Source organism: Homo sapiens, chromosome Y (assembly GCF_000001405.40).
Source record: "Homo sapiens chromosome Y, GRCh38.p14 Primary Assembly".
In the NCBI taxonomy this organism is placed as follows: Eukaryota; Metazoa; Chordata; class Mammalia; order Primates; family Hominidae; genus Homo; species Homo sapiens.
Genome location: NC_000024.10, coordinates 24,752,743 through 24,822,125, shown reverse-complemented (window position 1 = coordinate 24,822,125; position 69,383 = coordinate 24,752,743). Strand labels below are relative to the sequence as shown.

The following is a 69,383-nucleotide window of genomic DNA, read 5'->3' as shown; positions in this document are numbered from 1 at the left end:
GAGCTCCTAAAAAAAAAATGTTTGAAAGTACTAAAGGGCTAACTGACTTGAGTAACAACTCTCATCTGTTTTTTAGAAAGAGGTCCAGCAGAGTTGACGGGTTCAAAGACATTGAAAGTTTCAGTGGTTAATGTTTACACCAGAGATTTCCCTTTCTCTCTGATTCATGGCTTAAATTTCTCCAGTTTAGGAAAAGAAATTCTTGAAAATAAATGTAACTGTAGTTCATCACACTGAAGTGGAACTTCAAAGAGGCACCAATACCGCTGCACCTTTGCCTGAGGGACTGAGGAGGAAGATAAAGAAGGAAGCTGGCTGGGTGTGGTGGCTCATGCCGGTAATCCCAGCACTTTGGGAGGCTGAGGTGGGTGGATCACCTGAGGTCAGGAGTTCGAGACCAGCCTGACCAATATGGTGAAGCCTCATCTGTACTAAAACTACAAAAATTAGCCAGGCGTGGTGGTGTGTGCCTGTAGTCCCAGCTACACTGGACGCTGAGGCAGGAGAATCAGTTTAACCTGGGAGGCAGAGGTTGCAGTGAGCCAAGATCGCGCCACTGCACACCAGTCTGGGCAACAGAGCCAGACTCTGCCTGAAAACAAAAGAAAACAAAACAACAAACAAACAAACAAACAAAAAAATGAAAGAAGCCAGATTACCACAAAACAATATGATAAAGACAAGCAACTCAAATGAAAAATGACCGGAGGCTATGAACAGGTCTCTCAGCAATGAGGAATCCAAACAGTCAACAAACAGTAGAAAAAAGTTTAACTCCATGAGCAATCAGGGAAAACCAAAGTAAAATGAAAATGAGATGCCACTTCTTGACCATCAGGTTGGCAAATTAAAGAGCAGTGATATCAATATTGGAAAGTGAATAGACAAATGAAGACTCTAACTCACAAATGGTGGAGTGTAAATTGGTACATACTGGCACAACACTTCAAAGGGCAATTTTCTGATATCTATTAAAATTTGAAATGTGCATATCCATGACCCGACAGATATATCTCTTGGCGTTCACCCCCAGAAAAAATAAATACTCATTTGGCTCCAATGAGAGAGGTTCATTGTATATTATTAATAACTACGACAAAGCACAAGTGACCTAAATGTCCATTGACCAGGGAATGGCTAATAATGGTGGCATATCCATATTATGTAAAATTATGCCAAAGTTAAAAGGAATTAAGTATATATATATGTGCTGACATTAGAAATTTCTGAGTAACTGGGTGTGATGGTGTACCCCCATAGTCCCAGCTACTCATAGGCTGAGGTGGGAGGATCACTTGAACCCAGGAGTTCCAGGCCAGCCTGGGCAATACAGCAAGACCTCATTTCTAAAAAAGAAAAAAAATCTACCTGTTAATGTAGGTATTTCTGAGTCATGTTCTTGGAGGAAAAAAATCAAGTTACATACATTTTAATAGCATTTTTGTTCAAGAACATATACCCCAAATAATATATATTCCCTCTATATACCCTCTAAGTATAAATATATAGTGTAAGCATACATTTTCTACAATATGTATACATATACATAGTACTTATTATATGAATATAATTTCTCTATTACAAGTATAATAAAAATGCCACATATTTTATGTTAGTAAATATGTTCTGTAAGTTCAAATATCAAATGTTCCCTATAAGTGTATAAAAGGAAACATCTAGAAAAACATCTGAAAGGATTTACACCAAACTACCCATCTCTGGGAATGGATCTGGGATGTAGAGCTGGTGGTCAAAAGGTAACTTAAGCCTACCTGAATGTTTTTAGTATTTTAAAGAAAGGGGCACATATTATCTATTACTCGTATTGTCAAAAATGGATAAGAAACAAAAAATGAATGTAGAAAGAATAAAACTAAGGAAATGAAGGTTAGCATGATTAGGGATGAGGAAAGGAAGAAGAGTGAGTTATACCAGCTTTTTCTCTCTGCTTTCTCCACAAGTGTTCAACTTGTGATTTGCAAGAGTTTGCTCAGTAGTGATGCCTCCTGATGCAGAAAAAGCAGTTTCAAAGCAACTGGGAGAAGTATGTGTGTGAGTAGGCAGTCAGTGGTGTAGAGATGAGATTGATTCCAACATTTGAAAAAAGTACTGAAAGATTTGTTAACAGGCAAAATTCAGAAGGAAATGTGGAAATTTTACTTTTGTTAAGCAGATAGGCTCCTCAAGGGCCAATTGTTTTGGAGCAATTCATTAGTGTAGATAGAAGTATTATCTGTTCAGGCTGCTATAGTAAAAGCAATACTCCACAAAACAATAGTACATGAACATGATTTATCCAAGTTTGTTGCTACTTTGTAACAAGGATTGTCTTTCCTCTAGTCTCCAATAACATGTTCCTCACGTCAGAATGGTCTTTACTGTCTATATTTCTACTAAGTCTCTTCACAACTACTTAGGTACTCTCTAAGAAGAGTCAAGTTTTCTCTACAGCTCTCCTTTTCTCCTTCTGAACCCTCATCAGAATCACCCTTTATGGCCTGGTCTGTTCACAGCAGTGTAGGATTTTTCTAGGATACATGTCAAAACTCTTCCAGCCTCTACCCATTACCCATTTACAAAACTGATTCCATAGTTTTAGGCATTTATTATAGCAGCACCCCTCTCCCAGTACTACCTTTCTTAATCTGTTCAGGCTCTTATAATAACAATACCTGAACCTGGATGGCTTATAAACAACAGAAATTTGTATCTCACAGTTTTGGAGACTGGCAAGTCCAAGACCAGGGTGTCAGCACGGTGAGGTTCTGGTGAGGACACTTTTCTGGGGTGCAGACTGCCAACTTCTTGCTGTATTCTTACATGGTAGGAGGAGTAACTAAGCTCCCCGAGTCCTCTTTTACAAGGGCATCAATCCCATTCACCAAAGCTCTGGCCTCATGACATAATTCGTCTCCCAAAGGCTCCACTTCCTAATACCATCATTCATTCACGAACGCTCTGCCCTTAGGACCTAATTCATCTCCCAAAGGCTCCGCTTCCTGATACCATCACCCCAGGGACTAGAGTTTCAACATATGTACAGGTGAGAGGTTGAGTGGGGGCAAACATTCAGACCATAGTGTTGTTTAGGGCTTAGATTTGTGGTTTTGCTTCTTTGTTTAGCTACTCTCATGGGAACAAGACATTTAATACATAAATTTGTCCCACTATATTACCCCTTTCTTCCTCCATGTAGTTTGCTAATATAGCATACTGGTTGAGAACTCAGATGTTAAAGTCTGACTGGGTTTAAATCACAGCTCTGATGCCTACCAACTATGATCTCAGGCAAGTTATCCAACCTCTGTGTACCTCTACTTCCTTCTCCATAAAATTGAGATAATAATAGCACCTAGTATTGTTATGAGGATTAGATGAACTAGAAGTAAAATGATTACAATAATGCCTGGTACATAGTATGCACCGTATCAGTATCAGTGCCTTGTGTCAATATTATTACTTTTAACAAACTGATAATTTTTCAGTTAAATATTTAATATTTAGAATCAAGAGGCCATCATGAAGATTATGCACGTTTGCTTCAGACCAATCCCAAAATTCAGACAATCTGCTTAGGAGATTTAAGTTTTGACTGAATAAACTATTATTGCAGGTAGTAGGATTAAAGGTGAACAGGCAGGGCTTAAGCCAATGTTGCTCAGTTGATAGACATATCTGTAAGTATGCACAAGTGTACACGAGATGTGTGTTGCTATGCTGGACCACACGAATACAGGTCCAACAGAAGATGAGGCACCATACCCTGAGATTTAAATGGAATTGGTTTAAACATCTGCTAACATGCAATGGGAATAGCACATATTTCTTTCTATCTTGCTGGGCATACTGAGCTCATGATTTTTGCTTTTCCAGGTCACTTTTGGCTGTAAGCTACTGTTCCTACTGAATTATTTCATCTACATATCATCTTGCTGTGGATCAGCATGCTGTCCCTGACCCATGTTGCAACGGACAGTGTCCTTGACACTCCTCACAAAATACCGCTGACATAAGGCATTTGTGTGTGTACTGGAAGCTTGGTAAAGGTTGGACACTATAGCAGGACAGTATGCTACATAATCACAGTAAAGAGTCATAAATCTTTTAGCTGTTAACCTTCTTTTTAAAAGCAGTCTGGCTAACCTCACTCATCACCTAATGTAGTCAAGATGCTTCGTTGCAAGCAATAGTCACAGAAGTTTTGGCTGGTTTAAACAGGAGAACAACTTATTAAAATTTATTGGATAACTAGCCCACAGAATCTCAAAATGAACCAAAGAGCCAGGTTGTCTCCAGGAATGACACACAAAACCGTGCCGCAGAACTTGTCCAGTGAAGAAACCTCAGCTGTCACCACTGGGCACTGAGTTACATCGTGGCTTGCACAACTGACAGTAGTGGCCACCGCAGCTCTAACCGATACCATGGCTGCCGCTGCTGCTGTTGATACTCTTCTCCAGAAAGAATTCTCTGCAGTCCCTTCTTTACAGCATCAGCAGTCCCCTCTTCAAAATTTGGGATGGGTGCATCTCACTGCTGTTGTGTAGGTTACCTGCCCAAGATGTAGCTGCAAGAAAGGCTGAGAAAGTAGACTATTTATTTATAAGGTGAAGCATTCTCAGATCCAGGGGGGGTGCAACTTGTTTATGACAAGCGCTCTCGATGGCAATGTTTCTTGACCGTCAGTCAGTGTGCACATGAGCCATTTGGAGATCTTGTTAAAATGCAGACTCTGATTCAGTAGGTTTGGCATGGGACCTGAGATTTTACAGCACCCGCGTGATGTGAAGTTGCTGATCTGAGGATTACATACACTGAGTAGCAAGCCTCCATAGCACCAATAGCACCAATTTTCAAATTTGGCCCCATATTGGAGTAACAAGACAAACATTTCCTTAAAAAAAATATTGACTTCTGAGCCCTGCCCTCAGCTGATTTAGTTGGTTTGGGGTGAGGCACGGACATACAAATTTTTTAAATTTGTTTAAAAAATAGTTAAATTTATTTAAACAATAAATATAATTTTTAAAATTATATTTAAAAAATATAAATTATTTAAAACATATATAAAAAAAAGTTTCTAATATACTCAGACATCTTTCACTGCAGGCTCCAACTTCTTGTCTCTTTGCAAGGTTAATTTCATTTTTCTGAGAAGGAGTCTCACTGTGTCACCCAGGCTGGAATGCAGTGGGGGCAATCTTGGCTCACTGCAACCGCCACCTCCCAGACTCAAATGATCCTCCCACCTCAGCCTCCTGAGGAGCAGGGACCACAGCTGCACACTGCCACACCCAGCTAATTTTTGGTATTTTTGGTAGAGACAGGGTTTTCCCATGTTCCCCAGACTGGTCTCAAACACCTGAACTTGGGCGATCCATCGGGCTCAGCCTCCCAAAGTGTGAGAATTACAGGTGTGAGCAAATAAGCCAACCTGCAAGGTTACTTCTTTTCTCCAGCTTCCAGGACTTCCACTTCTCCCCCCAACCCCTTGCTTGGTTTCTCCCCTTGTAATTTGATTATTCTCATTTATTAGGCAGAACAATTTGAAACTCTACTCTTTAGTCCCTTGGGCCTAACTTTGCATATCTAAAGCTCTATGGAGTTCTGCTAGTCCAGTGTTTCCCAAAACCATGTTACCTGTTGACCTGGCAGAATGTGGTATGAAGTGACGCATAAACAAACAGTGTTTTAAATTTGAATCTTTCTGTATTTATTTTAATGTCACCGTTTAAAATGTAGCTAAAACAGTACATCTGATCTTGCAAATGTTATTGTTTAGGACAATAAGTTAATTTTAAAAACAGGTAAATAATAATAGACGCTCAGGGCAGATAAAACAAAAATCTTGAAAATGATTTGCAAGTGATTGAAATTCAAGTGTGCCTATACAAACGTAGCCTTCTTTCCAAAGCCGTAGGCTTTAGGAGCACAGAAGAACTGGCAGAGGTGTTCAAAGACACCAGCATTTTTTCTTCTCCCCCAGCATATAGGAAGAAATATAGAGATCTATTTCTGAGCTGATACGAATTATGCCACTAATCTTACTTAACACATTGAAATGGATACAATCAGTTTTGATCCTAAAAATTTTTTAAGAGATTTCATAAGATTTCAAGAAAACAGCACCAGCCTTTAAAAAATTCATGATCTAAAGAAAATTCTAAGAATCACTTATGAAATATAAAATACAAATAATGTTTGATCCCTTGACCAGCTAACCTTTAACAAGAAAATGGGTGAAACTGTTCAGAACTGTTAAGAACTAATACACAAATCCAGAAAGTGTTAAAACTCCTAAGCAGGCAAAATTTTTAAAAACTCCACACCTACTTACATCATTGTGAAAGTTCAGAACACCAAAGAAAAACTGATCTTACACAGCAAAAAGACTGACAGCAGATTTCTCAGTTGCAATAGAAACTAGAAGATAACAGAGTAATATGCTCAATATTCTGAGAGGGAAAATACTTTTAAACCTAGAATTATATATTCAGTATAATTATGAAACAACAGGGAAAAATCAAAATATTTTAGGTAGAAAAAAACCCAAGAGTTTACCACATCACACTGTCACACAAGGAAATTATAAAGAATTTGCTACAGGCGTAAGGAAAATGATTCAGAAGGCAGATCTGAGATATGCAAAGAAATGGTAAGCAAAATGTTACTACATATGTGGATGGGTCTAAAAAAACGATGTCTAATTTATATGGTGAAACCAGGATAGAGCTAAAATAGTGAATAACATATAAACTGAGAGAGGGGAGGGTGTCCAAAGCTAAAACATCCTAAAGGCCTTTGTATTATTCAAGAGGAGAGTAAAGCTATGTATTAGCTTTATATTTTAAGTTTACATTTTCAAATAGTAAAACAGTCACTTAAAAATATAGACTGCATTACTCCAAATAAGTTGAGGAAAAAAATAACGTGACAAAAAGAAAAAACACAAAACAAAACACATACACACGTGAGCATATTACTGTTATCTTCTAGTTTCTATTGCTACTGAGAAGCTTCTTCTGTAAGTTTTAACTTTCTTGTTTGTATGCCATTCTTATTCAAGATAAGTAGTGTTGTATAAATTTTTACTGTGAGCGTGTCCTTAAAGGATCATTTTCTTTCAGCCTAGGTTGTAGAAGGATTCATCCAAGTCGGCTTTATGTTTGCTTCTGCCAGGCATTCTAGATGCCCCATGTCTAGGATCTCTTTAGGCAGGAGAGAGGGTGATGGTGTAGGAGGACCCATTTCTTGGCTTGCAGATTCCAATAATATGTCACAGATTTAAACCCCAAACTTTGATGAAATGCAGGTCTAGGGTTTTAAAATATAATGAGAGTTAAATACGTATTTTCTTCATCCAGAGATGGGGCAAGCTTCCTCATCTGCTCGTTCATGGGTGATTTATATTTTCCCCACTCCATCCTTTTCCTAAGGATTTTAGGGACAATGGCTTTTTGCAGAGTACTCAGTTCCAGCTCCCACCTTGAGCCCTTACCTCCTGCCCCTAAACATCCAGACCTCAAGTTAGAGAGAGTAACATTTTGCCCACACCTAGGAGGACCAATCCTTCTGGTTTCCTTAGGGATGCAGGAATTTCTCAGTGCTAAAACCAGTAAGTCCTGGGCAAACGAGTATGACTGGCTGCCCTACAACCCAGCCCCCATATCCAGGGCAGGAGAACAATCATTTGAACAATTCATTGCTCTGGTTTTCAGTTGATTTTTGGTTCTTGGAATTTCCCTTCTTTTTTTATGGGCTTATCTGCCTATTGGAAACAAAACGTTATTTTTTTTTATCCCGCATTACTAGATGTCAGTAGTGAGACACGTCTCACGTTATAGCAGTCCAGCATTTTGCCAGTTCAAAAAGTCACATTTTAATTCTTTCCGTCAGTACAGAAGTGAAGTTTGAGGATAAAGGTCATAGCCACGTAGCCCTGTGTGCATAACCAGGTGCTGGAGTGGTCCCCAAAGTTATGTGATTGGCTCCACCACCTGCCCCACAGCTTGCTCCCGCTCTAGGCCCTTGCTCTGATCTTGAGAATGTTCTGTAAGTCTCTAGGCAGGCCTAGCGTCTTTCTGTAAGTCCTAGAAGGTGAAGTCTTCCATTAAAATGTAAAATCCCTGAGCAAAGAGATATTATTTTATTCTGTTCACTCCTGCATCTGCAGTACCTGGTAATCACAGGCACTCAGTAACTATCTCTTGAAAGAAGGAACATCCTGAATGTCAAAACTGGCGTTCCCTCCCATCCAACCCCTTATATCTCAAACTTGACAGAAAGGAGTCCAAGTTTCTGGCCTGTTGATGTCTCCCTCCGTTTTCCACAGACTTGCTACTATTTATTTCTGCAGGTACTTTAAAAGATTTTGGGGTGGGTGTGACGCTAACAGTGATTGTGCTAAACCTGTGCATTCCGGAAGCCATTTTGAAACTACAGCCCAGACACATTATCATTTTTTAAAACTATACCATATATTTCAGTATGCATACTTATTTCAAGGGTGTTTTGGAGGCGGTGCCTGCCTGGAACCCAGGCACTGGCCAGCACACACGCACGGCATACCCTGCGTACTCTACGCACCCACAGCGTGGGGGACGGCCGTCATCCCCCGCAGGCCTCCACCCTCCAGGGGGCGGGTGTGCTGCCACCCATTGGCTCAGGCCGATACCACGCGCCCCGATACCCGGCACAGGAGCCACCTCCCAGAGCCCCGCAGTCCATGCCTCAGTCGGCCTGCGCTCCTCAGCCTGGCGGTTCTACCTCCGAGGGTTCGCCCGCCCTTGGTTTTCCTTACACCTTAGCCTTTGGCTCCTTTGACCACTCGAAGCCCCACAGCGTGTTCCAGCGGACTTCACCAGCAGACCCAGAAGTGGTGGGTGAAACACTGCCTCTGTTCCTCCTTGAGCCTGTCGGGAGCTGCTGCCTGCCACCACCATGGTGAGTTGAAGGAAAGACCTGAGGGGCAAGGCCTGTGGGGTCTTCACCGGTGGGTGAAACCAGGCTCCGCCTTATCCTCGGTTTTCCTGTTTCGGGGCCACCCCGCTGAATGCATTAGGAGCCGTGGCCCGCAGGGTGGGGTGAGGCGGCCTGGCAGCAGCGCGGCCTATACAGAGAGGCAGGCACAGAAGTGGCGGGACAGCAAGCATGGCGTGGGTCCCCAGGACGCCCTGCCTCACAGTTCACTTACAAGGGCCACGGCCTCCTTGCGGAACCCATTTCCTGCCCCGGGTTCTCTCCTGGCAGCGGTTTGGGGTGCGGGTTCCCCACCCCCACGCGTCCCCACCCCCACTCCTAGGCGCCCTTTCCCCCTTCCCCCACTCCCACGCGCCCCCACCCCGCCAACTTCACTTCTGACGCTCTCCTGGTGGCTCCGCAAGATGGCGGCGGGCCTGCTGAGAGACTTGCCTCCTTGGATTGGGAGGGCCGGAACTTCTTCAGGAAGTGGTTCCCTCCTGGTCCTTGTACTACTGGGTGGGGTGGGTTGGTGGGGTTTGTGGGGGCCTGAGTGTGGCGGGTGGGGCGGCCTGAAGGCGCGGCCCACTAGCTGAGGGGGCTGGGTGGGAAGTGCCTCTGATCCTTTCGCGGCTAGCAGCTGCTGGGGGCTTGGCTGATGGCGGCTGGCTGATGGCGGCTCCCTACTGCGGCGGCGACAGGCACAAAAGCTCACTCGACGCCATCTTTGTGGCAAGAGGTTGGCTTCGGCAGTTACCATTGAGAATTTTAGAATTTTTAAACTCCAGGCACAATCTTTCCCCCGTAGATAAACCAGGAAACTTTGACTAAATGTCCAATTGGTAGATAATGTTGGGTGTGCATTTCTGTGAGTTTGGTAAATGCCCAGCGTTCATTGAGCGCCATCACAGATGTGGCTCTGAATACGCTGACCAAACACTGAGTCACAAACACGCGTGTTACATGCTGTGTGCGTATCTGCATTGATAATTTTGTCTTTTCGTTTTTGGAAATAAAAGGAGGAGTTTTATACACGGTTTATATTACCATGTATAAACATTAAAAATACATAAGCAACTATAATGTGTAATAAGTGTGCAACATGTTACCCATGCTAATGAAAAAATCACCTTGAGTTATAAGTTATAATTATTTACAATAATACTTTTCATTTTTAGAGGTAGAGGGAAGAAATGCTTATCGTTTCATTAGGTTTTTTTCCTGATTATAAAAGTAGTGTAGTATATTTACTCATTTGAAAACAATCACACTAAGAAAATAGCAGTCCATGTTAATACCAACACATAAAACCACAGTTAAGTTTTGATACATGAATGCCTTTCCAACTTATTTTTATGCATGTATTGCAATTGCATATAGATAGGCCAGCTTTTACAAAAGTTACATAGTGCTGCTTAATACTATTTTACAACTGGCAGCTTTCAATTAATGTGGGTATTATTCTGAAGATAACTTTAATTTTCAGTATATCATGTTAAAAATTGTACTGTTGTTTTACTGAATTCCCTTATGATGAATACTTTTTCAGTATTAAAACTATCATGGGCTGGGCGCGGTGGCTCACGCCTGTAATCCCAACACTTTGGGAGACTGAGGCGGGCGGATCACTTGAGGTCAGGATTTCGAGAGCAGCCCGATTAACATGGTGAAACCCCATCTCTACTAAAAATACGAAAAATTAGCCAGGCGTGGTGGCGTGCACTTGTAATCCCAGCTACTCGGGAGGCTGAGGCAGGAGAATCATTTGAACCTGGGAAGCAGGTTGCAGTGAGCTGAGATGGTGCCACTGCAGTCCAGCCTAGGCAACAAAGGGAGACTCAGTCTCAAAACAAAATTTAAAAAATGCCATGAATGTCCTTGTGTAAATATCTTGGCACACTTGTACTTAATTATTAATTCCTTGAGATTAATTGCTGTAAGTGGCATTGCTGGGTGGAAGTGCTTTTGCCCTTTCATAACAATTTTAAATTATGCTCCTCATTAGTATAGTGGTGAGTATCCCCCTGTCAAATTATGATACACCTTTTCCAAGGTGCTCTTGGTAAAGCATGTATCAGTATTTTCCCACTGATGGTGTGTAGAGTGATCTCTGTTGCACACCCTTTCTAATGAACGGTATTAGGATTTTGTACATCGTCAGCCTAATAGCTGGATAATGTTACACTATGTTGATGTGCACTTTTTTGAATCATCAGTGAAGTTGAGCATTGATCATTAGCTTTTTAAATTTCCTTTTTTAATTTTATTTTTCTTACTGACTCATAAAAACCCTGTATTAATATTCGCATTTGTCATACATAGTGGGAAAATATATATAGTAGTAATGATGAGGTGCCATGGTGCCCTTACCTTATTCCTATTTTCAGTGGAGATGGCTCTAGTATTTCACTGTAAGCTTCATGATAGGGTAGAATTAGATTGATAGAAAGCAAGAATCCTCTATTTCTATTTTACTTAGGTTTTTAAAAAATTTAAAAATGAATGCTGTATTTTATTAAATACTTTTTCAATGATGAATTAAAGTAACGTATCCTGCGAATGCAGTATTCTTGCATTGCCAATATAAACTATATTCTTTCCTACTGGAATTTTGCATTTGTGTTGAGGAGAGGGTTGGACCATCTTGATGAGGCTTTGTTGCTTATGTGTTGTTAACCTTTGTAAAATGCATTGAGAAGTACTTTTTTCCTCTTTGAAAATTGAAGAAAAGAGTTTACATTTCTTAATCTCTTCTTCTATCTTTACTTCAGGTTTCTGGCGTCTGTGTGCACCTCTCTGTGACACACCACATACACCCAAGTTACCTGTTTCTTTACAAGTTGAAAAAACTCCCAGGGAAACTAAGCCAAATACCATTGGGTGTTCTTTTTCAAGATTGTTTGGGAAGAATTAAAATTTCTGTACAAGTTGACCATGTCGTTGATTTCAAAATTTATTCCTATAGAGTTTGAGCATAACATTCTTTTATAACCACGGGCCACAACCCATTTTTCAGGTCTCATATATTTTTGCTTTTTCTTGCTTAGTTTTGCAAGGATTGTGTATTGCTTGAATTTCATCCTTGCCACCCACCACTCCCCGGGACTCTGTTCTTGGATTAACTTCTGATTTTCACGTCATATTTTCTTAATTTTAGCATTCTCTTTATTTGCTCCTCTTCCTATTGCTGTGAATGTAACTTTGATGACTACAAATGATAGGCTTTTTCCTGGCCAGTTTATGTAAATAACAATTTGCTTACATGTTCACATAGTAATTGCATTAGATAATACTGGCAGAGGAGCTGACATGGCAGGAGTTTAATGATAATTTTTTCCAGCTTTTAGCTGTCTTTGTCACTTGATTGTCCGCATATAACAAGGAATATGTTTGCTAGAAATAGCAATGAGAGTTGTGATTATGACGGTCTTGAAGCTCACCCCTGTTTACTATTGCAACATTTCTCATTTGAAAATTCAACAACTCACTTGAAGATACGGTTAAGAAAATTACTTCTTGTGTTTTGTGTTTTTTTGTTTGTTTGTTTGTTTTATTTTATTTTATTTTTTTGAGACGGAGTCTCGCTCTGTCGCCCAGGCCGGACTGCGGACTGCAGTGGCGCAATCTCGGCTCACTGCAAGCTCCGCTTCCCGGGTTCACGCCATTCTCCTGCCTCAGCCTCCCGAGTAGCTGGGACTACAGGCGCCCGCCACCGCGCCCGGCTAATTTTTTGTATTTTTAGTAGAGACGGGGTTTCACCTTGTTAGCCAGGATGGTCTCGATCTCCTGACCTCATGATCCACCCGCCTCGGCCTCCCAAAGTGCTGGGATTACAGGCGTGAGCCACCGCGCCCGGCCAAGAAAATTACTTCTTTAATGCAGTTTGTTTTCAGGATGCCATTGACGGTTACGATGGTACTTTCTTTCAAACTAAACTTTTGCTTATCCGAAGCATTCATTTATATTTTTGGCCGTAGTTTAAAACTAACCAAAGTTTGTCTGTTGATTGTGGATTTTTATATATACATTATATAATTATGTATAAGTACACAGTCGGAATTGAACAATCCCTGCTACTCGAGCCATGGTAAAAGTGAAGTACGTTGCAGAAAACGAGGTACATTGCTTACCTTGTTAGCTTTGAGCGCCACCTGCTGGCTGAGGACTAGGACATGATCATTACTTCCTTCATTTAAAGTATTATGACGCTATTAGAGAGATTCAGTGAATTTTATATGTACGATTCCAGTTAAGCAGGCAGCCGGTTTGTAAGATCCAAGCTAAAGTCAAACTTCTTAATAATATCAAATGCCTTTTTTCTTCTTTACCAAACTACGGTTATTTCGAGTATCCAAATGAGTATGAGAATCAGAAGAGACACCCGAGGTCTTTTCCGGCCATTCGTTTTCAAGCAAGGAAACTGAAACCGAGGTCATGAAAAGATTCACTTTAGTGAGCGATGGAAATCAGGTTCTTCCCAAAGAAGAATTTTCCTCTTCAATTCTTGTGGCACGGTGACAAGGTTTCTTAACCAGACCCTTTTCAAATTGTGCACCAAATACTTCCTTATGGTAGGAGGCTGTCTTTACACTGTAGGATGCGCAGTAGTGTGCCTGGCCTTCGGCCCATCAGATTCCAGGAATACATCTCAGTTGTGACAGCCAATCTCTAAACGTCGCTAAATGCCCCTGGGGCTCAAAAATCTTGCCCAGTTGAGAATCAGTGCATTTCCATAACCTCTCGTAGTCTGACACAGTTTTCTGCCAGATGTTACATTTCTAAATTAAAATACATCCAAACACTATGGTGCAGAGACGATACTGTAATATAGCTTGTTTATCAAGGAAACACGTACCCAAAGTTCATCCACAAATCAAGGAGGAATTGGAAAGGAGAAAAAGAAACTACAAGAATTTCAGAATTTGTTTTGTTTTGTTTTATTCTGTTTGGGATTTCTGAATGAACTGAGAAGGAATTGGTAAATTGTCTATAGGGAAGGGAGATCTAATCAGGTTCCCAGTAGTTCAAGGTAGTGCAGCTTAATGTCATTTGGAAAAAACAATAATGTGAGACATTTTTGAAAGGAAGAACTTTAAAAACAGTGTTTTAAATTTTTCTTTCACATCATTGTCATGAAATAACGCTGTTAAAGGAAAGAATTAGGAATTAGTTACAAACCCAAAATAGCAAGTACAAGCACGAAAGAATAGAGAAATGCAGTAACCTCGGCTTTAGTTGATTTGACAATTTAGATTTGATCTCTAGTAAAGCTGTGTAGAATCAGTAACTTCTAGGCTCTAATTAACAAAGCAGGAACCCTCCTTTCTTATTAACTTCTGTAACATTACTGTGTTCTAAAAGATAACGCAGTTTCTTTTGTCTTTTGTTTTCTTTCAGACAGGTATATGTGTAATAGCTTTCTCTTTTGCAGCATTTTGTACTGACATTTGTGAAGTCAACAGCACTTCACCAATGATTTTTAAATTAATGATGTGTCATAGTTTCCTGATGTGTCAATTAGTTCTTAATTAAAATTTTTTTCAAAATAAGTCAGCTAAATAGTGAAGCCAAAAAAGAAACTTGAAAACAAATCGGCTGAAAATAAATTCAAATAACAGGACACTAACTTACATTGGCACACCACTTGTACCACTTTATACGTACAAAATGAATTCACAGATGTGATCTCATGTCATTCTCAAAGCACTTTGCCCACAGATACATAGCTGGCAAGTAGGTGGCTTATAACCACTTACCTGTAAGGGACATAAACCTAGATCTCCTGACTGAATTAATTTTTGTTTCACTATGCTATATTGTTTCTCCAACGTATATATTACTTATGAATACTACTTCAGAAAATTTTACATTAACCTTAGAGTCTGCTGTGGAAAGAATAAAGACAGTTCTGATCAGAATCTAGAAAATTAGTGAGTTATATGTATGTGTTTTTTTATCTGAAAATAAAGATGGTATCATTTATATCTATCAGCCCACTGTGAAAATCAGAATTATCAGTCAGACTGATTCCGTGTTACTCAGGAAGAAAAATGTTATTTCAAAAGATGCTTTGAACACCCTAGCGTTAGGGAAGAGGATTGTAACAAATTGGTTTAAAACGTTGAGGCTTATTTTCTTTTTGGTGGGGCTTTTTTTTTTTTTTTTTTTTTTTTAAGATTTATCTTTAGTCTACTCAGTAAAGTGAAAAGTTGTTTATGAATATAGAACAGGATGATTTTAATAACTTTAATTTTTACAAATCTAAACTCTCTAGTTTTGGGTGTCTTTTTTAACTACTTCACGTAGTACTTTCACAAATACTAAATGGGTATTCTTCCACAGCATTATACAAGACTCGGTGATGAGCGGCACTAGGTTTAAGAAAGTACTGTATCCTTCGGTTAAAATTCCATGCTGATGTACTCTGATAAGTTTAAATCCTGAGCCTGAACTGAGCTGCACTGGTGACTGAATTACAATGAAAGTAATTTATGTAAAATATACTTAAAATACAAAAATGGTATTTCACATTATGTATGGGTTTTGCCTGCATACGTAATTATGATGTCTACTTTCCAAATTACAGTCTGCTGCAAATCCTGAGACTCCAAACTCAACCATCTCCAGAGAGGCCAGCACCCAGTCTTCATCAGCTGCAGCTAGCCAAGGCTGGGTGTTACCAGAAGGCAAAATCGTGCCAAACACTGTTTTTGTTGGTGGAATTGATGCTAGGGTATTGTATTCGTACCTCATTTTTACCTTAACATACATCATGAACAATGGGATGTGGGCCCTGTTACAAACTTAAATTTTTTTTTGTACTTCCTGGAGGTTTAGAATTGCTTTTAGGTTTGACCCATAGGTACTAAAAATATCTTTGACAAAGGGCTGCTGGTCATTCGGGGATAAATGGGGGAGAAATTTCCACCTCATGGTAGTAAAATTGTAGTAAAGTTGAAATTTTTGAATGCTGAATTTTTACTCTGACGTTCAGTTCTTTTCCATAGATGGATGAAACTGAGATTGGAAGCTGCTTTGGTAGATACGGTTCAGTGAAAGAAGTGAAGATAATCACGAATCGAACTGGTGTGTCCAAAGGGTGAGTAATTTTATCAAAAATATGTGAACTCCAGTCACCTATTCTATAAGTATCAGACAAGACTTCAAAACTGATATTCTGACCCTTGTATAAATGCAATATTCTGCAGTGTTAATTTCTTTCACGTAGGGGATAAAAGGCTATTACCAGTTCTTCTATTTGACCATTTTTCTAATGTTTGTATTTAAATGTCTCCAGTTTCTATTTCATACAGATGAGTTAATCAGTTTTCTCAAATAATTGTTTTCTTCATACACTGCAGAGCATCTTAAATTTTAACCACCTTGTCTTAGACAGTAAGTTAAACTCAGGTTCACAGATATGAATTCTTTGCTAATCAATAAAGTTGTCACACTGCCCTAATCCTAGCACATTTTGACATAGTTCTGCTTAAGAAAAAGTGGTATTTGTAGAGGATCTGTCATGTACATCTTAGCAAATACTTATCATGGTATATTATTCGTCTTTTGTCATGATCACTTCTGTATATAGAATAGTAGACCTTCTGAACCACGTACTGTATGATGGTGATTTTATGCTTCATTTGTCTGCCTTTATAGCTATGGATTTGTTTCGTTTGTTAATGACGTGGATGTCCAGAAGATAGTAGGAGTAAGTAATCTAATAGAAAAATCTCTTATTTATCTTATTGCTACAACGTTTAGTGTCAGTGATACACTCGGACTTGTGTAAAATTTGGGGAAAGACACACTTCCTGTTCAAAATCCAAACTCAGAGTAACCTCACGTAGCTTGTTTGATCCTGTTTATTTTTGACTGGACACCTAGTTTCATGAACTACAGACAGGAAGGGTTGGAGACAGGGTGATGGAAAGTTTTTGATCAACTTTCACTTGATGCCTCTTGACACTGATTAGAGTAGTAAGGGTAAGTAAGGTAGCTTCGTGATGACAAATTTTAATTTGGTGCGTAGTTGTCCCCGATCTTCTATGATGATAGGTACTTTAGAAGACTTCAGGTGTTTACCCAAGTCTTGGAAGCTAACACTTGAAAATTGATTCTAGTTTTGTTAACGGTTCTATTTTCAGTCACAGATACATTTCCATGGTAAAAAGCTGAAGCTGGGCCCTGCAATCAGGAAACAAAAGTTATGTGAGTAGGAAAAGAAATGGTTCTTTTCTGACCTGTGTAGCTTTTCAAATAACTAAAAATAGGCTTTTTTCTTCTTGCTTTTTAAAAAGGTGCTCGTCATGTGCAGCCACGTCCTTTGGTAGTTAATCCTCCTCCTCCACCACAGTTTCAGAACGTCTGGCGGAATCCAAACACTGAAACCTACCTGCAGCCCCAAATCACGCCGAATCCTGTAACTCAGCACGTTCAGGTAAGAACTGCTTATGTTCCTGTTCTCTTGTTTATTCTAGTCATCCTTCCCTCTGTGGAATTGTATCTACACTTTCCATAGTAAGTGGCAATAGAATCCCTGTTTGAACAGTGTGAGTAACGGGAAATCTGTTACTTTTGTTAGAAATTTCTTATTCTTCGTGTTCGTCATTTGAGCTAAGAATCTTCTGTATACTTGGCGAAGCTTTCTCTTAGAAATGACCTCTGTAGACACATGAACAAATCTCTTCCTATCTCTGCCTCTTTCACCTCATATAACTAGTTCCTAAAGTATTTGGAAGCAGCCCTCCTTATGTGTCTGCCTAGTTTATTGTTCTCTAAGGTTAGCAGTTAACCTAGCTATTCTTTACTTGCAGTGATTTCCAGATGCCTCCTCATATAAATTGCTTGACTTCTGGGTATATTCTGGTTCTGGGATGGGTAGATTTCTGATCTCTTTTGCTCTATCTAGAAATCCCGTGAGTTTCTGGCACGTAATTTCTCTGATGCTGGTTGCTTTGATATTTAAAGTAGGATTTGACATACTCTTGTCACTTACTGGTGATAAATAACGTTTAGTTTGTTCTTCGTTCATTTTATTTATGTGTTAGTTTTTAAAAAGAGGTTTTCTTCGATGGAAAATAAAGTAACCAAATAGTAGTGAATTAGTTCTTCAGTGTCTCTCATTTGTTGACATTTTCCATGTACTTGAAACGTGTGGGGTACACCTCTTCTTCTTTTTCCTTCTCTGAGCAATGGCTAGAAGAAAAGCCCTACTTGTTTGTAGCATTTACTGTGAGCCATTACTGAATGTGGGTGTATTGATGAATGATGCTACCTGTATGTTTTTAATCAGTAAGTATTTATTGAAAAGTAGAAGACATTATACTGTCTCTTTTCCAGCTGTGGCTTACTTACTGCCCTTAATTTGTGGAAAAGAAGTACAGAGAAAGCCGTAACATCTGCCGAAGAACTACAGTATTACCCTATAATATCATCAGATAGCAAACAGTCTAGAAGTATTTTGCCAAAGAAAGAGCAAATGTATTATTTTAACTTACGTTGAAATCTATCTTAATAGAGCCTTATCAGCAGCGTAAGAAATAACTTCTGGGTGGGCATAAGTACACAGTATAAATATGGTAGACTTTGGCCGGTGCAACAGTCACTTGTTTTGTCATTTGTCTCTTCCCCCTCCCCGCCCAAAGGGTAGCACTTGACAGAGAATATTTGTTTCTTCATGTCAGTCATTCATTTAGAAATCTGTATTTCTGTATGTAGAAAAATAATTACCATTTCAAGGTTTTTCGTATTTTTGTTATTTTGGGAATGATATTTCTTTCTAGTTAAAGAAAATGTTTTACCGTATTAATCCATTCTTTCTGTAAACTTTATTTTCAGGCTTACTCTGCTTATCCACATTCACCAGGTCAGGTCATCACTGGATGTCAGTTGCTTGTATATAATTATCAGGTAATTGAAGAGGGAGTAAGATGATTTACTTTCAGCTACTATTGAGGCCTCAACTTGCTTATACAAATTGCTTGAATAGGTTGTCCTTTTAAACTAGTGAACTGTACCTAAAATTTAAGAAATCACTTAGAATTAGTGTAATGAGGACCTCTGTTTTATTTAGAAGTGATGAAATAAGATTTTGACAGGAGGGTACTTAGCAATAACTTTTCCGTAGAACAATTTCTGAGATTTGGTGTTCCCTTCTTTGTTTCAGCATGTATTTTGTTATCTTTGCTGTCAAAGAGCTGAAACATCCAGACTGACTTTCCTGAATCTTGTAGAGATACAGAGTGAAATAAAAGCTTTACCGAATTCTTAGAGCACAGAATTTCAGTTGTATTTTTATTTTAGCTTGCTGCTTCATGATAGCAGTTCTCTGGGTCTCTTTTCAATGGTACAACTATTATCTGTGACCCATAATTGTATCTGTGGTAACAAATTCAAAGAATTAATATCTTTGAGGGTTCCACAATTCTGTTTCCATAAAATTGGGAAAAAGGTGAGGTTTTCTGTGTAGAAGTAACAACAAGAACTTTGGGGATTAGAAACCTAAAGTACTTCTTTTTTCTATTCTGTTTCTTTTATTATAACAAAGGAGCCATCATGATAAATACTCCAATATTATGTAACTCATGTGTTTTTGAAAACGTGTAGGAGTATTTAAATAATTTTGGTTACTTTTTTTTTTTTTTTTTTTTTTTTAATTTAAGATTCCACTGCACTGGCCTGTTGGGGCGCAAAGGAGTTATGTTGTTCCTCCGGTAAAGCGAATGAGTGAAACATATACCTGCTCTTCTTTCTTGATTTTTTGTGTGGCACATATGCCTATAAATATTTTTAATGATTCTTTATATTGATGTGTTAACGTTTTGTTACTTTCTTTTTAACCCAATTATAATCTCCCATGGGAGAAACAGTGCCTTTTTCTCTCTCAGGTTTTTGTATGCTTAAGCAATGGCTTCTCCAAATTATGACAAGTGTTCAGTTACTTGTCGATAGATTATTTAATCTAAGAAAGGTAGTCCTAATGTGGCTTTATCTAAGAAAGGTAGTATTAATTTGGCTTTAGAATAGCATGTATCTGATGAGAATCTGCATCTGGATGTACCAACCATAAAAAATTTCATAAAAGAAACAGAAATGTTTTGCTGTTAATTACTCTTAAATAAGAATAGGATTAAAAAGAGTATTACCTCTATAACACCTGAGCTGCTTTCCCCCATATAACTAAAATATTTAAAAGCAGTTCTCCTCATGTGTCTGCCTGCTTTATTCTTCTCTAAGTTTAGCAGTTAATCCAGGTATTCTTTATTTGAAATGATTTCCAGATGCCTCTGCATATTAAATTGCTGACTTCCAGATATATTCTGGTTCTGGAATGGGTAGATTTCTGATATGTTTTAGGTATCTGTAAATCCCGCAAGTTTCTGGCATGTAGTGTCTCTGATCCTTGTTAGTTTGCTATTTAAAGTAGATTTGACATATTCTGTCACTTACTGGTGGTAAATAACGTTTATTTTCTTCTTAGTTCATTTTATTTATATCTTAGTTTAAAAGACATTTTCTTTGATGGAAAATAAAGTAACAGAATAGTAGTGAAGTAGTTATATTCAGTGTTTCTCATTTGTTGACATTTTCCCTGTACTTGAAACATGTACGGTATACCTCATCTTCTTTTTCCTTCTGTGAACAATGGCTGGAATAAAAGCCCTACTTCTATCATTTACTGTGAGCCATTACTGAATCTGGGTGTATTGATGCATGCTGCTTACCTATATGTGTTGAAACAATAAGTATTTATTGAAACATATGAGACATTATACTGTCTCTTTTCCAGTATTGGATTCTATACTGCACTTAGTTTTTCAACATGAAGTACAGAAAACGCCGTAAATTCTGCAGAACTACGTATTACCTTATAATATTGTCAAATACACATCAGTCTGGAAGCATTTTTACAGGGAAATAGCAAATGTATTAATTTAACTTACATTGAACTCTGTCTTAATGCAGCCTTATCACCAGTGCAAGAAATAACTTCTGGGTGGGCATAAGTACACAATATAAGTAAGGTTAACTTTGCCTGGTGTCATAGCCAGTTCTTTTGACATTTGTCTGTTCCCCCTCCACGCCCAACCATAGCACTTGACCGAGAATAATACGTTCTTCATAAATCAGTCAGTCACTTACAATTCTACATTGTTGCAGATAGAAAAATAATTAGTATTTCGAAATTTTTCATAGTTTTGTTATATTGGGACTAATTCTTCCTAATTAAAAATAATGTTTTAACGTATTAATTCATTCTTTCTGTATAATTTATTTTCAGGAATATCCTACTTATCCCGATTCAGCATTTCAGGTCACCACTGGATATCAGTTGCCTGTATATAATTATCAGGTAATGTAAGAGGGAGTAAAATGATTTGCTTTCAGGTATTATTGGGGCCTTTAACTTTTTTAGACAAATTTCCTGAACAGTTGGTCATTTTAAACTAGTGAAGTGTACCTAAAATTTAAGGAAACACTTAGAATTAGTGTAGAATGAAGACATCTGTCTTATTTAGAAGTAATGAAGTAGTATTTTGAGAGGAATATACCTGGCAATAACATTTCTGTAGAAGAGATTTCTGAGATGTGGTGTTCTCTCCTTTACTTCTGGATGTAGTTTTCATCTTTACTGTGAAATAGCTGAATGAAACATCCAAACTGACTTTCATGAATTTTCTTAGGGAGATAGAGTGAAATAAATTTCTGCTGCACTTTTCAGAGCACAGAATCCCAATTACATTTTCATTTTAGCTGGCTGTTTGAAGATAGTAATTCTCTGGATCTCTTTTCATAGATACAAGTATATCTATGACCCATAATTATATCTATGGTAATAAACTGAAAGAGGTAGTATCTTGGAGGTTTCCACATTGCCAACTCCTGAAAATTTGGAGAAAGATGAAGTTTCAAATATAAAAGTAAGAAGAATGTCATGGACTAGAAACATGATGTACTTAAGTTTTCCTTTCTGTTACTTTTATTATAATAAAAAAGGAGACAGCAGGATAAGGACTTCAATATTGTGTTTCTCATGAGTTTTTGAAAATGTGTAGGAATACTTTAATAGTTTTGGTGTCCTTTTTTTTTTTTTTTTTTTTTTTTTAAGATGCCACCATAGGGGCCTGTTGGGGAGCAAAGGGATTCCGTTCTTGACGTTAAGTGAATTAGCCAAACATAGACTTCCTGTTCATTCTTGATTTTTTTCCATGTCCTATATGCCTATAAATATTTTTAAGTGATTCTTTATATTAATTTTTTTGTCGTTGTTACTTTCTTGTTAACCCGATTATGAACTCCCATGGGAGCAAGAGTGCCTTTTTTGCCCTCAGGTTTTTATGTGCCTAAGCAATGGCAGGTCCACATAATGATAGACTATATAATCACAGAAAAGTAGTATTCACTTGACTTTAGAATTATCACGTATCTGCCAATAATCAGCCTCTGGCTTTACCAGCAATAGAAAATTTATAGAAGAGAAACAGAATTGCTTTGCTGTTAATGACGCTTAAATAAGAACAGGAGTGAACGAGAGTATTACCTCCAAATCACCGGAGCTGCTTTCCCCCTTATAAGCAGTTCCTAAAGTGAATGAAAGCAGCTCTCCTTATGTGTCTGCCTACTTTATTCTTCGGTAAGTTTAGCAGTTCATCTAGCTATCCTTTATTTGAAATGATTTCCAGATGCCTCCTCATATAAATTGCTGACTTCTGGATATTTCCTGGTTCTGGAATGGGTAGATTTCTGATGTGGTTTAGTATATATATGTAAACCCCGTGAGCTTCTGGCATCTAATTTCTCTGATCCTGGTTACATTGATATTTAAAGTAGGGTTTGACATACTCTGTCACCTACTGTTGATAAATAACGTTTATATTCTTCTTAGTTCATTTTATTGACGTGTTAGCTTTAAAGACATTTTCTTTGACGGAAAATGAAGTAACAAAATAATAGTGAAATAGTTATGCAGTGTCTCTAATTTGTTGATATTTTGCATGTACTTGAAACTTGTATGGTATACCTCTTCTTTTTCCTTCTCTGAACAATGGCTAGAAAAAAAGTCCTACTTTTTTCTGTCATTTACTGTGAGGCATCACTGATTCTGGGTGTATTCATGTATGCTGCTACCTGTATGTTTTCAAACAATAAGAATTTATTGAAACATGTAAGACATTATACTTTCTCTTCTCCAGTATTGGATCATAGACTGCACTTAGTTTTTTGTAATGAAGTACAGACAAAGCCATAACATCTGTCGAACTACATATTACCCTATAATATTGTCTGATACAAAACAGTCTGGAAATATTCTTACAGAGAAATTGCAAATGTATTAATTTAACTTACCTTGCAATCTCTCTTAATGGAGCCTTACCACCAGTGTAAGAAATAACGTCTGGGTGTGAATAAGTACACAGTATAAGGTAAACTTTGGTGAAGTAGTCAATTCTTTTGTCATTTGTTCCCCCTTCACACCCATAGTGTAGCACTTGACCTAGAATCTTTCTTTCTTCATAAAGTCAGTCATTCATTTGGAATTCTGCATTGTTGTACGTAGAAAAAGGATATTTTACCTTTTGTAATATTTTTGTTATATTGGGAATTATATTTCTTTGTAATTTTAAAAAGTGGTTTACCATATTCATTTTTTTCTGCAACCTTTCTTTTCAGCCATTTCCTGCTTATCCAAGATCACCATTTCAGGTCACTGCTGGATATCAGTTGCCTGTATATAATTATCAGGTAATGTAAGAAGGAGTAAAATGATTTACTTTCAGGTATTACTGAGGCATTCAACTTGTTTATACAAATTTCCTGAATAGTTGGTCATTTTAAATTAGTGAAGTGTACCTAAAATTTAAGGAAACACGTAGAAGTAGTGTAGAATGAAGACCTCTGTCTTATTTAGAAGTAATGAAGTAGTATTTTGAGAGGAATATACTTGGCAATAACTTTTCTGTAGAAGAGATTTCTGAGATGTGGTGTTCTCTTCTTTATTTCTGGATGCAGTTTTCATCTTTACTGTGAAATAGCTGAATGAAACATCCAAACTGACTTTCATGAATTTTCTTAGGGAGATAGAGTGAAATAAATTTATGCTGCACTTTTCAGAGCACAGAATCCCAATTACATTTTCATTTTAGCTGGCTGTTTGAAGATAGTAATGCTCTGGATCTCTTTTCATAGATACAAGTATATCTATGACCCATAATTACATCTATGGTAAGAAACTGAAAGAGGTAGTATCTTTGAGGTTTCCACCTTGCCAACTCCCGAAAATTTGGAGAAAGGTGAAGTTTCCAATATAAAAGTAACAAGAATGTCATGGACTAGAAACATAAAGTACTTAAGTTTTCCTTTCTGTTACTTTTATTATAATGAAAAAGGAGACAGCCGGATAAGTACTTCAATGTTGTATTTCTCATGTGTTTTTGAAAATGTGTAGGAATACATATAATAGTTTCGGTGTCCTTTTTTTTTCTTTCTTTTTCTTTCTTTTTTTTTTTTAAGATGCCACCATAAGGTCCTGTTGGGGAGCAAAGGATTATGTTGTCCTTGACGTTAAGTGAATTAGCCAAACATAGATTTCCTGTTCATTCTTGATTTTTTTCCATGTCATATATGCCTATAAATATTTTTAAGTGATTCTTTATATTAATTTTTTTGTTGTTGTTACTTTCTTGTTAACCCGATTATAAACTCCCATGGGAGCAAGAGTGCCTTTTTTGCCCTCAGGTTTTTATGTGGTTAAGCAATGGCAGGTCCATATAATGACAGACTATATAATCAAAGAAAGGTAGTGTTCATGTGACTTTACAATTAGCATGTATCTGCATAGAATCTGCCTCTGGCTTTACCAGCAATAGAATATTTATAGAAGAGAAACAGAAATGCTTTGCTGTTAATGACGCTTAAATGAGAATAGGAGTAAACGAGAGTATTACCGCCAAATCACCGGAGCTGCTTTCCCCCTTATAACCAGTTCCTAAAGTGAATGAAAGCAGCTCCCCTTATGTGTCTGCCTACTTTATTCTTTGGTAAGTTTAGCAGTTCATCTAGCTATTCTTTATTTGAAATGATTTCCGGATGCCTCCTCATATAAATTGCTGACTTCTGGAAATATTCTTCTTCTGGAATGGGTAGATTTCTGATGTGGTTTAGTATATATATAAACCCCGTGAGCTTCTGGCGTCTAATTTCTCTGATTCTGGTTACACTGATATTTAAAGTAGGGTTTGACATACTCCATCACTTAATGTTGATAACTAACCTTTATATTCTTCTTAGTTCGTTTTATTTATGTGTTAGCTTAAAAGACATTTTCTTTGATGGAAAATGAAGTAACAAAATAATAGTGAAATAGTTCTGCGGTTGTCTCTAATTTCGTGATATTTTCCATGTACTTGAAACATGTATGGTATACCTCTTCTTTTTCCTTCTCTGAACAATGGCTAGAAAAAAAGCCTTACTTGTTTCTGTCATTTACTGTGAGCGATTACTGAATCTGGGTGTATTCATGTATGCTGCTACCTGTATGTTTTCAGATAATAAAAATTTTTTGAAATATATAAGACATTATACTTTCTCTTGTCCAGTATTGGATTATAGACTGCACTTAGTTTTTCGTAGTGAAGTACAGACAAAGCCATAACATCTGTCAAACTATATATTGTCCTATAATATTGTCTGATACAAAACAGTCTAGAAATATTCTGACAGGGAAATAGCAAATGTATTAATTTAACTTACCTTGCAATCTCTCTTAATGGAGCCTTACCACCAGTGTAAGAAATAACTTCTGGGTGTGAATAAGTACACAGTATAAGGTAAACTTTGGTGAAATAGTCAATTCTTTTGTCATTAGTTCCCCCTTCACTCCCAAAGTGTAGCACTTGTCATAGAATCTTTCTTTCTTCATAAAGTCAGTCATTCATTTAGAATTCTGCATTATTGTATGTAGAAAAACAATATTTTACCTATGTTTGTTATATTCAGAATTATATTTCTTTCTAATTTTAAAAAAATGGTTTACCGTATTCATTTTTTTCTGGAACCTTTCTTTTCAGGCATTTCCTGCTTATCCAAATTCACCATTTCAAGTCGCCACTGGATATCAGTTCCCTGTATACAATTATCAGGTAATGTCAGAGGGAGTAAAATGATTTGCTTTTAGGTATTATTGAGGCCTTTAACTTGTTCATACAAATTTCCTGAATAGTTGCTCATTTTAAACTAGTGAATTGTACCTAAAATTTAAGGAAACACTTAGTGTAGAATGAAGACCTCTGTGTTATTTAGAATAATGAGGTAGTATTTTGACAGGAATATACTTGGCAATAACTTTTCTGTAGAACAGATTTCTGAGATTTGGTGTTCTCTTCTTCATTTCTGGATGTAGTTTTCATCTTTACTGTCAAATAGCTAAATGAAACGTCCAAAGTGTCTTTCATGAATTTTCTTAGGGAGATAGACTGAAATAAAATTATGCTGCACTTTTCAGAGCACAGAATCCCAATTACATTTTCATTTTAGCTGGCTGTTTGACGATAGTAATGCTCTGGATCTCTTTTCATAGATACAAGTGTATCTGTGACCCATAATTATATCTACGGTAATAAACTGAAAGAGCTAGTATCTTTGAGGTTTCCACATTGCGAAATCCCGAAAATGTGGAGAAAGCTGAAGTTTCCAATGTAAAAGTAACAAGAATGTCATGGACTAGAAACATAAAGTATTTGAGTTTTCCTTTCTGTTACTTTTATTACAATAAAAAAGGAGACAGCAGGATAAGTACTTTAATATTGTGTTTCTCATGTGTTTTTGAAAATGTGTAGTAATACTTCAATAGTTTTGGTTTCCTTTTATTTATTGATTGATTTTTTAAGATTCCACCTTAGGGGCCTGTTGGGTAGCAAAGGGATTATGTTGTCCTTGACGTTAAGGGAATTAGCCAAACATAGACTTCCTGTTCATTCTTGATTTTTTTCCATGTCATATATGCCTACAAATATTTTTAAGTGACTTTTTATGTTAATGTTTTTTTTGTTGTTGTTTCCTTCTTGTTAACCCGATTATAAACTCCCATGGCAGCAACAGTGCCTTTTTTGTCCTCAGGTTTTTATGTGCTTAAGCAATGGCAGGTCTACATAATGATAGACTATATAATCAAAGAAAGGGAGTATTCACGTGACTTTAGAATTAGCATGTGTCTGCACAGAATATGCCTCTGGCTTTACCAGCAGTAGAAAATTTATAGAAGAGAAACAGAAATGCTTTGCTGTTAATGACGCCTAAATAAGAATAGGAGTAAAGGAGAGTATTACCTCCAACTCACCGGAGCTGCTTTCCCCCTTATAAGCAGTTCCTAAAGTGAATGAAAGCAGCTCTCCTTATGTGTCTGCCTACTTTATTCTTCGGTAAGTTTAGCAGTTTATCTAGCTATCCTTTATTTGAAATGATTGCCACATGCCTCCTCATATAAATGGCTGACTTCTGGATATATTCTGGTTCTGGAATGGGCAGATTTCTGACGTGGTTTAGTATATATATATAAACCCGGTGAGTTTCTGGCATGTAATTTCTCTGATCGTGGTTACATTGATATTTAAAGTAGGGTTTGACATAGTGTGTCACTTACTGTTGATAAATATCGTTTATTTTCTTCTTAGTTCATTTCATTGATGTGTTAGCTTAAAAGACATTTTCTTTGACAGAAAATGAAGTAATGAAATAATAGTGAAATCGTTCTGCTGTGTCTCTAATTTGTTGATATTTTCCATGTACTTGAAACATGTATGGTATACCTCTTCTTTTTCCTTCTCTGAACCATGGCTAGAAAAAAAGCCCTACTTGTTTCTCTCGTTTACTGTGAGGCATTAGTGATTCTGGGTGTATTCATGTATGCTGCTACCTGTATGTTTTCAAACAATAAGAATTTGTTGAAACATGTCAGACATTATACTTTTTATTCTCCAGTATTGGAATATAGACTGCAATTAGTTTTTTGGAATGAAATACAGACAAAGCCATAACATCTATAGAACTACATATTACCCTACAATATTGTCTGATACAAAACAGTCTGGAAATATTCTTACAGCGAAATTGCAAATGTATTGATTTACCTTACATTGCAATCTGTCTTAGTGGAACCTTATCACCAGTGTAAGACATAATTTCTGGGTGTGAATAAGTACACAGTATAAGGTAAATTTTGGTGAAGTAGTCAGTTCTTTGTCATTTGTTCCCCCTTCACACCCAAAGTGTAGCACTTGACATAGAATCTTTCTTTCCTCATAAAGTCATTCATTTGGAATTCTGCATTGTTGTATGTAGAAAAAGGATATTTTCCGTTTTGTAATATTTTTCTTATATTGGGAATTATATTTCTTTCTAATTTTAAAATGTGGTTTACCATATTCATTTTTTCTGCAACCTTTTCAGGCATTTCCTGCTTATCCAAATTCACCAGTTCAGGTCACCACTGGATATCAGTTGCCTGTATACAATTATCAGGTAATGTAAGAGGTAGTAAAATGGTTTGCTTTCAGGTATTATTGAGGCCTTTAACTTGTTTATAGAAATTTCCTGAATAGTTGGTCATTTTTAACTAGTGAAGTGTCCCTAAAATTTAAGGAAAGACTTAGTGTAGAATGAAGACCTCTGTCTTATTTAGAAGTAATGAAGTAATATTTTTACAGGAATATCCTTGGCAATAACATTTGTGTAGAAGAGATTTCTGAGATTTGGTGTCCCCTTCTTCATTTGTGGATATAGTTTTCATCTTTGCTGTCAAATAGCTGAATGAAACATCCAAACTGACTTTCATGAATTTTTTTAGGGAGATAGAGTGAAATAAAATTATGATCCACTTTTCAGAGCACAGAATTCCAATTATATTTTCATTTTAGCTGGCTGTTTGACGGTAGTCATTCTCAGGATCTCTTCTCATAGATACAAGTATATCTATGACCCATAACTATATCTATGGTAATAAACTGAAAGAGCTAGTATTTTTGAGGTTTCCACATTGCCAACTCCCAAAAATTTGGAGAAAGGTGAAGATTCAAATTTAAAGTAACAAGAATGTCATGGACAAGAAACATAAAGTACTTAAGTTTTCCTTTCTGTTACTTTTATTATAATAAAAAAGGAGACAGCGGAATAAGTACTTCAATACTGTGTTTCTCATGTGTGTTTGAAAATATGTAGGAATAGTTTAATAGTTTTGGTTTCCTTTTTTTTTTTTTTTTTTAAAGATGCCACCTTAGGGGCCTGTTGGGGAGCAAAGGGATTATGTTGTCCTTGACGTTAAGGGAATTAGCCAAACATAGACTTCCTGTTCATTCTTGATTTTTTTTCCATGTCATATATGCCTATAAATATTTTTAAGTGACTCTCTATATTAATGTTTGTTGTTGTTGTTGTTACTTTCTTGTTAACCCGAGTATAAACTCCCATGGCAGCAACAGTGCCTTTTTTGCCCTCAGGGTTTTATGTGCTTAAGCAATGGCAGCTCCACATAATGATAGACTATATAATCAAAGAAAGGTAATATTCACGTGACTTTAGAATTAGCATGTAGCTGCATAGAATCTGCCTCTGGCTTTACCAGCAGTAGTAAATTTATAGAAGAGAAACAGAAATGCTTTGCTGTTAATTATGCTTAAATAAGAATAGAAGTAAAGGAGAGTATTACCTGCAAATCACCAGAGCAGCTTTCCCCCGTATAAGCAGTTCCTAAAGTGAATGAAAGCAGCTCTCCTTATGTGTCTGCCTACTTTATTCTTCCGTAAGTTTAGCAATTCATCTAGCTATCCTTTATTTGAAATGATTTCCAGATGCCTCCTCATATAAATTGCTGACTTCTGGATATATTCTGGTTCTGGAATGGGTAGATTTCTGATGTGATTTAGTATATATATATAAACCGCTTGAGTTTCTGGCATCTAATTTCTCTGATCCTGGTGACATTGATATTTAAAGTAGGGTTTGACATACTCTATCACTTACTGTTGATAAATAACGTTTATATTCTTCTTAGTTCATTTCATTGATGTGTTAGCTTAAAAGACATTTTCTTTGATGGAAAATGTAGTAACAAAATAATAGTGAAATAGTTCTGCGGTTGTCTCTAATTTCGTGATATTTTCCATGTACTTGAAACATGTATGGTATACCTCTTCTTTTTCCTTCTCTGAACAATGGCTAGAAAAAAAGCCTTACTTGTTTCTGTCATTTACTGTGAGCGATTACTGAATCTGGGTGTATTCATGTATGCTGCTACCTGTATGTTTTCAGATAATAAAAATTTTTTGAAACATATAAGACATTATACTTTCTCTTGTCCAGTATTGGATTATAGACTGCACTTAGTTTTTCGTAATGAAGTACAGACAAAGCCATAACATCTGTCAAACTATATATTGTCCTATAATATTGTCTGATACAAAACAGTCTAGAAATATTCTGACAGGGAAATAGCAAATGTATTAATTTAACTTACCTTGCAATCTCTCTTAATGGAGCCTTACCACCAGTGTAAGAAATAACTTCTGGGTGTGAATAAGTACACAGTATAAGGTAAACTTTGGTGAAATAGTCAATTCTTTTGTCATTAGTTCCCCCTTCACTCCCAAAGTGTAGCACTTGTCATAGAATCTTTCTTTCTTCATAAAGTCAGTCATTCATTTAGAATTCTGCATTATTGTATGTAGAAAAACAATATTTTACCTATTTTTGTTATATTCAGAATTATATTTCTTTCTAATTTTAAAAAAATGGTTTACCGTATTCATTTTTTTCTGGAACCTTTCTTTTCAGGCATTTCCTGCTTATCCAAATTCACCATTTCAAGTCGCCACTGGATATCAGTTCCCTGTATACAATTATCAGGTAATGTCAGAGGGAGTAAAATGATTTGCTTTTAGGTATTATTGAGGCCTTTAACTTGTTCATACAAATTTCCTGAATAGTTGCTCATTTTAAACTAGTGAATTGTACCTAAAATTTAAGGAAACACTTAGTGTAGAATGAAGACCTCTGTGTTATTTAGAATAATGAGGTAGTATTTTGACAGGAATATACTTGGCAATAACTTTTCTGTAGAACAGATTTCTGAGATTTGGTGTTCTCTTCTTCATTTCTGGATGTAGTTTTCATCTTTACTGTCAAATAGCTAAATGAAACGTCCAAAGTGTCTTTCATGAATTTTCTTAGGGAGATAGACTGAAATAAAATTATGCTGCACTTTTCAGAGCACAGAATCCCAATTACATTTTCATTTTAGCTGGCTGTTTGACGATAGTAATGCTCTGGATCTCTTTTCATAGATACAAGTGTATCTGTGACCCATAATTATATCTACGGTAATAAACTGAAAGAGCTAGTATCTTTGAGGTTTCCACATTGCGAAATCCCGAAAATGTGGAGAAAGCTGAAGTTTCCAATGTAAAAGTAACAAGAATGTCATGGACTAGAAACATAAAGTATTTGAGTTTTCCTTTCTGTTACTTTTATTACAATAAAAAAGGAGACAGCAGGATAAGTACTTTAATATTGTGTTTCTCATGTGTTTTTGAAAATGTGTAGTAATACTTCAATAGTTTTGGTTTCCTTTTATTTATTGATTGATTTTTTAAGATTCCACCTTAGGGGCCTGTTGGGTAGCAAAGGGATTATGTTGTCCTTGACGTTAAGGGAATTAGCCAAACATAGACTTCCTGTTCATTCTTGATTTTTTTCCATGTCATATATGCCTACAAATATTTTTAAGTGACTTTTTATGTTAATGTTTTTTTTGTTGTTGTTTCCTTCTTGTTAACCCGATTATAAACTCCCATGGCAGCAACAGTGCCTTTTTTGTCCTCAGGTTTTTATGTGCTTAAGCAATGGCAGGTCTACATAATGATAGACTATATAATCAAAGAAAGGGAGTATTCACGTGACTTTAGAATTAGCATGTGTCTGCACAGAATATGCCTCTGGCTTTACCAGCAGTAGAAAATTTATAGAAGAGAAACAGAAATGCTTTGCTGTTAATGACGCCTAAATAAGAATAGGAGTAAAGGAGAGTATTACCTCCAACTCACCGGAGCTGCTTTCCCCCTTATAAGCAGTTCCTAAAGTGAATGAAAGCAGCTCTCCTTATGTGTCTGCCTACTTTATTCTTCGGTAAGTTTAGCAGTTTATCTAGCTATCCTTTATTTGAAATGATTGCCACATGCCTCCTCATATAAATGGCTGACTTCTGGATATATTCTGGTTCTGGAATGGGCAGATTTCTGACGTGGTTTAGTATATATATATAAACCCGGTGAGTTTCTGGCATGTAATTTCTCTGATCGTGGTTACATTGATATTTAAAGTAGGGTTTGACATAGTGTGTCACTTACTGTTGATAAATATCGTTTATTTTCTTCTTAGTTCATTTCATTGATGTGTTAGCTTAAAAGACATTTTCTTTGACAGAAAATGAAGTAATGAAATAATAGTGAAATCGTTCTGCTGTGTCTCTAATTTGTTGATATTTTCCATGTACTTGAAACATGTATGGTATACCTCTTCTTTTTCCTTCTCTGAACCATGGCTAGAAAAAAAGCCCTACTTGTTTCTCTCGTTTACTGTGAGGCATTAGTGATTCTGGGTGTATTCATGTATGCTGCTACCTGTATGTTTTCAAACAATAAGAATTTGTTGAAACATGTCAGACATTATACTTTTTATTCTCCAGTATTGGAATATAGACTGCAATTAGTTTTTTGGAATGAAATACAGACAAAGCCATAACATCTATAGAACTACATATTACCCTACAATATTGTCTGATACAAAACAGTCTGGAAATATTCTTACAGCGAAATTGCAAATGTATTGATTTACCTTACATTGCAATCTGTCTTAGTGGAACCTTATCACCAGTGTAAGACATAATTTCTGGGTGTGAATAAGTACACAGTATAAGGTAAATTTTGGTGAAGTAGTCAGTTCTTTGTCATTTGTTCCCCCTTCACACCCAAAGTGTAGCACTTGACATAGAATCTTTCTTTCCTCATAAAGTCATTCATTTGGAATTCTGCATTGTTGTATGTAGAAAAAGGATATTTTCCGTTTTGTAATATTTTTCTTATATTGGGAATTATATTTCTTTCTAATTTTAAAATGTGGTTTACCATATTCATTTTTTCTGCAACCTTTTCAGGCATTTCCTGCTTATCCAAATTCACCAGTTCAGGTCACCACTGGATATCAGTTGCCTGTATACAATTATCAGGTAATGTAAGAGGTAGTAAAATGGTTTGCTTTCAGGTATTATTGAGGCCTTTAACTTGTTTATAGAAATTTCCTGAATAGTTGGTCATTTTTAACTAGTGAAGTGTCCCTAAAATTTAAGGAAAGACTTAGTGTAGAATGAAGACCTCTGTCTTATTTAGAAGTAATGAAGTAATATTTTTACAGGAATATCCTTGGCAATAACATTTGTGTAGAAGAGATTTCTGAGATTTGGTGTCCCCTTCTTCATTTGTGGATATAGTTTTCATCTTTGCTGTCAAATAGCTGAATGAAACATCCAAACTGACTTTCATGAATTTTTTTAGGGAGATAGAGTGAAATAAAATTATGATCCACTTTTCAGAGCACAGAATTCCAATTATATTTTCATTTTAGCTGGCTGTTTGACGGTAGTCATTCTCAGGATCTCTTCTCATAGATACAAGTATATCTATGACCCATAACTATATCTATGGTAATAAACTGAAAGAGCTAGTATTTTTGAGGTTTCCACATTGCCAACTCCCAAAAATTTGGAGAAAGGTGAAGATTCAAATTTAAAGTAACAAGAATGTCATGGACAAGAAACATAAAGTACTTAAGTTTTCCTTTCTGTTACTTTTATTATAATAAAAAAGGAGACAGCGGAATAAGTACTTCAATACTGTGTTTCTCATGTGTGTTTGAAAATATGTAGGAATAGTTTAATAGTTTTGGTTTCCTTTTTTTTTTTTTTTTTTTAAAGATGCCACCTTAGGGGCCTGTTGGGGAGCAAAGGGATTATGTTGTCCTTGACGTTAAGGGAATTAGCCAAACATAGACTTCCTGTTCATTCTTGATTTTTTTTCCATGTCATATATGCCTATAAATATTTTTAAGTGACTCTCTATATTAATGTTTGTTGTTGTTGTTGTTACTTTCTTGTTAACCCGAGTATAAACTCCCATGGCAGCAACAGTGCCTTTTTTGCCCTCAGGGTTTTATGTGCTTAAGCAATGGCAGCTCCACATAATGATAGACTATATAATCAAAGAAAGGTAATATTCACGTGACTTTAGAATTAGCATGTAGCTGCATAGAATCTGCCTCTGGCTTTACCAGCAGTAGTAAATTTATAGAAGAGAAACAGAAATGCTTTGCTGTTAATTATGCTTAAATAAGAATAGAAGTAAAGGAGAGTATTACCTGCAAATCACCAGAGCAGCTTTCCCCCGTATAAGCAGTTCCTAAAGTGAATGAAAGCAGCTCTCCTTATGTGTCTGCCTACTTTATTCTTCCGTAAGTTTAGCAATTCATCTAGCTATCCTTTATTTGAAATGATTTCCAGATGCCTCCTCATATAAATTGCTGACTTCTGGATATATTCTGGTTCTGGAATGGGTAGATTTCTGATGTGATTTAGTATATATATATAAACCGCTTGAGTTTCTGGCATCTAATTTCTCTGATCCTGGTGACATTGATATTTAAAGTAGGGTTTGACATACTCTATCACTTACTGTTGATAAATAACGTTTATATTCTTCTTAGTTCATTTCATTGATGTGTTAGCTTAAAAGACATTTTCTTTGATGGAAAATGTAGTAACAAAATAATAGTGAAATAGTTCTGCGGTTGTCTCTAATTTCGTGATATTTTCCATGTACTTGAAACATGTATGGTATACCTCTTCTTTTTCCTTCTCTGAACAATGGCTAGAAAAAAAGCCTTACTTGTTTCTGTCATTTACTGTGAGCGATTACTGAATCTGGGTGTATTCATGTATGCTGCTACCTGTATGTTTTCAGATAATAAAAATTTTTTGAAACATATAAGACATTATACTTTCTCTTGTCCAGTATTGGATTATAGACTGCACTTAGTTTTTCGTAATGAAGTACAGACAAAGCCATAACATCTGTCAAACTATATATTGTCCTATAATATTGTCTGATACAAAACAGTCTAGAAATATTCTGACAGGGAAATAGCAAATGTATTAATTTAACTTACCTTGCAATCTCTCTTAATGGAGCCTTACCACCAGTGTAAGAAATAACTTCTGGGTGTGAATAAGTACACAGTATAAGGTAAACTTTGGTGAAATAGTCAATTCTTTTGTCATTAGTTCCCCCTTCACTCCCAAAGTGTAGCACTTGTCATAGAATCTTTCTTTCTTCATAAAGTCAGTCATTCATTTAGAATTCTGCATTATTGTATGTAGAAAAACAATATTTTACCTATTTTTGTTATATTCAGAATTATATTTCTTTCTAATTTTAAAAAAATGGTTTACCGTATTCATTTTTTTCTGGAACCTTTCTTTTCAGGCATTTCCTGCTTATCCAAATTCACCATTTCAAGTCGCCACTGGATATCAGTTCCCTGTATACAATTATCAGGTAATGTCAGAGGGAGTAAAATGATTTGCTTTTAGGTATTATTGAGGCCTTTAACTTGTTCATACAAATTTCCTGAATAGTTGCTCATTTTAAACTAGTGAATTGTACCTAAAATTTAAGGAAACACTTAGTGTAGAATGAAGACCTCTGTGTTATTTAGAATAATGAGGTAGTATTTTGACAGGAATATACTTGGCAATAACTTTTCTGTAGAACAGATTTCTGAGATTTGGTGTTCTCTTCTTCATTTCTGGATGTAGTTTTCATCTTTACTGTCAAATAGCTAAATGAAACGTCCAAAGTGTCTTTCATGAATTTTCTTAGGGAGATAGACTGAAATAAAATTATGCTGCACTTTTCAGAGCACAGAATCCCAATTACATTTTCATTTTAGCTGGCTGTTTGACGATAGTAATGCTCTGGATCTCTTTTCATAGATACAAGTGTATCTGTGACCCATAATTATATCTACGGTAATAAACTGAAAGAGCTAGTATCTTTGAGGTTTCCACATTGCGAAATCCCGAAAATGTGGAGAAAGCTGAAGTTTCCAATGTAAAAGTAACAAGAATGTCATGGACTAGAAACATAAAGTATTTGAGTTTTCCTTTCTGTTACTTTTATTACAATAAAAAAGGAGACAGCAGGATAAGTACTTTAATATTGTGTTTCTCATGTGTTTTTGAAAATGTGTAGTAATACTTCAATAGTTTTGGTTTCCTTTTATTTATTGATTGATTTTTTAAGATTCCACCTTAGGGGCCTGTTGGGTAGCAAAGGGATTATGTTGTCCTTGACGTTAAGGGAATTAGCCAAACATAGACTTCCTGTTCATTCTTGATTTTTTTCCATGTCATATATGCCTACAAATATTTTTAAGTGACTTTTTATGTTAATGTTTTTTTTGTTGTTGTTTCCTTCTTGTTAACCCGATTATAAACTCCCATGGCAGCAACAGTGCCTTTTTTGTCCTCAGGTTTTTATGTGCTTAAGCAATGGCAGGTCTACATAATGATAGACTATATAATCAAAGAAAGGGAGTATTCACGTGACTTTAGAATTAGCATGTGTCTGCACAGAATATGCCTCTGGCTTTACCAGCAGTAGAAAATTTATAGAAGAGAAACAGAAATGCTTTGCTGTTAATGACGCCTAAATAAGAATAGGAGTAAAGGAGAGTATTACCTCCAACTCACCGGAGCTGCTTTCCCCCTTATAAGCAGTTCCTAAAGTGAATGAAAGCAGCTCTCCTTATGTGTCTGCCTACTTTATTCTTCGGTAAGTTTAGCAGTTTATCTAGCTATCCTTTATTTGAAATGATTGCCACATGCCTCCTCATATAAATGGCTGACTTCTGGATATATTCTGGTTCTGGAATGGGCAGATTTCTGACGTGGTTTAGTATATATATATAAACCCGGTGAGTTTCTGGCATGTAATTTCTCTGATCGTGGTTACATTGATATTTAAAGTAGGGTTTGACATAGTGTGTCACTTACTGTTGATAAATATCGTTTATTTTCTTCTTAGTTCATTTCATTGATGTGTTAGCTTAAAAGACATTTTCTTTGACAGAAAATGAAGTAATGAAATAATAGTGAAATCGTTCTGCTGTGTCTCTAATTTGTTGATATTTTCCATGTACTTGAAACATGTATGGTATACCTCTTCTTTTTCCTTCTCTGAACCATGGCTAGAAAAAAAGCCCTACTTGTTTCTCTCGTTTACTGTGAGGCATTAGTGATTCTGGGTGTATTCATGTATGCTGCTACCTGTATGTTTTCAAACAATAAGAATTTGTTGAAACATGTCAGACATTATACTTTTTATTCTCCAGTATTGGAATATAGACTGCAATTAGTTTTTTGGAATGAAATACAGACAAAGCCATAACATCTATAGAACTACATATTACCCTACAATATTGTCTGATACAAAACAGTCTGGAAATATTCTTACAGCGAAATTGCAAATGTATTGATTTACCTTACATTGCAATCTGTCTTAGTGGAACCTTATCACCAGTGTAAGACATAATTTCTGGGTGTGAATAAGTACACAGTATAAGGTAAATTTTGGTGAAGTAGTCAGTTCTTTGTCATTTGTTCCCCCTTCACACCCAAAGTGTAGCACTTGACATAGAATCTTTCTTTCCTCATAAAGTCATTCATTTGGAATTCTGCATTGTTGTATGTAGAAAAAGGATATTTTCCGTTTTGTAATATTTTTCTTATATTGGGAATTATATTTCTTTCTAATTTTAAAATGTGGTTTACCATATTCATTTTTTCTGCAACCTTTTCAGGCATTTCCTGCTTATCCAAATTCACCAGTTCAGGTCACCACTGGATATCAGTTGCCTGTATACAATTATCAGGTAATGTAAGAGGTAGTAAAATGGTTTGCTTTCAGGTATTATTGAGGCCTTTAACTTGTTTATAGAAATTTCCTGAATAGTTGGTCATTTTTAACTAGTGAAGTGTCCCTAAAATTTAAGGAAAGACTTAGTGTAGAATGAAGACCTCTGTCTTATTTAGAAGTAATGAAGTAATATTTTTACAGGAATATCCTTGGCAATAACATTTGTGTAGAAGAGATTTCTGAGATTTGGTGTCCCCTTCTTCATTTGTGGATATAGTTTTCATCTTTGCTGTCAAATAGCTGAATGAAACATCCAAACTGACTTTCATGAATTTTTTTAGGGAGATAGAGTGAAATAAAATTATGATCCACTTTTCAGAGCACAGAATTCCAATTATATTTTCATTTTAGCTGGCTGTTTGACGGTAGTCATTCTCAGGATCTCTTCTCATAGATACAAGTATATCTATGACCCATAACTATATCTATGGTAATAAACTGAAAGAGCTAGTATTTTTGAGGTTTCCACATTGCCAACTCCCAAAAATTTGGAGAAAGGTGAAGATTCAAATTTAAAGTAACAAGAATGTCATGGACAAGAAACATAAAGTACTTAAGTTTTCCTTTCTGTTACTTTTATTATAATAAAAAAGGAGACAGCGGAATAAGTACTTCAATACTGTGTTTCTCATGTGTGTTTGAAAATATGTAGGAATAGTTTAATAGTTTTGGTTTCCTTTTTTTTTTTTTTTTTTTAAAGATGCCACCTTAGGGGCCTGTTGGGGAGCAAAGGGATTATGTTGTCCTTGACGTTAAGGGAATTAGCCAAACATAGACTTCCTGTTCATTCTTGATTTTTTTTCCATGTCATATATGCCTATAAATATTTTTAAGTGACTCTCTATATTAATGTTTGTTGTTGTTGTTGTTACTTTCTTGTTAACCCGAGTATAAACTCCCATGGCAGCAACAGTGCCTTTTTTGCCCTCAGGGTTTTATGTGCTTAAGCAATGGCAGCTCCACATAATGATAGACTATATAATCAAAGAAAGGTAATATTCACGTGACTTTAGAATTAGCATGTAGCTGCATAGAATCTGCCTCTGGCTTTACCAGCAGTAGTAAATTTATAGAAGAGAAACAGAAATGCTTTGCTGTTAATTATGCTTAAATAAGAATAGAAGTAAAGGAGAGTATTACCTGCAAATCACCAGAGCAGCTTTCCCCCGTATAAGCAGTTCCTAAAGTGAATGAAAGCAGCTCTCCTTATGTGTCTGCCTACTTTATTCTTCCGTAAGTTTAGCAATTCATCTAGCTATCCTTTATTTGAAATGATTTCCAGATGCCTCCTCATATAAATTGCTGACTTCTGGATATATTCTGGTTCTGGAATGGGTAGATTTCTGATGTGATTTAGTATATATATATAAACCGCTTGAGTTTCTGGCATCTAATTTCTCTGATCCTGGTGACATTGATATTTAAAGTAGGGTTTGACATACTCTATCACTTACTGTTGATAAATAACGTTTATATTCTTCTTAGTTCATTTCATTGATGTGTTAGCTTAAAAGACATTTTCTTTGATGGAAAATGTAGTAACAAAATAATAGTGAAATAGTTCTGCAGTGTTTCTAATTTGTTGATATTTTCCATGTACTTGAAACATGTATGGTATACCTCTTATTTTTCCTTCTCTGAACAATGGGTAGAAGAAAAGCTCTACTTGTTACTGTCATTTACTGTGAGCCATTACTGAATCTGGGTGTATTCATGTATGCTACTGCCTGTATGTTTTCAAACAATAAGCATTTATTGAAACATATAAGACATTATACTTCCTCTTCTCCAGTATTGGATTATAGACTGCACTTAGTTTTTTGGAATGAAGTACAGACAAAGCCATAACATCTATAGAACTACATATTACCCTATAATATTGTCTGATACAAAACAGTCTAGAAATATTCTTACAGCAAAATTGCAAATGTATTAATTTAACTTACATTGCAATCTGTCTTAATGGAGCCTTATCACCAGTGTAAGAAATAACTTCTGGGTGTGAATAAGTACACAGTATAAGGTAAACTTTGGTGAAGTAGTCAATTCTTTTTTTTTAAAAAATTATGCTTTAAGTTTTAGGGTCCATGTGCACATTGTGCAGGTTAGTTCCATATGTATACATGTGCCATGCTGGTGCTCTGCACCCTCTAACTCCTCATCTAGCATTAGGTATATCTCCCAGTGCTATCCCTCCCCCCTCCCCCCACCCCACAACAGTCCCCAGAGTGTGATATATCCCTTCCTGTGTCCATGTGATCTCATTGTTCAATTCCCACCTATGAGTGAGAATATGCGGTGTTTGGTTTTTTGTTCTTGCGATAGTTTACTGAGAATGATGATTTCCAATTTCATCCATGTCCCTACAAAGGACATGAAGTCATCATTTTTTATGGCGGCATAGTATTCCATGGTGTATATGTGCCACATTTTCTTAATCCAGTCTATCATTGTTGGACATTTGGGTTGGTTCCAAGTCTTTGCTATTGTGAATAATGCCGCAATAAACATACGTGTGCATGTGTCTTTATAGCAGCATGATTTATAGTCCTTTGTGTATACACCCAGTAATGGGATGGCTGGGTCAAATGCTATTTCCAGTTCTAGATCCCTGAGGAATCGCCACACTGACTTCCACAATGGTTGAACTAGTTTACAGTCCCGCCAACAGTGTAAAAGTGTTCCTGTTTCTCCACATCTTCTCCAGCACCTGTTGTCTCCTGACTTTTAAATGATTGCCATTCTAACTGGTGTGAGATGGTATCTCACTGTGGTTTTGATTTGCATTTCTCTGATGGCCAGTGATGATGAGCATTTTTTCATGTGTTTTTTGGCTGCATAAATGTCTTCTTTTGAGAAGTGTCTGTTCATGTCCTTCACCCACTTTTTGATGAGGTTGTTTGTTTTTTCTTGTAAATTTGTTTTAGCTCATTGTAGATTCTGGATATTAGCCCTTTGTCAGATGAGTAGGTTGTGAAAATTTTCTCCCATTTTGTAGGTTGCCTGTTCACTCTGATGGTAGTTTCTTTTTCTGTGCAGAAGCTCTTTAGTTTAATTAGATCCCATTTGTCAATTTTGTCTTTTATTGCCATTGCTTTTGGTGTTTTAGACGTGAAGTCCTCGCCTATGCCTATGTCCTGAATGGTAATGCCTAGGTTTTCTTCTAGGGTTTTTATGGTTTTACGTCTAACGTTTAAGTCTTTAATCCATCTTGAATTGATTTTTGTATAAGGTGTAAGGAAGGGATCCAGTTTCAGCTTTCTACATATGGCTAGCCAGTTTTCCCAGCACCATTTATTAAATAGGGAATCCTTTCCCCATTGCTTGTTTTTCTCAGGTTTGTCAAAGATCAGATAGTTGTAGATATGCGGCGTTATTTCTGAGGGCTCTGTTCTGTTCCATTGATCTATATCTCTGTTTTGGTACCAGTACCATGCTGTTTTGGTTACTGTAGCCTTGTAGTATAGTTTGAAGTCAGGTAGTGTGATGCCTCCAGCTTTGTTCTTTTGGCTTAGGATTGACTTGGCAATGCGGGCTCTTTTTTGGTTCCATGTGAACTTTAAAGTAGTTTTTTCCAATTCTGTGAAGAAAGGCATTGGTAGCTTGATGGGGATGGCATTGAATCTGTAAATTACCTTGGGCAGTATGGCCATTTTCACGATATTGATTCTTCCTACTCATGAGCATGGAATGTTCTTCCATTTGTTTGTATCCTCTTTTATTTCCTTGAGCAGTGGTTTGTAGTTCTCCTTGAAGAGGTCCTTCACATCCCTTGTAAGTTGATTTCCTAGGCATTTTATTCCCTTTGAAGCAATTGTGAATGGGAGTTCACTCATGATTGGGCTCTCTGTTTGTCTGTTGTTGGTGTATAAGAAAGCTTGTGATTTTTGTACATTGATTTTGTATCCTGAGACTTTGCTGAAGTTGCTTATCAGCTTAAGGAGATTTTGGGCTGAGACAATGGGGTTTTCTAGATATATAATCATGTTGTCTGCAAACAGGGACAATTTGACTTCCTCCTTTCCTAATTGAATACCCTTTATTTCCTTCTCCTGCCTAATTGCCCTGGCCAGAACTTCCAACACTATGTTGAATAGGAGTGGTGAGAGAGGGCATCCCTCTCTTGTGCCAGTTTTCAAAGGGAATGCTTCCAGTTTTTGCCCATTCAGTATGATATTGGCTGTGGGTTTGTCATAGATAGCTCTTACTATTTTGAAATACGTCCCATCAATACCTAATTTATTGAGAGTTTTTAGCATGAAGGGTTGTTGAATTTTGTCAAGGGCTTTTTCTGCATCTATTGAGATAATCATGTGTTTTTTGTCTTTGGTTCTGTTTATATGCTGGATTACATTTATTGATTTGCGTATATTGAACCAGCCTTGCATCCCAGCGATGAAGCCCACTTGATCATGGTGGATAAGCTTTTTGATGTGCCGCTGGATTCGTTTTGCCAGTATTTTATTGAGGATTTTTGCATCAATGTTCATCAAGGATATTGGTCTAAAATTCTCTTTTTTGGTTGTGTCTCTGCCTGGCTTTGGTATCAGAATGATGCTGGCCTCATAAAATGAGTTAGGGAGGATTCTGTCTTTTTCTGTTGATTGGAATAGTTTCAGAAGGAATGGTACCAGTTCCTCCTTGTACCTCTGGTAGAATTCGGCTGTGAATCCATCTGGTCCTGGACTCTTTTTGGTTGGTGAGCTATTGATTATTGCCACAATTTCAGCTCCTGTTATTGGTCTATTCAGAGATTCAACTTCTTCCTGGTTTAGTCTTGGGAGAGTGTATGTGTCGAGGAGTTTATCCATTTCTTCTAGATTTTCTAGTTTATTTGCGTAGAGGTGTTTGTAGTATTCTCTGATGGTAGTTTGTATTTCTGTGTGATCAGTGGCGATATCCCCTTTATCATTTTTTATTGCGTCTATTGGATTCTTCTCTCTTTTTTTCTTTATTAGTCTTGCTAGCGGTCTGTCACTTTTGTTGATCCTTTCAAAAAACCAGCTCCTGGATTCATTAATTTTTTGAAGGGTTTTTTGTGTCTCTATTTCCTTCAGTTCTGCTCTGATCTTAGTTATTTCTTGCCTTCTGCTAGCTTTTGACTGTGTTTGCTCTTGCTTTTCTAGTTCTTTTAATTGTGATGTTACGGTGTCAATTTTGGATCTTTCCTGCTTTCTCTTGTGGGCATTTAGTGCTATAAATTTCCCTCTACACACTGCTTTGAATGCATCCCAGAGATTCCGGTATGTTGTGTCTTTGTTCTCGTTGGTTTCAAAGAACATCTTTATTTCTGCCTTCATTTTGTTATGTACCCAGTAGTCATTCAGGAGCAGGTTGTTCAGTTTCCATGTAGTTGAGTGGTTTTGAGTGAGATTCTTAATCCTGAGTTCTAGTTTGATTGCACTGTGGTCTGAGAGATAGTTTGTTATAATTTCTGTTCTTTTACATCCGCTGAGGAGAGCTTTACTTCCCAGTATGTGGTCAGTTTTGGAATAGGTGTGGTGTGGTGCTGAAAAAAAATGTATATTCTGTTGATTTGGGGTGGAGAGTTCTGTAGATGTCTATTAGGTCCACTTGGTGCAGAGCTGAGTTCAATTCCTGGGTATCCTTGTTGACTTTCTGTCTCGTTGATCTGTCTAATGTTGACAGTGGGGTGTTAAAGTCTCCCATTATTAATGTGTGGGAGTCTAAGTCTCTTTGTAGGTCACTCAGGACTTGCTTTATGAATCGTGGTGCTCCTGTATTGGGTGCATATATATTTAGGATAGTTAGCTCTTCTTGTTGAATTGATCCCTTTACCATTATGTAATGGCCTTCTTTGTCTCTTTTGATCTTTGTTGGTTTAAAGTCTGTTTTATCAGAGACTAGGATTGCAACCCCTGCCTTTTTTTGTTTTCCATTTGCTTGGTAGATCTTCCTGCATCCTTTTATTTTGAGCCTATGTGTGTCTCTGCACGTGAGATGGGTTTCCTGAATACAGCACACTGATGGGTCTTGACTCTTTATCCAGTTTGCCAGTCTGTGTCTTTTAATTGGAGCATTTAGTCCATTGACATTTAAAGTTAATATTGTTATGTATGAATTTGATCCTGTCATTATGATGTTAGCTGGTTATTTTGCTTGTTAGTTGATGCAGTTTCTTCCTAGTCTCGATGGTCTTTACATTTTGGCATGATTTTGCAGCGGCTGGTACCGGTTGTTCCTTTCCATGTTTAGTGCTTCCTTCAGGAGCTCTTATAAGGCAGGCTTGGTGGTGACAAAATCTCTCAGCATTTGCTTGTCTGTAAAGTATTTTATTTCTCCTTCGCTTATGAAGCTTAGTTTGGCTGGATATGAAATTCTGGGTTGAAAATTATTTTCTTTAAGAATGTTGAATATTGGCCCCCACTCTCTTCTGGCTTGTAGGGTTTCTGCCGAGAGATCCACTGTTAGTCTGATGGGCTTCCCTTTGAGGGTAACCCGACCTTTCTCTCTGGCTGCCCTTAACATTTTTTCCTTCATTTCAACTTTGGTGAATCTGACAATTATGTGTCTTGGAGTTGCTCTTCTCGAGGAGTATCTTTGTGGCGTTCTCTGTATTTCCTGAATCTGAACGTTGGCCTGCCTTGCTAGATTGGGGAAGTTCTCCTGGATAATATCCTGCAGAGTGTTTTCCAGCTTGGTTCCATTCTCCTGATCACTTTCAGGTACACCAAGCAGACGTAGATTTGGTCTTTTCACATAGTCCCATATTTCTTGGAGGCTTTGCTCATTTCGTTTTATTCTTTTTTCTCCAAACTTCCCTTCTCACTTCATTTCATTCATTTCATCTTCCATTGCTGATACCCTTTCTTCCAGTTGATCGCATCAGCTCCTGAGGCTTCTGCATTCTTCACGTAGTTCTTGAGCCTTGGTTTTCAGCTCCATCAGCTCCTTTAAGCACTTCTCTGTATTGGTTATTCTAGTTATACATTCTTCTACATTTTTTTTTCCAAAGTTTTCAACTTCTTTGCCTTTGGTTTGAATGTCCTCCCGTAGCTCAGAGTAATTTGATCGTCTGAAGCCTTCTTCTCTCAGCTCGTCAAAGTCATTCTCCATCCAGCTTTGTTCCGTTGCTGGTGAGGAACTGCGTTCCTTTGGAGGAGGAGAGGTGCTCTGCTTTTTAGAGTTTCCAGTTTTTCTGTTCTGTTTTTTCCCCCTCTTTGTGGTTTTATCTACTTTTGGTCTTTGATGATGGTGATGTACAGATGGGTTTTTGGTGTGGATGTCCTTTCTGTTTGTTAGTTTTCCTTCTAACTGAGAGGACCCTCAGCTGCAGGTCTGTTGGAATACCCTGCCGTGTGAGGTGTCAGTGTGCCCCTGCTGGGGGGTGCCTCCCAGTTAGGCTGCTCGGGGGGTCAGGGGTCAGGGACCCACTTGACGAGGCAGTCTGCCCGTTCTCAGATCTCCAGCTGCGTGCTGGGAGAACCACTGCTCTCTTCAAAGCTGTCAGACAGGGTCATTTAAGTCTGCAGAGGTTACTGCTGTCTTTTTGTTTGTCTGTGCCCTGCCCCTAGAGGTGGAGCCTACAGAGGCAGGCAGGCCTCCTTGAGCTGTGGTGGGCTCCACCCAGTTGGAGCTTCCCTGCGGCTTTGTTTACCTAATCAAGCCTGGGCAATGGCGGGCGCCCCTCCCCCAGCCTCGTTGCCGCCTTGCAGTTTGATCTCAGACTGCTGTGCTAGCAATCAGTGAGACTGCGTGGGCGTAGGACCCTCCGAGCCAGGTGCGGGATATAATCTAGTGGTGTGCCGTTTTTTAAGCCCGTCGGAAAAGCGCAGTATTCGGGTGGGAGTGACCCGATTCTCCAGGTGGCATCCGTCACCCCTTTCTTTGACTCAGAAGGGAACTCCCTGACCGCTTGCGCGTCCCAAGTGAGGCAATGCCTCGCCCTGCTTCCGCTCGCACGCGGTGAGCCCACCCACTGACCTGCGCCCACTGTCTGGCACTCCCTAGTGAGATGAACCCGGTACCTCAGATGGAAATGCAGAAATCACCCGTCTTCGGCGTCGCTCACGCTGGGAGCTATAGACTGGAGCTGTTCCTATTCGGCCATCTTGGCTCCTCCCCCACCCCCCTTTTTTTTTCAAGATGCCACCATAGGGGCCTGTTGGGGAGCAAAGGGATTATGTTTTCCTTGATGTTAAGTGAATTAGCCAAACATAGACTTCCTGTTCATTCTTGGTTTTTTTCCACGTCGTATATGCCTATTACTATTTTTAAGTGATTTTTATATCAATGTTTTAGTTTATTTTTTTACTTTCTTGTTAACCCGATTGTAAACTCCCATGGGAGCAACAGTGCCTTTTTTGCCCTGAGGTTTTTACTTGCTTAAGCAATGGCAGGTCCACTTAATGATAGACCATATCATCAAAGAAAGGTAGTATTCATGTGGCTTTTGAATTAGCATGCATCTGCGTAGATTCTGCCTCTGGCTTTACCAGCAACAGAAAATTTGTAGAACAGAGACAGAAATGCTTTGCTGTTAATTGCGCTTAAATAAGAATAGGAGTAAACGAGAGTATTACCTCCAAAGCACCAGAGCTGCTTTCCTCCTTATAACCAGTTCCTAAAGTGAATGAAAGCAGCTCTCCTTATGTGTCTGCCTACTTCATTCTTCGGTAAGTTTAACAGTTCATCTAGCTACCCTTTATTTGAAATGATTTCCAGATGCCTCCTCATATAAATTGCTGACTTCTGGATATATTCTGGTTCGGGAATGGGTAGATTTCTGATGTGGTTTAGTAGGTATATAAATCCCGTGAGCTTCTTGCATCTAATTTCTCTGATCCTGCTTACACTGATATTTAAAGTAGGTTTTGACATACTCCATCACTTAATGTTGATAAAGGACGTTTATATTCTTCTTAGTTCGTTTTATTTATGTGTTAGCTTTAAAGACATTTTCTTTGACGGAAAATGAAGTAACAAAATAATAGTCCAATAGTTCTGCAGTGTCTCTAATTTGTTGATGTTTTCCATGTACTTGAAACATGTGTGGTATACCTCTTCTTTTTCCTTCTCTGAACAATGGCTGGAAAAAAAGCCCTACTTGTTTCTGTCATTTACTGTGCGGCATTACTGAATCAGGGCATATTCATGTATGCTGCTACCTGTATGTTTTCAAACAATAAGAATTCATTGAAACATATAAGACATTATACTTTCTCTTCTCCAGTATTGGATTATAGACTGCACTTAGTTTTTTGGAATGAAGTACAAACATAGCACTAATATCTATAGAACTACATATTACCCTTTAATATTGTCTGATACAAAACAGTCTAGAAATATTCTGACATTGAAATAGCAAATGTATAAATTTAACTTACATTGCAATCTGTCTTAATGGAGCCTTATCACCGGTGTAAGAAAGAATTTCTGGGTGTGAATAAGTACACAGTATAAGGTAAACTTTGGTGAAATAGTCAATTCTTTTGTCATTTGTTCCCCCTTCACACCCAAAGTGTGGCACATGACATAGACTATTTCTTTCTTCATAAAGTCAGTCATTCATTTAGAATTCTGCATTGTTGTATGTAGAAAAATGATATTTTAACGTTTTTAATATTTTTGTTACATTGGGAATGATATTTCTTTCTAATTTTAAAAAATGGTTTACCATATTCTTTTTTTTCTGCCACCTTTCTTTTCAGGCATTTCCTGCTTATCCAAATTCAGCAGTTCAGGTCACCACTGGATATCAGTTCCATGTATACAATTACCAGGTAATGTAAGAAGGAATGAAATGATTTGCTTTCAGGTATTATTGAGGCCTTTAACTTGTTTATACAAATTTCCTGAATAGTTGGTCATTTTAAACTAGTGAAGTGTACCTAATATTTAAGGAAACACTTAGAATTAGTGTAGAATGAAGACCTCTGTCTGATTTAGAAGTAATGAAGTAATATTTTGACAGGAATGTACTTGGCAATAACTTTTCTGTAGAACAGTTTTCTGAGATTTGACCCTTCTATATTTCAGGATATAGTTTTCATCTTTGCTGTCAAATAGCTGAATGAAACCTCCAGAATGACTTTCATGAATTTTTTAGGGATATAGAGTAAATAAAATTATTACCCAATTCTTAGAGCACATAATTCAAATTATAGTTTCATTTAGTAGGCTGTTTCCCGACAATTGTTGTCTGGTTCTCTTTTCATAGTAGAGAGGACTCTATCTATGACCAATAATCATATGTAGCATAATAAGTTCAAAGTAGTAACATCTTTGAGATTTCCACAATGCCAAATCCAAAAATTGGGGAAAAGGTGTGGTTTCGTATTTGTATGTGGAAGTAACAACAAGAATGTCAGGAATTAGAACCATAAAGTACTTCTTTTTTTCCATTGTCTTTCTTTTATTATAATAACAAAGGAGCCAGCATAGGTACTTCAATATTTTATATATCATTTGTTTTTGAAAATGTTTATGAATATTTGAATAATTTTGTTTTCCTATTTTTTTTTTAAGATGCCACCGCAGTGCCCTGTTGGGGAGCAAAGGAGGTAGGTTGTACCTCTGGTAAAGTGAATTAGCCTACCATGTACTTCTGTTCTTTCTGGATTATTTTCCATATCATTTATGCCTTATAAATATTTTAAATGATTCTTTATATTAATGTGTTACATTTTGTTACTTTCTTTTTAACCCAGTTACAATCTCCCATGGGTGCAACAGTGCCTTTTTCTCTCTCAGGTTTTTGTGTGCTTAAGGAGTGGCTGGTCCACATAATAAGTGTTCAGTTACTTGTTGATAGACTGTGTAATCTAAGAAAGATAGTATTAATGTCACTTTAGAATTAGCATGTATCTGCGTAGGGTCTGCCTCTGGTTTTACCAGCCACAAAAAATTTGTTGAAGAGAAACAGAAATGTTTTGCTGTTAATTACTCTTAAATAAGAATAGGAATAAAAAAAGAGTATTACCTCTAAAATACCTGAACTTCTTTCCCCCATTATACCTAGTTCTGAAAACATTTGAAAGCAGCTGTTCTAATGTTTCTGCCTAGTTTATTCTTTAAGGATAGCGATTAATCTAGCTCTTCTTTACTTGCAATGATTTCCAGTTGACTCCTCATATAAACTGCTGACTTCGGGATATATTCTCGGTCTGGAATGTATAGATTTCTGACCTATTTTACTGTACCTATAAATCCTGTGAATTTCTGGCATGTAATTTCTCTGATCCTGATTACTTTGATATTTAAAGTAGGATTTGACATACTCTATCACTTATTGGTGATAAATAACGTCTGTTTTCTTCTTAGTCCATTTTATTTATGTGTTAGTTTAAAAGACATTTTCTTTGATGGAAAATAAAGTAACAAAATAGTAGTGAAATAGTTCTTCAGTGTCTCTCATTTATTGACATTTTCTGTGTACTTGAAATGTGTAGGATATACCTCTTCTTCTTTTTTCTTCTCTGAACAATGGCTAGAGACAAAGCCCTACTTGTTTCTAACATTTACGGTGAGCCATTACTGAATTTGGGTGTATTCATGTATGCTGCTTCCTATATGTTTTCAAACAATAAGTATTTATCGAAACATATAAGACATCGTACTGTCCTTCTCCAGTTTTGGATTGTACACTGCCCTTAGTTTTTCGAAATGAAGTACAGAAAAAAAACATAACATCTGTAGGAGAACTACATATTACCCTGTAATATTGTCAAACACAAAACTATCTGGAAGTATATTGACAAAGAAATAGCAAATGTATTAACTTAACTTACATTGAGATCTGTCTTAATGGAGCCTTACCAGCAGTGTAAGAAACAACTTCTGGGTGGGCATAAGTACACAGTGTCAGTAAGGTGAACTTTGCCTGGTGAAATAGTCACTACTTTGTCATTTGTGTGTTCCCCCGCCCCACCCAAAGGGGCTTAGCACTTGACAGAGAATATTTATTTCTTCCTGAAGTCATTCATTCATTTAGAATTCTGCATTGTTTTATATAGAAAATTAATAAATATTTTAAAGTTTTTCATTTTTTTTATTTTGGGAATAATATTTTTTTCTAATTTAAAAAGATGTTTTACCATATTCATTCTTTCTGTAAACTTACTTTCAGACATATCCTACTTATCCAAATTCACCAGGTCAGGTCACCACTGGGTGTCAGTTGCCTGTATGTAATTATCAGGTAATTGAAGAGGGAGTAAAATGATTTGTTTTCAGATATTATTGAAGCCTTTAACTTGTTTATATGAATTTCCCAAATAGTGTGTCATTTTAAACTAGTGAAATGTACCTAAAATTTAGGAAAACACTTGCAATGGTCTAGAATGAAGCCCTCTGTATTATTTAGAAGTAATGAATTAACATTTTGACAGGGATATACTTAGCAATAACTTTTCTGTAAAACAGTTTTCTGAGATTCGTTGTCCCCTTCTATATTTCAGCGTGTATTTTTTCATCTTTTTCATCTTTTTATCATCCCATTCTTAGAGCACAGAATTCCAATTATATTTTTATTTTAAGCTTGCTGCTTCATGATAGTAGTTCTCTGGGCCTCTTTTCATAGATATGACTACATCTGTGACCCATAATCATATCTATGGTGATAAGTAATAAATTGAAAAAACTAGTATCCTTGAGATTTCCACAATGCCAACTCCAGAAAATTGGGAAAATGGCGAGGTTTTATGTATAAAAGTAACAAGAACATCAGGGATTAGAAACATAAAGTACTTCTTTTTTTTTTTTTACTCTGTTTCTTTCACTTTAATAACAAATGAGCCAGCATGATAAGTGCTTCAATATTGTGTATCTCATGAGTTTTTGAAAATGTGTAGGAATATTTTAATAGTTTTGGTTTCCTTCTTTTTATTTTTTTAAGGTGCTACCGCAGTGGCCTGTTGGGGAGCAAAAGGGGTTATGGAGTAAAGTGAATTAGTGAAACGTATACTTCCTCATCTTTCTTGACTTTTTTCTATGCCATATATGCCTGTAGATATTTTTAAATGGTTCTTTATATTAATGTTTTATGTTTTGTTACTTTATTTTTAACCCAATTATAAACTCCCATGGGAGCAACAGTGCCTTTTTGTCTCTCACATTTTTGTGTGCTGAAACAGTGGCTGGTCCACATAATGATAAGTGTTCAGTTACTTGTTGATAGATTATATAATCCAGGAATGGCGGTATTAACTGGCTTTAGAATTAGCATGTATCTGCCTAGAATATGCCTCTGGCTTTACTAGCCATAAAACATTTGTTGAGGAGAAACCGAAATGTTTTGCTATTAATTACTCTTAAAGAGGAATAGGAATAAAACAAGAGTATTACCTCTAATACAACAGAGCTGCTGTCTTACATCACGATTGGATATTTGAAGGATATAGTAAGTGTTAAAATTCTCAAACACTCCCTTAACTACATTTGTTTCTTAGAATCCTTCTACCTCTGATTATGTTGATACCTGGAAGACGTTTTAAAACAAAAGGCTGCCTTAATGCATTTCAACTTTTCGTTTAAAACAAGGTTTCTGAAGTAACACAATTGAATTTCAACACAACCTACATTGAAACTTTTGATACCAGCTCACCTTTTTGAGGAATAAATAAGTAGCTTTTAAACGTATCTGTATTATCTGTTTAATTACACTTTCATTATTTTAAATATAGGCTTATTCAGCTCTTAACTGTCACTGTAGTGAAGTTGATACAGGAGGTGATGTTGTGCTAAATGAATGCTCAATTCATGAAGCTACCCCACCCTCTGGAAATGGCCCACAAAAGGCAAACATCTAATTTTGAATTTTTTTTACAATATATATTTCATATTTTTTTCTAATTTGAATGACTTTTTTTGAGAAGCAAACATTTTTGCCCAAATTTAAAAATGTTAGCCATAAATCATGGAGCTTAAATAATGGACTGATAGTCAGCAGTTAATGTAAAGGTTGTTGAAATTTCAGATACCCCAAATTTTCAGTATATACCTAAAGTTTCTGATTCAGCAAGTCCTTTCCTGTATTTCAGTTTCACTAATTTTAAAAAGCCATTCTTTAATAAATACTGTATTAATATGATTTGGCAGAATGCTATGGGAGGGTTTCCTCTAGAATTCTACTCAAAAGAAGAATTAGTACGAATTGTATGTCCCTTTTCTTTTACAACAGTTTTGATCTTAAGCAGTGAAAAATACCATTTAAATAAGCATTCTCTCCATAACATTATATGTGGCAGAAGTTTCCAACAGTGGTGAAGTCAGTAGTAATTATTCAAACACTGAAATAGACAGGGTTGTTTCTTTTTTTTATCATTAGTGCAAATTTCTGTAATAACAGTACTGTCACTCCTGGCGTCACATATGTTCTGTTAGATAGGTGGGCGTGTGGAAGTAGTTGATGTGCTGGTAATATGTATAATACCCAAGAAGTCCCATTGCAGTGTAAATTCCTTGATTTGATATTGGATTTTAAAATGTGAATAAATATGAAAACATAACTCTTACAGTATAATTGTCTGGTTTTGTTCTGAGTATGTTTTCTTGAAACATTGGAATTCACTTAGGGATTTAACAAATTCAGCTTTTTAAACCAGTATTCTATCGCTAAGGTTCTAAAATAATTCTTCGATTTGTCAGAAAACGTACATACTGAGGATATGTGGCAGGAATTATGAATCACATTTTTATGAATTTCTTTTTTTTTTGAGACAGGGTCTTGCGGTGTCGCCCAGGCTGGAAGTGCAGTGGTGTGATCTCGGCTCACTGCAACTTCTGTCTCCTAGGTTCCAGTAATTCTCCCTGCCTCAGCCTCCCCAATAGGTGGAATTACAGGCACCCGTCACCCAGCTAATTTTTGTATTTTTTAGTGGAGAAGGGGTTTCGCCATGTTGGCCAGGATAGTCTTGAACTCCTGATATCAGGTGATGCGTCCTCCTCGGCCTCCCAAAGTGCTGGGATTAGAGGTGTGAGCCACTGCTCCCAGCCTCTTTTAGCATTTTTGCATTTCTTTGGAAATAAACTGATATGTTCATTAAACCATCAAAAGAAAAACCAAAACACACCCTTATTAAGAGTGAGTGAAAGAAAGAGTTGTCTTTACATTACTGAAAACTTCTGTGTTTCAGAAATCTGTGGACCGAAGCATACAAATGGTGGTATCTTGTCTGTTTAATCCAGAGAAGAGACTGATAAATTCCGTTGTTACTCAAGATGACTGCTTCAAGGTATGAAAGGAATGGCATGCATAATTAAAAAGCACACTTGTTCCCTCTCAAGTTAGCTGTTTTCCTTGTGGCACATGTATTTTGGGCTTTCTTAGAGGAATTTTTTTTCTTTTTTTTTTGTTTTGAGACGGAGTCTCCTCTGTCGCCCAGGCTGGAGTGCAGTGAGTGGCCCCATCTAGGCTCACTGCAAGCTCCACCTCCCAGGTTTACTTAACGCCATTCTCCTGCCTCAGCCTTCCGAGTAGCTGGGACTACAGGCGCCCACCACCACGCCCAGCTAATTTTTTGTATTTTTAGTAGAGACGGGGTTTCACCGTGTTAGCCAGGATGGTCTCGATCTCCTGACCTCGTGATCCACCTGCCTCAGCCTCCCAAAGTGCTGGGATTACAGGCATGAGCCACCGTGCCCGGCCTAGAACATTTAATTGAACTGTTGGCATTTGACTGTAACCCAGTAAACCAGTGTGGGTTTTACCTGGCAGTATATTTTCTGCTGCCGAGCCTTGATATAATGTAGTCAAATTTAGGGAAGAATCCTGCAGCAGAAATTTGTAATTGAAAGGGTTTACTAGAGAAGAGAGTTAGTTGACTACCTTGACCAAATAGTAAAATAAAATTTTAGATACAGAAAGGAGATCTTGGCTGGGTGCAGAGGCTCACGCCTGTAATCCCAACACTTTGGGGGGCTGAGGTGGGTGGATTGCTTGAGCTCAGGAGTTCGAGGCCACCCTGGGTAACAAGGCAAAACACCATCTCTACAAAAAAATACAAAAATCAGCCAGTTGTGATGGTACATGCCTGTAGTGCCAACTACTCCAGAGGAGTCTGAGGCAGGAGGATCGCTTGAGCCTGGGAAGTTGAGGCTGCACTGAGCCATGATTGTGCCGTTGTAGTCCAGCCTGGGCAACAGAGTGAGAGACCTTGTCTCAAAAAAAAAAAAAAAAAAAAAAAAAAAAAAAAAAAAAGTAGAACTTAATACATGCATATTGGACTAAAGAGAAGAAAAGAAATGATTTACTCAGATGATACACCTGAACAGTGTGAAGGGAGAAAAGGGGTAAAATGAAGCAGTAAAAAGTTGAGTAGAAAGAGAGGTTGATTCAGAGTTGGTGAAGCGGAAGAGAATGTGGCTAGTTGAATTCCAGAAAGATCTGACTTCTGATCCCACTTTCTATCCATGTTGGATAGATAAATCTTTTATTAAGGCTCTAATTCTTACAAGTCTAAAATGAGAAGGTACAGGACTAAAGGTTTCTGGGTCCCTGTGGTTCTAAGTCTATAAATACGAAAAAGAACTAACTTGGTCAGTCCGGTGGGAGAAAAATATTATGGTTAATAAAGGGAAGGTGTTTTTTAAATAACAATTTTATTAAAATAATACCAGTAATACAATTTATGTATTTAAAATGTGCACTTCACTGTTTTTTCATATATTCAAAGTTGTGCAACCATGTCCACAATCAATTTTAGAATACTTAAATCACCTCAAAAATCACCCCCGTACCTTAGCAGTCACCTGCTATTTTCCTGGAACTTGTGTGTATCCCTAGGCAAACACTAATTTACTTTTTTCCTCTAAGGATTTTCCTGTCCTGGAGATTTCTTGTATATGGAATCATACATAATGATGTGGCATTTTGTGACTGGATTTTTTCACTCAGCATAATGTTTGTAAGGTTCATCAATATTCTAGCACGTATCAGAACTTAATCATTTCTTTTTATTTGTAGATATTACCTTATTCTGTTTATGCATTCATCTGTTAAAGACATTTGGATTATTTCCACTTTTTAGCTGTTATAACTAATGCTGTGAACATTCATGTACAAGTTACTGTGGGGACATACGTGCTTACCTCTCTTGCGTATATACTTGGGAATGGAATTGCTAAGTCATATTTAACCTTTAGTGGAACTGCCAGATTTGTCAAAACTGGCTACACACTTTACATTCAAAAGAAAATGTTTAACCATCACTTTGTGTCTTACAACAGAACTAGCTTATTTTTGTCTGTGAATGGATATGGGATGAAGCCTAAGCCTTTTTAAAGGGTTATATTATGAATCTTCTGTATAATGTAGAAGAGTAGAGCCAGATAGCAGAATTAAGTTCTTAACATCTTTGCAACATGGAGTAAATATATTTAAATTTGACATTTGTTCTCTTGTTGCTTCGTTCTATATAGATAGTACAATTTAGAAAAGAAAGAACTGGAATTGTACATCAGCTTATCTTGCCGAAAATTCTGATTACATTGGTGTCTACAGTAGTACTTAAGTGATTTTCAAAGCAGAAGATAGTTTTTTGTGTTTCTTTCTTTCTTTCTTTTTTTTTTTTTTGAGGTGACCTCATTTGGTCATCCAGGCTGGAGTGCAGTGTCGCAATCACAGCTTACTACAACCTCAAACTCCTGCACTCAAGGGATCCTTCTGCCTCAGCGTCCCAAATAGGACGACAGACGTGCACCACCACACTTAGCTAGTTAAAAAGAAATTTTTTTTTTTTTTTTTGAGACAGAGTCCCACTGTGTCACCCAGGTTGGAGTGCAGTGGTGCGATCTTGGCTCACTGCAAGTTCTGCCTCCCAGGTTCATGCCATTCTCCTGCCTCAGCCTCCCGAGTGGCTGGGACTACAGGTGCCTGCCACCACGCCCAGCTAATTTTTTGTGTTTTTAGTAGAGATGGGGTTTCATCGTGTTAGCCAGGATGGTCTCGATCTCCTGACCTTGTGATCTGCCCGCCTCGGCCTCCCAAATTGCTGGGATTACAGGTGTGAGCCACCGTGCCCAGCCAAAAGATTTTTTTTTAAGAGAGAATCTTACTATATTGCCCTGGCTCGTCTTGAACTCCTGGGCTCAAGTGATCCTCCTGCCTCAGCCTCCCAAAGTGCTGGGATTACAGGCGTATGCCACCATGTCCAGCCCAGAAAATATTTTTTTAAACTTGAGTTCTCACCTGGTGGTAGACAAAAGACTCGCTTTGAAACTTCCAGAGTTTTCTGCTTATTTGGGAGAGGAATCAGAAGTTGGCATCCTGCAGTTGTCTGACATTTAGACCTATTTTAATTGACTGCACGTTGTTATATTGAATTAGAATGCCTGAGATATTTTTGAATGTATTTACAATTTCCATAGCCGATTTCTCTTCATTGTCTTAGTTATCTAGCCCTTTCACAATCTTGTTTCCTACATGACCTCTGAATATACATGTTGGTGACCAGTTTTCTAGATTTTAACCTAAATTGATTATCACTCTTTTGACAGATGAGGTAACTTCCAGAAGCCACTTTTATTTATATGAAAATGAAACTGAAGTCTTAAAAAAAGGGCACAGCTTTGTAGAAAAGGAAATGTTATTACTCGTTCACTCATTCCCATTCCTCCTTGTAAGACCTCTCACTTCTCTCTGCACGTCTGCAGGCAACATAGAGTGAAAAGAAAGTTTTGCATGTATTTTAAAGTTTTATCTTCCTTTCTAAAGAATGATATGTCTTCACAGGTTAATGATATGTTCTTCAAATGCCAAAACTTACATATTTTAATCTAAAAACACGAAATTTCAGATTGGAGAGCAGTTCGCAAGCTGTAGTTGGTATTAAATGCAGTTCAATTAGTGAAAAAAGTATTCTTTACAATTACATTTTCTACCAGCTGTCTTTGGGACATTACTGCAAAATTATTAACTAAGAAGTACATAAAATGATACTGAGTTTAAGTCCTTTTATTTCTCAGTTTACTGGAATTTGTTTTATTTAATTATTGATTTCTTTTTTTAACTGTTTAATAAAACTAGCCATCTTGGTACATTTGTTATCCCAGTGTTCAAATATGCTTCCTGAAAAGAATCATCTTTTTTTCTCATTATTTATAATGTTTAAACCCAAAACAAATGGTTTAAGTTTTGACAACTTTCAGATCCATAGTAGTCATCAGAAATTTTCAGTAAAATAAAAGGACTATTTCTGTCTTTTCCAGGGTAAAAGAGTGCATCGCTTTAGAAGAAGTTTGGCAGTATTTAAATCTGTTGGATCCTCTCAGCTATCTAGTTTCATGGGAAGTTGCTGGTTTTGAATATTAAGCTAAAAGTTTTCCACTATTACAGAAATTCTGAATTTTGGTAAATCACACTGAAACTTTCTGTATAACTTGTATTATTAGACTCTCTAGTTTTATCTTAACACTGAAACTGTTCTTCATTAGATGTTTATTTAGAACCTGGTTCTGTGTTTAATATATAGTTTAAAGTAACAAATAATCGAGACTGAAAGAATGTTAAGATTTATCTGCAAGGATTTTTAAAAAATTGAAACTTGCATTTTAAGTGTTTAAAAGCAAATACTGACTTTCAAAAAAGTTTTTAAAACCTGATTTGAAAGCTAACAATTTTGATAGTCTGAACACAAGCATTTCACTTCTCCAAGAAGTACCTGTGAACAGTACAATATTTCAGTATTGAGCTTTGCATTTATGATTTATCTAGAAATTTACCTCAAAAGCAGAATTTTTAAAACTGCATTTTTAATCAGTGGAACTCAATGTATAGTTAGCTTTATTGAAGTCTTATCCAAACCCAGTAAAACAGATTCTAAGCAAACAGTCCAATCAGTGAGTCATAATGTTTATTCAAAGTATTTTATCTTTTATCTAGAATCCACATATGTATGTCCAATTTGATTGGGATAGTAGTTAGGATAACTAAAATTCTGGGCCTAATTTTTTAAAGAATCCAAGACAAACTAAACTTTACTGGGTATATAACCTTCTCAATGAGTTACCATTCTTTTTTATAAAAAAAATTGTTCCTTGAAATGCTAAACTTAATGGCTGTATGTGAAATTTGCAAAATACTGGTATTAAAGAACGCTGCAGCTTTTTTATGTCACTCAAAGGTTAATCGGAGTATCTGAAAGGAATTGTTTTTATAAAAACATTGAAGTATTAGTTACTTGCTATAAATAGATTTTTATTTTTGTTTTTTAGCCTGTTATATTTCCTTCTGTAAAATAAAATATGTCCAGAAGAGGCATGTTGTTTCTAGATTAGGTAGTGTCCTCATTTTATATTGTGACCACACAGCTAGAGCACCAGAGCCCTTTTGCTATACTCACAGTCTTGTTTTCCCAGCCTCTTTTACTAGTCTTTCAGGAGGTTTGCTCTTAGAACTGGTGATGTAAAGAATGGAAGTAGCTGTATGAGCAGTTCAAAGGCCAAGCCGTGGAATGGTAGCAATGGGATATAATACCTTTCTAAGGGAAACATTTGTATCAGTATCATTTGATCTGCCATGGACATGTGTTTAAAGTGGCTTTCTGGCCCTTCTTTCAATGGCTTCTTCCCTAAAACGTGGAGACTCTAAGTTAATGTCGTTACTATGGGCCATATTACTAATGCCCACTGGGGTCTATGATTTCTCAAAATTTTCATTCGGAATCCGAAGGATACAGTCTTTAAACTTTAGAATTCCCAAGAAGGCTTTATTACACCTCAGAAATTGAAAGCACCATGACTTTGTCCATTAAAAAATTATCCATAGTTTTTTTAGTGCTTTTAACATTCCGACATACATCATTCTGTGATTAAATCTCCAGATTTCTGTAAATGATACCTACATTCTAAAGAGTTAATTCTAATTATTCCGATATGACCTTAAGGAAAAGTAAAGGAATAAATTTTTGTCTTTGTTGAAGTATTTAATAGAGTAAGGTAAAGAAGATATTAAGTCCCTTTCAAAATGGAAAATTAATTCTAAACTGAGAAAAATGTTCCTACTACCTATTGCTGATACTGTCTTTGCATAAATGAATAAAAATAAACTTTTTTTCTTCAAATGTGTTTTTGGCTTTCCGATGTAATAATGTAAAATGGTGGGGAGTTGCGTGGGAACTGTGTAACAAGGTTTAAATTCGTATAACAAGCTTTAGATTCTTAAAATGCAGAAGTATAAAGTTCAGTATACTAATCTGTCTGAGTTAGCCCATAAAAGCAAATGTAGGTACAAAGATAAGTTTAAGAGGTGCATCAACAGCAGTGCAGACTAGGAATGCTGATGAACACATCCGACTCTGCTATCTCACGGCTAAGGTCCCTCACATTTTGGACCCTATGAAGCATTTTGTCTACTGTACACTTTGGGCCTAGTCTCTAGATCATTTATTTCGGGGTATTGCAGTTGCCTAAGGGAGCTTAATTTTTTTATATTGCAGGTACTTCCTGTGGATACCATAAAAAAAAAAATCAGTACCGCTTCTTCTAGCTTTAGTGTTAGTACTCAGTTCTATAAGCTGAGTCCAGTGGAGAGGAAACTCCTCAGACACTCTATTAGTTAGTAAGCTTGCTGATTCATAACCAGAAAGTTGACTCCAAGGATACGCAGGATAGCAAACAGTGCTTTCTGCATCACCAAAGATTAAATTGTGATGTTTAGTGTCCAATAATAGGCAAAAAATTAGTAATTCTTTTATGTGCCTATGTGTATATATGTGTACATATGTGTCTATATATGCATATATTTATGGTTATGTACATACTAACGATTATCCAGAATATTTGGTTCTAGCTGATCAAGCTAGTAGGTTTTCAGTATTTTCAGACCCCAAAACTAGACTACATATGGTTTAAGATAGTTGCTTTACACCAGCTTGTTTCTAGTTTCCTATTAAATTATTACCACAAAAATCTTTGGAATTGAAAAATAACAGTTAAGCACTTTTTTGTAAAAAGTTCAAGTTATGGTGAAATCAAGCAGCTCTAAAAAGGTTGGTCACCTCCTTAAGTGTATTCTGCATGTTGGTTTTTTTCTTTTTCTAAAATCAGATTACCTTTAATTCAAAATAACTTCAGAATTGGTAGTACCTGTCTGGCAAGGAAGTCATTGACTCTTAAAAATAAATACTCCACAGCATTTCCCTCTCGTTATAAAGCACCTCTAGCCCCCTCTTCACTAAATTTTTCTTGGCTTTTTTTTAAAGGTAAACTGATAAAAATGGGCTGCCACATTGCTTAATCGCCTTGCCTGCTTTCCTTGCTGTCAGTTGAGGGTAATGAGGAGCAGCAACGATAAGGCAGCGTGCCACCTTGCTTTCACAAAGATGCCAATAGAGAAAGTGGGGAAACATAAGGGAGAAAAAAGTAGCAGTATTTTACATTGACCAAGTCTTGTGAATGGGCCAGCTATTGAGTATGATCATTTGGAATCCCTAGATAAGGATTGCTCCTGTACATATTTTGATAAGTGTAATCTATCCCTTCCCAACATGTGTAGTATGTCTCTGTATGTAACTGATTGTTGTGAGCAATTCCTTGCCACTCACCAAAGACAGAACTTTCCATCTGTAGACAGTACATTTTGTAGTAGAAAACAATAGACATAAGAAGTTCAAACTATAAACATGTTTTTGAATGCTCATGCAAGATAATCTGCATAGCAAAGAAATAATAGACAATTCAACATTGCATTTAGAGTTAAAAACATCTGTCCAGTATGGATGTAGCTGTGGGCCAATCCTAAGTAAACGCAAAAAAAAAAAAAAAAAAAAAATTGTCTCTTGGTACAGAAGTTGAAACTACCACTCTACCACTGTACAATTAAACTCTATGGTCGCTGTATTTTACGTTTTTAACTGGTCTGAAACAGTTCTCTAGTTAAGTCTGTAGTTCGTTTTCCCAAGACAAGGCTTTGTATCTTACGTGCACCTTCATTAATGCTGCATGCCAGGAATTCCACATGAAACTTCAAGATGCCGGTTCACTAGGTCTTTTCCACATGAAACTTCAAGATACCGGTTCACTAGGTCTTTAACAATAGAACAAATACTTGCATGACTGGGATATTCAGGTCATGAACACTCCTTATAAATTTGAAGCAATAGTAACATTTTAAGCACTTTGGAAAATTGGAGGTTTCATAACCCTCAATCAGATCTTTTTATAGAATAACAAAAATACACTAAGGTTCTAATCACATCTATTGTCTTTGCCCAAAATAACATGGATAGAGACACACTCCATTCTGGCTCAATCTTAGATGAAACTCCAGAAGAAAGGCAGTTGATAATGATACAGCCAGGCCAGCTGTTTAAGTGGACGTGTCCCCTCTGCCCTTGTACATTTGTTTAAAAATTTTGATAGGACTCTTCCCGCCTCCTTCACACCCTCCATAAATCTGACTAGGCCCATAAGAATGGAGAGAGGTAATTTAAAAGGCAGAGGACATTTTTCTCCTTGTTTTTACCTATGCTGATCCCCTACCTGGTGTTGGAGCAGCTTCACTGTGAGTAAAATCTGAACAGTGTTTAAGCAGTAAACCCACTATATTGAGGAAAGCGTGACCTGCACTTTTTTTTTTTTTTTTTTTCCTGAACATGACTTGGTTGTTGCTCATCATTTTGGTTGGTGATGGGTCTTTGACAAACCGATATGCTCACCATCCAAAGTTGTGTCCATGTTTAGATCAGCGCAGTATTCGATAGGGCACGTTTCCTCAAGATACCAATTTTACAGGGAAGTCAAAGAGCATCAGAGCTATCATAAGGGGTGTTTTTCAGAAGCCAAATCCTGGGCCCCATTCTCAGATGCTCTTATTCTAATGCTCTGGATGGGCCCAGTAATCTGCATTTTTAACATGTGCCCCAGGTGATTCTGACCACTGTAACATACTTTGAGAAATATGGCCTCAGTTGGGGAGCTCTCATTAGATCATCTCAAGCTACCCCTGGATTTAGGATAGAAACAGCCCTGTCAGGTCAACTATGACTTTCATAAAGGATTCCGTTGGCTTAATTCACCGAATTCATCTTTCCCTGCCAAGCCCGTGCCTGGGAATGCCAGCTGTCCACAGGCAAGAGTGACTCATGAATGGGCTGAAATAGATTGAATAGAAAGTTTGAAAACCAAGACTTGTGGCCAGAAATCAGTGACAGGAGGGAGTGACTACAGAGGCAAAGCTGGATTCCAAGGCCAAGAGCAGGCAAGCCAAGGGTGAGGGACTAGGCTCGAGTGGGAAAGGGCAGAGTGGATATCCTGGGGACAGAGACACTGTGTTTGCCTCCTGGAGTGAAGAACTATGCCTTTGACTCACTTGACACACTTTACAAATAGTATTACCCATGGTTTTTAGAAAAGTATGGCCTGTCATTGCTCCTTTTCCTGCTGTGGAATTAACTAATACCTCTTAACACCTTTAAGCAAGAATGATAATAACAGATCAATATCAAAAAAATATGTTGAGATCAAGTTCCAGAGACAGCCTTAGGCATTTGATATCCATATTCTTTTTGTATATGTCTGTGTTTTAAAATTTCACATTTAGTTCACTCAAAAGTATAAAAATATTTATTTAAAGAATAATAAATACCCAAGTTGGCTTGAGAAATAGAACATTTCATTAATTAAAAAATATGCCCTCCCTGATCACACCCTCTTCCTCCCCAAGAAGAAGAAACCACCTAAATTGAATTTTGGTTTAATCATCTGCTGAATAAAATGTTTCTTTTCACAATATTTTGAACTTTAAGAGAACATATACTGAAACTATTTTTTTTTTTTTTTTTTTGGCACATTGTTAGACTCATCCGTGTTGACTGGGAGATTCTATTTATTTTCACTGCTTTTTAGTTGTATCAGTTGAATATTTTACGGTTTGTTATTTCCCTTGCTGGGGGACAATTGACTTTTATTTTTTGTTTTAAAATTTTAAATGTAAATTGTGTTGATTCGTTGATTGCTGTTACAAACTATGCTCCTACGAACATTGTTAAATGCCTCTGATCACTTAGGTACTAGAATGTCATAAAAAAGAGTGAACTTTAAATCCCAGCCCCAAATACTTCCTGAGTAAGCTTGGACGAGCTTCTCACTGAGTCTTGGTTTCCTCCTCTGTAAAACAACAATACTAGTATCTACTTTATAGTGTTACTATGAGATTATTTGGGGCAACACATCAATGTGGTTAGCTTCCCATCCACAGATCTACCCACCTGCATCCCACTCAAACCCACCTAAGTTTTCTGCAGCCTTTACATTTCAGTAACTAGAACTTCCCACGTGGTCTGTGTATAGAGCAGCCATGGTTTGGTGAATGACTGTGTCCTGAAATGTAGTCTTTTGCGTATCTTCTTTGGTAGTAGGAAACAGCTCATTATGCTAGGCTCTTCAGGATATTTTCTAGAATAGTTCCCTTTTTTCTGAGAGGGCCTTGAATGAGTAGAACACTAACAAATGAGTGAAATAATGGTACATAGGCCAGCATTCCCTAAGCACAATTTCTGTTTTTCCTTCATGAAATGCTGGAGGTGGCAGGCAGGATTTCATATCCCATTCTTCTCATCACATGCATACTCCCTGAAATTTGTATAGGATTTTAGGGTTTTCAGAGCTACTTCGTATATATGATTTCGTTTGGTCTTCGTCAACTCCTTTGAAGTGCTAGACATGTCTAGGTTTTAGGTGTGATTTTCTTAAATTTACACACCCTGGGATTCAGATAAATAAGAAACTGAGACTTGACATCTGGGCCATTGCTTTTTATACTATCTCATAGATAGCAGACTCTCCAAATCAAAATACAGAAATATTTTTACTAATACATAATAATTATACACATTTATGGGATATCTGTGACAATTTCATGCTTCCATGCAATGTGTGGTGATCAAAACAGGGTAACTGGGATATCCATCACCTCAAACATTTATCATTTCTTTGTGTGGGGAGCATTTTCTACCTATTTGGAACTACACAATAAATTATTGTTAACTATAGTCACCCTCCTGTGCTGTCAAACACTAGAACTTATTCCTTCTAACTGTATTTTTGTATCCAGTAAACAACCTCCCTTAATTCCCGTCCCCCAACCCCAACACTCACTCTCTATAGCCTCTGTTAACTACTGTTCTACACTTTACCTCCATGAGATCAATTATTTTGGCTCCCACATATGAGTGAGAATAAAGACATTTGTCTTTCTGTGCCTGGTTTATTTCACTTAAAATAATGTCCTTGGTTCCATCCGTGTTGCTGCAAATGACCGGACCTCATCCTTTTTAACGGCTCAATAGTACTCCATTGTGTAGATGTACCACATTTTCTTTATGCATTCATCTGTTGACGGATACTTAGGCTGGTTCCAAATCTTGGATATTGTGAACAGTACTGCAATAAACGTGAGAGTGCAGAGATCTCTTCAACATGCCATGCTGTTTTTGTTACTCCTACAGTTTTGCAGTACATTTTGAAATTCGCTAGCGTGATGCCTTCAGCTTTATTCTTTTGACTCAGTATTGCTTTCGCTACTTGGAGTCTTTTGTGGTTCCATAGAATTTTATGATTTTTTTTTCTAATTTCTATGAAGAAGTATTTGGCATTTTCACGGGGATTGCATGAAATCTGTAGATCACTTTTGGCAGAATTGGTTATTTTAACAATATTAATTCTTCCAACCTGTGAACATGGGGTTGGGGTGTCTTTCTACTTTTTTGTGTAATCTTTAATTTATTTTGTAAGTTTTTTAATAGTTTTCCTTGTAGAGGTTTTTATCTCATTGGTTAAATTTATTCCTAGATACTTTATTTTATTTTTTATACCTATTATAAACGGGATTGCTTTCTTGATTATTTTTTCCTGCTGGCTGCTTGTTGGTACACAGAAAGTCTAGTGGTTTTTGTATATTAATTTTGTGTACTGCAAATTTACTGAATTCACTTATCACTTCTGAAAGTTTTTTTGGTGGAGTTTTAAGGGTTTTGTGTCTGCAAACAAATTTACTGAATTCATTTATGACTACTGAAAGTTTTTTGGTGGAGTTTTAAAGGTTTTATATCTGCAAACAGGGACAATTTGACTTCTTCCTTTCCAATCTGGATGCTCTTTTTTTTCCCTTGCCTAATTGCTGTGGCTAGAACTTCTGGTACTATGCTGAATAAAAGTTGTGAAGTGGATATTTTTGTCTCTTCCGTATGTTAGAGGAAATCCTTTGAATTTTTCCCTGTTCAGTATGATGTTGGTTGTGGGTTTATTATATATGGCCTTTATTGTGTTCAGATATATTCCTTTTACGTCTGACTTGTGGAGAGTTTTTATCATGAAGCCCTGTTGAATTTTATCAAATGTTTTTTCTGCATCTATTGAGATGATCACATGGTTTTTGTTCTTCACTCTGTCAATGCGATGTATCATATTTAAGTTGGTTTGCATATGTGGAAACATCCTGTCATTTTGTTAATTATTTTCTGGTTGGTTTGTATAACCTTTGTTGATTTCTTTCTTATTGTTTATCATTGCAGTTTAGTATTTTCCTGTAGTGATAAAGTTTGATTGTTTTTCCTTTCTCCCTTGTATATCTGCTCTACTGGGATGAATCCCTTGCATCCCTGGGATAAATCCCACTTGGTCATGGGGAATGATCTTTTTAATGTGCTGTTGGTTTCAGTTTCTTAGTATTTGGTTGAGGTTTTTTGCGTTTCTGTTAATCAGAGATACTGGTCTATAGTTTTCTTTTTTTGTTGTGTCCTTGTCTGGATTTGGTATCAGAGTAATGCTGACCTCAAATAATGAACTTTGAAGAATTCTCTTCAACTTTCTGGAAGGGTTTGAGAAGAATTGCTATTATTTATTTAAATTTGTGGTGTAATTCAGCATTGAAGCCCTCAGTTCCTCAGTTATTTGATGGGAGGCTGTTTATTACAGATTCAATCTTCTTACTCATAATTGGTCTGTTCAGGTTTTCTATTTCTTTTTTTTTTTTTTTTTTTTTTTTTTTTTTTTTTGAGAGGGAGTCTCTCTCTGTCACCCAGGCTGGAGTGCAGTGGTGCAATCTCGGCTCACTGCAAACTCCTCCTTCCGGGTTCATGCCAGTCTCCTGCCTCAGACTCCTGAGTAGCTGGGACTACGGGCACCTGTCATGATGCCCAGCTAACTTTTTTGTATTTTTAGTAGAGATGGGGTTTCACCGTGTTAGCCAGGATGGTCTCCATCTCCTGACCTCATTATCCGCCCGCCTCTGCCTCTCAAAGTGCTGGGATTACAGCTGTGAGCCACCGTGCCCGGCCCGTGTTTTCTATTTCTTACTGGTTCAATCTTGGTAGGTTTTATGTGTCCAGGAATTTGTCTATTTCTTTCTGCTAGGTTCTCTGATTTTTTGGTGTATAGTTGTTCAGAATAGTCTGTAATGATCCTTTATATTTCTCTGGTAGTCTCCTATTTCATTTCTGATTTTATTTATTTGAGTCTTTTTCTCTTTTATTCTTGGTTTGTGTAGCTAACCGTTTGCAAATTTTGTTTACCTTTTCACAAAACCAACTTTTTCTTTTGTTGATCTTCTGTATTTTTATAGTCCCCATTTTATTTCTGCTCTGATCTTCATTATGTTTTTCTTCTACTAATTTTGGTCATGGTTTGCTCTTACTTTTCTAGTTCCTTGATATGCATCGTTAGGTTTTTAATTTTATTTCCACTTTTCGGATACAGGTATTTATTGCTGTAAGTTTTCCTCTTAAAATGGCTTTGTTGTATCGCATAGGTTTTCAAATGTTGCTGTTTTCATTTGTTTCCAGAAATTTTTAAATTATCGTTTTAATTTTTTCATTTGACTTCTCATTCAGGAGCATGTTGTTTAATTTCCATGTATTTGTGTAATTTCAAAAGTTACTCTTGTTATCGATTTCTAGTTTTATTCCATTGTGATTAAGAGAAGATACTTACCATGATTTCAGTTCATTTAAATTTGTTGAAACTTAATTGTGTGGATGAACATGTGGTCTGTCCCCAAGAACAGTCCATGTGCAGAATTTACTGATGAAAAGCATGTGTATTCTGCAGCTATTGGATGAAATGTTCTAGAAATGTCTGTTAGGTCTGTCTGGTCTCAGATTCATTTCCTGTTAAATGTTTCTTTGTTGGTTTCTGTATATATATATATATATATATATGTATATATATAGATATCTGTCTAATGCAGAGAGTGAGTGTTGGAAGTCCCCAACTATTACTATATTGAAGTCTATCTCACCCTTTAGATTTAATAATATTTGGTTTTTATATATCTGGGTGCTCTGATGTTGGGTGAATATATATTCACAATTGTTATATCCTCTGGCTCAATTGGACCCTTTATCATTACATAATGACCTTTTTGGTCTCTTTTTACAGTTTTTGACTTGAAGTCTGTTTCATTTGATATGTATAGCTACTCTAATTCACTTTTGGTTTTGGTTCACATGGAATATCTTTTTCTGTTCCTTCACTTTCAGTCTATGTAATCACACAAGTGTCTTTACAGGTGAAGTCAGTTACTTGTAGGCAGCATCCAGTTGGGTAATTTTTTTTTTTTTTTTTCAATCCATTCTGCTAGCCTAAGTCTTTTATGTGAGGAATTTAATCTGTTTACATTCAAGGTATTACTGATAGGTGAGGACTTACTCCTGTCATTTTGTTAATTATTTTCTTGTTGTTTTGTATATCCTTTGTTCATTTATTTCTGCCTTATTGTTTATCGTTGCAGTTTGGTCATTTCTATAGTGATACGATTTGATTATTATTCCTTTTGTTGTATATCTGCTCTACCAGTGATCTTTATACTTGTATATGTCTCTGTAATAGTGATCATCATCTTTTTACTTCCAGATGTAGGACTTCCTTAACCATTTCTTGTAAGGCCAGTCTAGCACTGATGGACTCCCTCAGTTTTTGCTTGCTTTAGGCAGACTTTATTTCTCCCTCATTTATGAAGGATTGCTTTGCTGGGAATAGCATTCTTGACTGAACTTTCTTTTTTTTTTTTTTTTTTTTTTAGCACGTTGAATTATATCATCTCATTTTCTCCTGGCCTGTAAGACTTCTGCAGAGAAATCCACTACTAGTCTAATGGAGATGCCCTTATATGTGACTTGATGCTTTTCTCTTGCTTTTGTAGAGAAAGACTTTCACGTGCATCTGAGTTTTAGTGTGCCAGTTGAGAAGGGTGCAGTGACTCTTTTTCAAGATAGTTGAAGTGGTATGGCCTCATTCAGCTTCTTTGGCTGCATTCAATATCAGCAGTAGCTGTGAGTACCTCAGTTGCCTAGGCCATACAAGTTTGTGGTAGTGATGATGGCATAAGTTGTTAATAACCTCCATATCAAAGGCTTTGGGGGTTTTCTTCATTCTCATTTTCCACACACTGGGGAGATTTAGACAAGAGTATCCTTTCTGGATTCAGGTCTGACATGGCCTATAAGTAGCTATAGCAGTGCTGGGTTCCAGGTTTAGGTGCTCCAAATGGCTATGGTGCTAGGGTCCTAGGCTCAAGGTTTCATGAACTATGTGTGGCACTTGGGTCTTGGGGTGCCTGTTTATTCTCTGTGGTGAGGTTGAATGCAGGTTGCCCAAAGAGCCAGGATCTGTGACTCTGAGGTACCCCCTAGCAGCTTGGTTACAGGGATTTGGGTTGTAGCTGTGATTCTATCCCTAGTGGCCAGGGAGCAGCACTGGACCAACTCTGGAGAAGAAGGGGTGCTCTGGATGTTTGGGCCTAGGGAGCAGGGTAGTGCTGCAATTCAGGAACCCAAGCCAATAGGTATCAGTGGCAATGTGGGTCCCATTGTAGTAGTAGTAGTGGTAGTAGTAGTAGTAGTAGTAGTAGTAGTAGTAGTTGTAGCTGTAGTAGTAGTAGTAGTTGTTGTAGTTGTTGTAGTTGTAGTAGTAATAGTTGTTGTAGTGGCAGTAGTAGTGACTCTAGACCTTGTGATGGTGGAGTCAGCAGTATTCCAGATTCTGTGAGGCCAGGTGTAGCAGTAGCAAGTACCCTGAATAGTGGAGCACAGCTGTCCTTTGGGCCCTGTTAGGCAGGAAACAGCACTGTGATGATTTTACTTTCCAGGGAGAGGGGTGTCTCAGCAGCTCCCGCTCTTGGTGGCTAGTCCAGCTCTCCAGGGAATTAGGATACTAGAGTTGTTTGGCCTGTAGGGCAGACTGTCTCAGTTCAGCCACGGTTTTGCCTCTCTGTGATGCAAGGTACTACAGCAGTTTAGCTCAGCTTGGCCAGGGCACTGATTCCCCAGGTGGCCCAGAGACCATTTTCTGGGATACAGGGCACTGCTAAAACTTAGGCACAGGGAGGCATGACTGCTCAAAGTGACTAAGGTATTGTTTTCTTGGAGGCAGGGTACTGTTTCAGATCTGGCCTGA

General features: G+C 36.7%; 1 protein-coding gene across 1 annotated transcript; it reads left to right on the top strand.

The window, feature by feature from the left end:
- DAZ3 (deleted in azoospermia 3) lies at nucleotides 8,733–59,057 on the top strand. Its single transcript, NM_020364.4, has 19 exons — nucleotides 8,733–8,943; nucleotides 15,545–15,691; nucleotides 15,966–16,057; nucleotides 16,618–16,669; nucleotides 17,106–17,169; nucleotides 17,259–17,398; nucleotides 18,799–18,870; nucleotides 21,242–21,313; nucleotides 23,632–23,703; nucleotides 26,028–26,099; nucleotides 28,405–28,476; nucleotides 30,784–30,855; nucleotides 33,161–33,232; nucleotides 35,541–35,612; nucleotides 37,918–37,989; nucleotides 47,705–47,776; nucleotides 48,522–48,556; nucleotides 53,129–53,227; nucleotides 57,201–59,057. Exons 1-18 carry the CDS (start codon nucleotides 8,941–8,943, stop codon nucleotides 53,190–53,192), a joined length of 1,317 nt encoding a protein of 438 aa, NP_065097.2. The 5' UTR covers nucleotides 8,733–8,940; the 3' UTR covers nucleotides 53,193–53,227; nucleotides 57,201–59,057.

What these genes read in the sequence shown, in the direction of transcription:
- DAZ3 (NM_020364.4), top strand. An exon ending in TTGGTGGAATTGATGCTAGG is followed by an intron (nt 15,692 to 15,965) that starts GTATTGTATTCG and finishes TCTTTTCCATAG; the next exon opens with ATGGATGAAACTGAGATTGG. An exon ending in TGCCTGTATATAATTATCAG is followed by an intron (nt 23,704 to 26,027) that starts GTAATGTAAGAA and finishes CTTTCTTTTCAG; the next exon opens with GCATTTCCTGCTTATCCAAA.